Source organism: Hibiscus syriacus, unplaced genomic scaffold (genome assembly GCF_006381635.1).
Source record: "Hibiscus syriacus cultivar Baekdansim isolate YM2019G1 unplaced genomic scaffold, ASM638163v2 tig00111837_pilon, whole genome shotgun sequence".
Taxonomy (NCBI): Eukaryota; Viridiplantae; Streptophyta; class Magnoliopsida; order Malvales; family Malvaceae; genus Hibiscus; species Hibiscus syriacus.
The window spans coordinates 7,939,678-8,011,766 of record NW_024063194.1 but is presented as its reverse complement, the minus strand read 5'-3'; the positions used below and the strand labels follow the sequence as shown (position 1 = coordinate 8,011,766).

Genomic DNA, 72,089 nt, shown 5'->3' with positions numbered 1-72,089 from the left:
ATTGGGTAAAAAGCCTAATTTTTTTGTTAAGATCCTAGAAAGAGGGTTCAAATCCCTTAATTCCTCTAATAAGCTTGAAAACAAAACCCCAAATATTATTTGATAAGTAAATGAATCTTATAAAGGAAATATACATAATACTTAAACCTTTGTTTGATGCTTGGGAACTGACAAGGACACCAGAGTTACTTGAACATATGTTGTTCTTCTAATTTACGTATGAGATATTCGGATATTCTCATATTAATGCTAAACCACTTTAGTATCAATACGAATGCACTTTCGTATAAGTGGTGAGGCACTTTAGTACCATTGCTAAGGCATTTCCTTTATTTGATGGCAAAGCCACAATATGCATATCGTATTATATAGACAATCATATTTGATATTTTGCTTTGTCTCATGCTTGATGCATTTCGTTTCCTCGTGATAATACTTGCTAGCATATATAATTAATAAATGCATGTAGTATAGTGGAGTTATTTGTATGGTACTAAGCTTGTAGCTCAGCGTTCAAAATTTGTTTTCATTTGCAGGTCAATAGGTTCTGGTTGGGGACCTCATCGCTAGATTGTGGATTCTAGATTCCATTGAACTGCAAAGTATATCTCAGTTATTTTTAGAGGGCATACATTTTCATAGACCTTTATGTATAATTGAGTTTTACTTCTTTGTTTAAAACTATAATGTTTATTTTGAATGTTATTGGGAGATCCCCACTTGTAAACCTTAAACATTTATGTTCTAAATTATGGAAGATTTACTGATGTTTTGAAAAATGTTTAAAAAATGGTTAGCCATTGTGGTGGTTCCGAGTAAAATTCAAAATTTTTGAACTTCGGGTCTAATTGGATTTGGGTGTTACAATGTGTGTTTGTGATAGGATCCACTTACACTATATAAAATTCATAAGTTTTACACTAATATATAGCCATTAGATTGAATTTATAGATGACTTAAATTTAAAGAAATTTTTTTATCTCATGGTAAAAAATATATGTAATGCTCCAAATCCCTGGTTAGTAAGGAAGCTTGGTCCAAATTGGAGTTGGATTGGACTTTGTTTGGTCCCAAATTGAGTTAAAATGATATTTTTAATGGAAACCAAACTTAGAGGCATCAAGGAGGTAATTAACCCATTAAATTTTTGAAAGGCTGAATTCTCTTAATGAAAGATGATGTCAATAGGGAAAATCTTCATGTCTCTTTTCCATCATATTTTTCTTCTTCTCCAATTCAAATTTTGTTTTGTTTTTCATTGTATCATAAGAAAAATAGCAACTTTTTGATCTAGCAATCTTTGTCCCAGATTCTAAAGTGAGAAAAGTTTGAGAAAGCTCCAAGAATATGATAAAGGAAAAGCTAGAACTTGATTGAAATTTGAGTGTTTCCACCAGTTTAGGATTCAAGGTAACACATTTCTAACTCAACTATACCACATGTAGATCAATGGACGTGTTTGGTTGGTTTACATGAGTTCATGAACCATATAAGTTTATCAATGGTAGATTTTAGTTTATGATGTCATTCAACATGAAATTAGCTTATAATAACCCCTCTTAGCATACATAAGACTTAAATAACATTGAGAGCCTTAGTAGGGCTTATGGGCAAAGTTGGGTATCTTTTTCATTGCTCAAAATAAACTCTTTCTAGGTTTGGGTATTGATATTGGATAAACAATATTGATGTCGTTCTTTAGATAAATTAAAACATGGGGTGTTAGCTGGCGGTATCGATATTGTTCGTTGAGTATCGATACCTAAGAGTAGGATATCAGTACCAACTTAAATTACATATTCTAGTAACTAGTTTTGGTATCGGTACCCATTGGAGGATCGATAGCATATGAAGTAGGGGTATCGTACACTAAGTAAGAGTATCGATACCAAGTTTAATTTCCTAAAATATTGAACCTAATCTTGGTATCGATACCCTAGTGATAACTCCGTAAAAGGTTGCATTTTTGGACCTTTTCACTTAAGTTATTTAATGTTTAAGAGCTCATTTAGGACCATGTAGATGCATTTAGTTGCATGTGGTAGAATTCAGTTTGCCGCGGTATTTTATTTTTAAAGCGGTGCTGTCTTATGGGAAAGGTGCTTGTCTGATGATGTGCAAGAATTGAAAGCAAGGAAAAGAGGAAAGGAAATGCCGTGACATAAGGAGATTGTTGAGCAGAATGAAAATCCCAAGTTCGACTGGCATTTCAAAAGCGAGCAAAGTACGAGAAGATATTTTTGAGCCAGCTGTATCCTCCTCTCCTAGAGCTCTGCCCGAGAAATCTGCCTCGAAGATCCGCCTGGAGAGATCGGCGCTGCAACCGCCGGTTCTGCTGATGACGCCGCCTGCCCCTGTAGATCTTGTTTGTCCTTGGGCGCCTGCAACGGGATTATGTCGGTCATTCAGCCAGCTACCAAGGTTGTATCATAACCTATTCTGCTTGACTCCCAAACAACTTAACCATGGTTTAAGGGTTTCATATGAAAGTCAACACCAAGTCCTAGGATTAATTTCTCCTTATAAATAGAGGATGAAGCCACATTGAAAAAGACTTTAGTTCTACCTGGATTTGAGCTTAAAAAAGTTAGAGAGAGAAAGTATTACTTTTCTCAATCAATCCTACTTATTGTGGCATTTCTCCTTGACAAGCCTGAGGGAGTGCCGTTCTAAGCATCCGAGAGGAGCTAGATCGTTGGGGGAAGTTCTTGGTGGTCTAGGGAAGCATTTGGCAGTGCACGTTGAAGGCTTTCTCTCCTCCCCTTAGTTCTTTGCTTTCATATTTTGTTATTGGGTTGTAAGGAACGAATGAAACTTGCTTTATGCTTGTTTATTTCGAACCCCACCATGAACTAATAGTATTTGGTGGGAGTTTGCTTGGATGTTTAAGTTTTTATTTCAATGAATGGTTGTTTTTCTATGCTTTAATATGTTTTTTTTAATGAAACTTAATGCCTTAAGGTTGTAGGAGCTACGAGAGTAACCCTTTCTTAGGAGGTTTTTAGGGTTCGAGAGAATACCTTGGCAAAATATCCTTAGTATTTGAGAGAAACTAGGGAGGAACTACATAAACAAGGGGTTCTAGGTAGTAACTAGGCCTAATCCACCTTAGAGATAAGGTTAGGATTTCATTCGACTAAGAGGAGTTATGCAAGAACCATAGGTTAGATGTTAATGCTGCCACAAAAAGGTATTGCCGAGACATATCCTGTTATCTAGACCAATAGGATCACTGCAGGGGTTTATGCCAATCGGTTTTGCCAGGGCATCTTAAATCTATCAAGTCACTTACTAGAGATAGCATAGGGCACCTTAGTAGACTCTATCGGGAAGGATAGGCATAGAATAAATATCATTCGGAGAAATAGACTTAGATTTTCCCAGTGACTCCTATCACTCATTCCCATAGCAGCTTCTCTTGTGAGAAATAGACTCATTTCCAGTTGTTTGCACTCAACACAGTTAAATTTTCCACGACATTCCCATTAAATTTGCCATGATATATCCATTTGCTACCACATTACCATCATTCTATTTCCACATCAGTCATTCTATTTTGCCACAGCATTATCATTTGTATATACCATCACTAAATTTACTTAGGTGACAAAGTAAAGTGCCTTGACAAACTTATTTGATTTCCCCAATTCCCTGTGGAGACGATACTCAACTTCTCACTATATTACTTGTTCGATTGTGTATACTTGCACATATATCCGCACTCATTTATAGTACTCATACTGAGCAGACAAGTTTTTGGCGCCGTTACCGGGGAATTGGCAACTAGAAGTTAAATTGTTTTGTCATAGCATTGCTATTTTACTTGTTTATATTTCTTTTATATTATTTTACCTTTTATTTTTTCTTATTTTTTCCAGTTTTCGGGGTTTATGACTAGAAGTAACCCTGACAAGCCATTAGAACCAGTTGAATCTGATATCGGGAGGCTCTTTAGGAGAAGACAACGTGCTCAACGTGTAAATATGTACCAAAGCATTAGGATGGACGATGGCAGATCTCAAGGGAATAAGTCCAACAATCTGCATGCATAAAATCTTGTTGGAAGAATTCCATGAAAAATACATAGAGCCACAGTGAAGATTGAACCCAAAAATGAAGCAAGTTGTGATGAATGAGATTATCAAATGGCTTGAAGCTGGAGTCATTTACCCCATTTTGGATAGTTTGTGGGTGAGTCCAGTCCAATACGTGCCAAAGAAGGGAGGCACAACCGTGGTAGTGAGTGAAGACAACAAGTTGTTACCTACACGCACAGTCACCGGGTGGCGAATCTACATGGACTACCGCAAGCTTAACAAGGCCACCAAGAGGGATCATTTCCCTTTGCCATTCATCGATCAAATGTTAGATCGACTTGCTGGCAAGGCATTTTATTGTTTCTTAGATGGATACTCGGGGTATAATCAAATTGCCATCGCACCAGAAGACCAAGAGAAGATAACATTCACATGCCCCTATGGCACTTATGCTTTTTGAAGAATGCCTTTTGGACTCTGTAATACCTCGACAACTTTTCAGCGCTGCATACAACCCATATTTTCTGACATGGTTGAGGACTTTCTGAAAATTTTCATGGATGATTTTTCTGTTTCTGGAGATGACTTTCAAAAATGCCTCGGCAATTTGGCAAAGGTACTGAAGCAATGCGAGGAGGCTGATCTCATGCTGAACTGGGAAAATGCCACTTCATGGTGACCGAAGGCATTGTTCTAGGCCATAAACTTTCTACAAAGAGCATTGAGTTAGACAAGGCTAAGATCGAGAAGCGACCCCCATCAAGTTCTATCAAGGGCATTCGAAGTTTCCTTGGCCATGCTGGATTTTATAGACAGTTCATCAAGGACTTCTCCACAATATATAAGCCCTTATGCACCTTGCTGCAACAGAACCAACCATTCGTGTTTGATCAAAAATGCCATGGTGCATTCAAAGTGTTGAAGCAAAGACTTATCTCTGCACCGATCGTGGTTCCCCCAAACTGGATGGCACCATTCGAACTAATGTGTGATGCAAGTTATTTTTTCGTAGGGGTTGTGCTTGGTCAATGTATAGGTAAAATCTTTCATGTTATATATTATGCTAGCTGCACCTTAAATGAGGCACAATTGAATTATACCGCCATTGAGAAAGAATTACTTGATGTGGTATTTGCTTTTGACAAGTTTAGGTCATACTTGATAGGCACCAAAGTCATAGTTCACACCGATCACTCAGCTATAAAATACTTAGAGAACAAGAAAGATGCCAAGCCTAGACTTATTAGGTGGATATTACTACTGTAAGAGTTCGACTTAGAGGTCATTGATAGGAAAGGTATTCAGAACCAAGTTGAAGATCATTTATCTAGGCTAAAAAATATTTCAGAATGCCATGACATTTTTTATATTAAGGAAGAATTTCCTGATGAGAAAATTTTATATGCCACGACAATTCCGTGGTATGCTGACCTTGTTAATTTTCTTGTTAGTGGTGTTTTTCCTTATGAATTGAACAGCCAGGGAAAGAAGAAGTTTCTACATGATTCCAAGTTCTATTTTTGGGACGAGTTGTACTTTTTCAAGTAAAGTGCTGATCAAATGATTCGACGGTGTGTCCCCGAAGAAGAGCAACGTGATATCTTACACCATTGCCACACATCACCCTGTGGAGGGTATTTTGGAGGTGCGAGGACTACTGCAAAGGTCCTCCAATCAGGATTCTATTGGCCATCACTATTTAAGGATGCCCACGAATTTTGCAAAGCGTGCGACAGATGCCAGCGCACTGGAACATTTCCAGATGACATGAAATGCCGCTACAAAATATTTTGGAGATAGAGCTTTTTGATGTTTGGGGCATTGATTTCATGGGACCGTTCCCATCTTCCTTTGGATATTTATACATCTTGCTTGCGGTAGACTATGTATCTAAGTGGGTTGAAGCAATTGCCACACCGAGGAATGACTCAAAGACGGTGCTCAAGTTTCTTCACAAGAACATCTACACCCGAGTTGGAGTACCACGAGCCATTATCAGCGACGAATGTACCCACTTTGATAACAAGCTCATTCCCAAGGCATTACAGAAATACGGAGTGCGACATAAAATTGCCACGGCATATCACCCACAAACTAATGGGCAAGCTGAAGTGCCCAACTGTGAGATCAAGCAAATTTTAGAGAATGTGGTGAACCCTCGAAGAAAAGACTGGTCCCCAAAACTCAATGAAGCACTCTGGGCCTACAGAACGGTATTCAAAACACCTTTGGGAATGTCGCCCTTCAAGATGATATATGAAAAGCCTACCACCTACCCGTTGAGCTAGAACACAAAGCATACTGGGTGATAAAAAAGCTAAACTTCGACGAGAAACTCATTGGGGAGAAACAATTGCTCGATCTGAACGAAATGGAAGAGTTTCAAGCACAAGCATATAAAAATGCCAAGCTCTACAAGGAAAAGGCCAATAAGTGGCACGACAAAATGCGGTTGCCACGGCATTTTCATGTGGGCCAGAAAGTATTGTTGTTTAACTCTAGGCTCAAACTCTTCACGGGCAAACTAAAGTCACGGTGGTTGGGACCATTCGAAGTCCACCATATTTATCCGTACAATGCTATTGATATCAAGAACATTAACGATGGGTCCATCTTTAAAGTCAATGGCCAGCACCTGAAGGCTTACCAGGGAGTCCCACCATTGCGTGACAAGTCGACGCTTCTCTTGCATGACGTCGATATTGGCCCATCATTTTAAGGATGCCGAAACATTTTCAATTTACTCATGTGAATAAATAATTTTTACTTTCCTATTATTTTAGTCTTTCTTCTTTTTAATTAATTGCTTTTATTTTAATTTTTTGCAAGGGATATCCCACGCACAAGGCACGTGAGGCATACGGTGGAAGTTGGGTAAATTTGGACGGCAAATGAAAACAGTAAAGGAGGGGAAAAATTTATCCTTTTTAGTTTTGACTTAAGATTTGATTTTTATTACTCTCTCTTTTTGTTTTCTTCCCACCTATACCCCACCATCTTATTTAATATACCCCTCTAAAATCTTTCTTTTGTTTATTTCTTCCTTTCACTTTCACTTTTCTTAACTTTTTACTTGTTTCATCTTCTTTTCTCTTCCTTTGCACCAACACCTCCATAGTCGACCAAAGCTTTAAGCTTCTTTACTTTTCCATCCTTTTATATTCTTACCATGGTACGATCCCGACCATCTTCTTCTGCACCACCATGTTTTATAGATGATGCCACTCGAGACCGGTTCCAAACCATAAAAAAACGACGGATCTTTTTTAAGTTAAGGTTTGTCTTCTCCGAGGAGGAGGAGGATGCCGTCGGAAGTGAGGTGCTCGATGTAGTCAACAAGCATAAGTGGAAAAAATTTGCCAAGCATCCCGCCAATGTCAACGTATCGATAGTGAAGGAGTTTTACTCAAACATCGCTGAGACAAACCAACATGTCGTCGTAGTTCGCAGTATTGCTATTCAATTTACTCCTACTACTATTAATCGTTACTTTAAATTGTAGGTTCTGGAAGACCGTCATACCACCTTCGCGTAAGACGTAGATAACGAAACATACCAAGGCATTCTGGAAGACCTCTGTCTTCCCGACACCCAATGGAACGGCCAGAATTTGATTCACAAGACTGTGGACCAGGAGAAGCTGCTCCCGCAAGTGAAGTTGTGGAACAATTTTATGAAGCACAAGCTTCTGTCCACTTCCCATAATACCATCGTGTCTTGCCAGCGGATGCTTTTACTGCACTCAATCATATTCAGGCGCCCCATTGATGTAGGGAAAACCATTGTAGAACAAGCCCATTTATGCCTGAAGCGATCTATAAGTGCCATGGTATTTTTGAATCTCATCATTGCCTTATGCCATAAAAAGAAGGTTCCTGAAGAAAAGTTTGATGAGATTTTACCGGGTATTGCTGGAATTACCACGAAAAATCCCTATGTTGTTAGGTCTAAAGGAAGCAAAAGAAAAAAAATGAGGCGACCACATCTCGTGTTTTACCATCTCCACATGCCAGGACAAACTCAGATGCCTTGGAGTAGGCAATCCAGCGTACGCAAGAGCGAGTCGGGCATCTGTCCGACAAACTGCTGACATACTTTTCCTACACTACGTGCCGTGATGAGTTTTTCACCAACGCCTTCTTAGAGTTTCTCCCGCATACGAACTTCACCATCCCAGACTTCCCTCCAACACTAGTACCACCAAATGAGGATATCGAGGCATCTGCAGAAGTTCCTCATCCCGCCGCTACCGACGCTCATCAATCACAAAGTGTAGAAAGTCCCCAGCCCACTGAAGTAGAAAAGCCCGCTGACCCTGATCCCGACCATATTGTGTCGCCCGATGCAGATCAAGAAGCCAACCTCCAACTCGCTCATCGCTCGAAATCCCCACAATTTGTTGAACCTCTGGCGGTAGAACATCATGATATGCCGCAACCTGCCACACCAATAAAAGCAGAGCACCCCGAAGTACCGCAGCCCACCGAGTCAATAGAGGAGTCCCAATCCGAGAGGCCACGACAAGCTCCTTTGCGTAGGAGCCGACGTTGCCTGAAGAAGGCATCTAAGAGCGAGGAGCCCCAGCTCTCAACCATCCCAGAAGGTCCCAGTACTCCTCCGGATGCACCTGCTTCTGACTCCGAACAATCCATCCCCGCCAAACTGAGAAAGTGCCCTCGGCGTGCGACCGCTGCACCACCACCCGCCTAAAGTCAAGGTACCTTGTATTGCATTACATTCATAGCATGTAGTTTCATTTTCCTTAGTCTTAGTAAGCATTGAGGATAATGCTTCTCTTAAGTTTGGGGGAAGTAGGGTTCTCACATCATTGCATGATAGTATTAGTAAAATAAATATGCCATGACATTAGTAAATGTTTGAATAGTTTTCTGGAATAAGTTAAGGATGTCTGATGATGATGAATCTTGATGTCTAGGATAGAAGGTACATGACTGGTTGAGGATGATAAAACCAACTCTAGGACTTGTTTCTTTGAAATCCTTGAATACACTATTATATGTTTTCCATGCTTGAGAAACTTAGAAATTTTTTATAAGAGAATTCTTAAAATGTCATGGCATATAATTTTGAATTATGAAAAACCCACGTTACAAAATAAATGAAAATAAAATGAATGAAGTTATGAATAAATGCCTCGGCATATCTGTAGAGGGACATTCCACTATGCCATGGCATATGAGTGAATAAAAGATGTCACGGGATGACTCTACCTGACTAGCTCGGGGGTGGAAGGTATGCTCCCTTTCACCTAGAGTGTGGGATGGTAGAGTGATGGGTTGACTCCCCTCGTAGCAGAATTAATAAAAGAAAAGAAACCAAGGTGGGAGTGGATTTTGTGAATGGCATGGCAAATTAAGAAAGCTTGCGCAGAAATTTTTTAAGTTTGTTAAGCATGGGTTAGATACAAACATGCACACACCCACATAAAGAATCTTGTTCTAGGGGCAGTACTTGAATCCTCAAACCTAGTCTAGTATGTTGAAGCCATGTGTACTGAGGGCTAAAATTTTATCCCATAAAACTATTCTACTTCTAAACTTGTCATGGTATTTTTGTTTTGCTTATTACTATCCATTGCTTGAGGACAAGTAATAGCTTAAGTTTGGGGGTGTGATAACTCCGTAAAAGGTCGCATTTTGGGACCTTTTCACTTAAGTTATTGAATGTTTAAGAGCTCATTTAGGACCATGTAGATGCATTTAGAAGCATTTAGTTGCATGTGATGGAATTCAGTTTACCGAGGTATTTTATTTTTAAAGCGGTGCTGCCTTATGGGAAAGGTGCTTGTCTGATGATGTGCATGAATTGAAAGCAATGAAAAGAGGAAAGGCAATGTCGTGACATAAGGAGATTGCTTAGTAGAATGAAAAGGCCAAGTTCGACTGGCATTTCGAAAGTTAGTAAAGTGCGAGAATATATTTTCGAGCCAACTGTCTCCTACTCTCCAAGAGCTCTGTCTGATAAATCTGCCTCGAAGATCCGCCTAGAGGGATTGACGCTGCAACCGCTGGTTCTGCTGATGACACCGCCTACCCCTGCAGATCATGTCTATCCTTGGGTGTCTACACGGGATTATGTCGGTCATTCAGCCAGCTACTAAGGCTGTATCATAGCCTGTTCATCCCGACTCCTAAGTAACTTAACTATGGTTTTGGGGTTTCTTAGGAAAGTTAACACCAAGTCCTAGGATTATTTTTTCCCTATAAATAGAGGATGAAGCCACATTGAAGAAGACTTTAGTTCCACCCGGATTTGAGCTTAAAAAGTTAAAGAGAGAAGGTATCACTTTTCTCAGTCAATCCTACTTGCCATGGCATTTCTCCTTCACAAGCCTGAGGGAGTGGCGTTCTAAGCATACGAGAGGAGCTAGATCACTGGGGGTATTTCGTGGTGGTCGAGGGAAGCATTTGGTAGTGTACATTGAAGGGTTTGTCTCCTGCCCTTAGTTCTTTGCTTTCATATTTTGTTATTGGGTTGTAAGGAACGAATGAAACTTGCTTTGTGCTTAATTATTTCGAACCCCACAATGAACTAATCGTATTTGGTGGGAGTTCGCTTGCATGTTTAAGTTTTTATTTCAATGAATGATTGCTTTTTTATGCTTTAATATGTTTTGTTTATGAAACTTAATGCCTTAAGGTTTTAGGAGCTACGAGAGTAGCCTTTCCTTAGGACATTTTTAGGGTTTGAGAGAATACCTTGGCAAAATATCCTTAGTATTTGAGATAAACTAGGGAGGAACTACAGAAACAAGGGGTTATAGGTAGTAACTAGACCTAATCCACCTTAGAGATAAGGTTAAGATTTCATTCGACTAAGAGGAGTTGTGCAAGAACGATAGGTTAGATGTTAATGTTGCCGTAAAAAGGTATTGTTGAGACATATCCTGTTATCTGGACCAATAGGATCACTGTATGGGTTTACGCCAATCGGTTTTGCCAGGGCATCTTTAATATATCGAGTCCCTTACTAGAGATAGCATAGGGAACTTTAGTAGACTCTGTCGGGTTGGATAGGCATAGAAGAAATACCATTCGGAGAAATAGACTTAGATTTTCTCAGTGACTCCCATCACTCATTCCCATAGCATCTTGTCATGTGAGAAAGCTAAAGTCCTACATTTTAAATCCAGTATTCACATTTTATTTTGCCTTGACATTTCCAATTGTTTGCACTCAACACAATTAAATTTGCCACGACATTCCCATCAACTTTGCTACGACATATCTATTTGCTACCACTTTACCATCATTTTATTTCCACATCAGTCATTCTATTTTGCCACAACATTATCATTTGTACATACCATCACTAACTTTACTTAGGTGACAAAGTAAAGTTCCTTGACAAACTTATTTGATTTCCCCAATTCCCTGTGGAAACGATACTCAACTTATCACTGTATTACTTGTTCGATTGTGTATACTTGCACATATATCCGCACTCATTTATAGTACTCATACCGAGTGGACAAGTTTTTGGCGCTGTTGCCGGGGAATTGGCAATTAGAAGTTAAATTGTTTTGTCATAGCATTGTTATTTTACTTGTTTATATTTATTTTATACTATTTTACCTTTTATTTTATTCTTATTTTTTCCATTTTTCATGGTGTATGACCAAAAGTAACCCTGACGAGCCATTAGAACCAATTGAACCTGAGATGGAGAGGCTCTTTAGGAGAAGACGACATGCTCAACGTGTAAATATGTACCAAATCAGAAATCAAGGTAATGGTCATGAGGATGATCAGAATCCGAGGCAAATCCATTTGCTAGGAATGCACCAAGACCTCGTGCCATTCGTGATCACTTAAACCCGATTTTAGACGATTTAAATCCTAGAATTGTAGTACCACAGATTCAGGCAGCCCACTTTGAGCTCAAACCTGTCATGTTCAATATACTGAACTCCATTCGGGGGCATGCCAAATGAAGATGCCAAGCAGCATATTCGTAACTTCTTGGATGTGTGCAATTCCTTTCACCAACAAGGAGTGCACGAAGATGTCCTGAAATTAAAATTATTTCCATATTCTCTGTGTCACTGAGTAAGGGCTTGGTTGAGTGGCATTCCAGTGAGTTCAATGGAGTCGTCGATGGATCTGTGCAAAAAGGTTTTGTTGCGGTATAATCCTCTGAACATGAATACCCAACTGAGGAACGACATTGCTTTCTTTCGTCAAGCTGATGACGAGTCAATGTATGAATGTTGGGATCGATATAAGGGATTGCTTCGCAAGTGCTAAAATCATGGTTTTCAAGATTGGACACATGTGGTGATGTTCTATAATGGAGTTAATGCACCCACGAGGATGATACTAGATGCCTCGGCAAATGAGACGTTACTTGACAAATCACCAGCAGAGGCATTTGACATTCTGGGTAAGATTGCCACCAATGATTATCAGTTTCCATCCATAAGGCTTGGACTTGGGCGAAAATCACATGGAGCTTTCGAGCTAGATTCTAAAGATTCGGTGTCCGCCCAACTTGTTGCTATCACCAATATGTTGAAGAATTTGTAAAGGCCAAGTGAGGTGAGAGAAGTAAAAACAGCCAATTCAGCATGTTTATTATGCCACGACAATCACAATGAGAGTGACTGCTCGACCAATCAAGAATCCATCAACTTTGTAGGCAACTTCAATCGAGGCAACAACAACCCCTATTCCAACACATATAATCTTTAATGGCATCAACATCCAAACTTTTCTTGGGGAAATCAAGGAACCAGCAATGCACACCAACCAACTCGGCAGCAAAATTTTAATGACTCCCAGGGATTTCAATAGAATATGCCATGGCATAATTCTAATAAGGGAAGACCATCTTCTTCAAATACCATTTCTTTGGAGGCCACAATGCAAGAGTTCATAGCAACAACGAAGACAATGCTGCAAGACCATGCGACCTCCATCAAAAATCAAGGGGCCCTGCTTCATAGCCATATTTCATCTTTGAGGGCATTGGAGAGTCAGGTTGGTCAAATTACCGAGGCATTACAAGAACGCAGACCAGGACATTTGCCGAGTGACACTGAAGTCACGAAAACTCATGGCAAACAACAATGCAGTGTGCTAACTCTCCGAAGTGGTACACATATTAATGTTGAAGACAAGTTTAGGGGAAGACCGAAGGATGATTCACCCCCTGAGACCGTACAATTTGAGCAAGAAGTGCATGAAGAAGCACTAGTAAAAGAGGATAAGGATGAGGGTTCATCAAGTAAAGAAACTGAGGGGGCAAACAAAAATGCCAAGGCAACTTCTATTCGGACCTCGTCAGTACAGGAAGCCAGACCCCCCACATTCTTTTCCTCAAAGACTGAAAAAGAATAATGAGGATATTCAATTCAGAAAGTTCGTTGACATTCTGAGTCAACTTCAAATCAATGTTACTTTTCTAGAAGCAATGGAACAAATGTCTATAATGCTAAATTTCTCAAGGAAATTGTTACCAATAAGAGAAAAGTGGAGCAGTACTAGACAATTTCCACGACAAAAGAATTTTGCTCCTCCTTAAGCAAGCTGCCACCGAAGAGACATGATCCGAGCAGTTTTATCATCCCATGTTCGATAGGAGATAATTTTGTTGGGAAGGCACTATGTGACCATGGCTCAAGTGTAAACTTGATGCCTAAGTCAATTTTTGTGAAGCTTGGGATAGGAAATGCGAGACCCAGATCGGTCGTCTTGCAATTAGCCGATCGTTCACATGTGCGTCCTGAAGGGCGAATTGAAGATGTCATCGTGCGGGTTGACAAATTCATTTTTGTTATTGATTTTTTGATTCTAGACTGTGAGGTTGACGCCATAGCACCCATCATCTTGGGTATCTTTTTCATTGCCCAAAATAAAGTCTTTCTAGGTTTGGGTATTAATATTGGATGAATAATATTGATGTCGTTCTTTAGATAAATTAAAACATGAGGTGTTAGCTGGCGATATCGATATTGTTCATTGAGTATTGATACCCAAGATTATGATATCAGTACCAACTTAAATTATAGATTCTAGTAACTAGTTTTGGTATCGGTACCCATGGGAGGATCGATAGCATATGAAGTAGGGGTATCGATACCCTAAGTAAGAGTATTGATACCAAGTTTAATTTACTAAAATATCGAACCTAATCTTGGTATCGATACCCTAGCATAGAATTATCAATACTCCAAATTAGGATATATATACTATTAGACTTTCACAATTCCAATAGCTAGTTTTAGTATTGGTATCAAGGGTTAGGAGTGATATTGAATGGTCAATATTGGTACTAAAAGACTTAGTATCGATATCGTTATCTTGAACTGTGTAATATACACAATTTGATCAAGGGGTTTTGGAAGGGATCTAATAATATCAAAACACTAATAAATAGAACTACAAGTGAGAACAATTAATGAATGCAACTATAAATAGAAATACTATAAATTAAGATTACATAAAACTAGCCACTGTGTAATGCTCGGGAAACATCCAGGACACCCTAGTTACTCTAATAGTATGACGGTCATCTTCAATTATTAGAATAACATGTGAATCTTAACTTGTTCCAAGGCACTTTAGCTCTTGGATAGGCGCAGATGCCCCAAAACTTTAAGGAGTAAGCTGGCTAGGTGTACGTTTTTAATGTAGTTTCGTATCTCACCCCCATATACCCAAGGGTATCATAGGTACATTAGAGGGGTGCACATCCTGAGTTGTTGAACCCACCGACCACACCATGATTCTTACCTTATCTTTCATGTTAATGTTCTTATATGATCATGTCTCTACTTGCTAGCATGCTCATAAAGTGAATGCATGTAGTATAATATAGTTATTAGTGGGGTAGCTTATGAGCTCAGCGTTTAGATTTTGTTTCCATGCATAGGTTCTTAGGAGATCTTCTGAGGAGAATTATCTCCATTAGTGGTTACAAATTTGTAGAGGCACCAAAGTAAATCTTGAGTCTTTGTGGAGGGTATGTATTATTCATAGACTTGCTTGTATTAAGTCGTAATTTTATTTTTGGATTTAAACATTGATATGTTATTTTATGATGTATTTGGGAACTCCTCACTTTTATAGCTTACTATTTAAAATTCTATATGTGAAGTCATATATTTTATTGAAAATAATGTTTCCAATGTTGTTTTTAAAGAAAACATTTTGGGTAAGACACTTCAGGTGTCTAGTATAATGCTTTAATCCTACGATCTTTGGGTTGAATCAAGCTAGGGTGTTACATTTAATGGTATCAGAGTGTCAGATTCAGTCATTCCTAGAACCCACAGGTCAGAGTCATTAAGTGTATATATGTGTACATGTCTCTAGAGTGTCAAGAGTACTTAAATATAAAAAATAACGATAATAACGTATATTTATCTCTTAATTTAAAAAATTCATGGTAAATAACTTAGGTCCTAGTCATAATGGTAAGGATCAGAGTTGTGCCTCCTTAGCAAGTGATATTAGTGACGAGTTTATCCTAGATTCTGAGTAATTTACCAAAGGACATGGGTGTAGATGAGGTACTTTCTTTAGAGACCTAGTTGCATCCTCTAGGTAGATAGTTAAGGCCATCCCTACAGCACCATATGTGCCACCTACCCCACAAGCACCTCCAGTCTAGCCCACATGTATACCCTATGAGTCTTTCATATAAAATTTTCATCGATATAAGACCAACGAATTCTTTGACTAGAGAGAACCTTTGCTTGCTCCGTTAGTTGTATTTTACCCTGGAGGGTAAACTTGAGTGTGGAACTGCCCTACTGAAGGGTGATGTCATAGATTTATGAGAGATAATTGAGTTGGTACTATATAACACCCATCTCCCGTATACCTTTCCATACACGAGATACATATGTCACACCACTTTTAAAACAGTTCCACATTTGTAATCCCATAAAATTTTATTTTTTTTATAAAACATTTTAACTTACTAATAATAAAAATGCATTAAACTTAACTAGATAACAAAAGAGAAATGTTCACACTTCATCATTTTACATCAGGTTAATTAAAAATGCTTTTCAGAGTGTTTTTATCAAATCTAATACATGCCAACTACATACATCAAAAGTAAATATGAATGTCGTATTATTACTGATAAGGCGATACTTGATTGGTGATGTCCGATGATCTCCTTACTTCGATTGTATCAAAACCTACGTGTGAAATCAACACACGTTAAGTAAGTTCTTAGTGAGGTATACTTAACCACAAGTAAACTTATAAACATGAGTATAACATAACAATTCTAATATCGAGTAACTCTTTTTAATTTATTATCAACCTTATAAATTTACACCCTTATTGCTAATAGGGTAATTTACCAACTTTCTATTCATGTTTATTTATTAAGATGCACACGTAGTGTCTATACGGTAGTTCATCAACTCATGATGAATTATATGGGTTGCATACATCCTGCCTGTACAGTTATTCATCAACAAATGATGAATTTCGTTGATTTTCACACATAGTGCTTGTACGGTTATTCATCAACTCATGACAAATTTCGTGGATTTGCACACATAGTGCATGTACGGTTATTCATCAACTCATGACAAATTTCATTGATTTGCACACATAGTGCCTGTACGGTTATTCATAAACTCATGACGAATTTCATGGATTTGCACACATAGTACATATACGGTTATTCATCAACTCATGACGAATTCCGTGGATTTGCACACATAGTTCCTGTACTGTTATTCATCAATTCATGATGAATTTCGTGGATTGCAATTTCATTGATTTGCACACATAGTGCCTGTACGGTTATTCATAAACTCATGACGAATTTCATGGATTTGCACACATAGTACATATACGGTTATTCATCAACTCATGACGAATTCCGTGGATTTGCACACATAGTTCCTGTACTGTTATTCATCAATTCATGATGAATTTCGTGGATTTGCACACATAGTGCCTGTGCAGTTATTCATCAACTCATGATGAATTCTTTGGATTTGCACACATAGTGCCTGTACGATACTTAGTACAGATATACCATTGCAACATATATTTTTAGCAATATCTATATATAACTCTTAATGTACATAATAAATGCACTCACCTAGCTTTCCTCGCTATTGTATCCCAAAACGCAAAGCTGATTACTCAGGTACTTTACCTTTGCCTTTCGTTTTGCTGGACTCGGGAGCTTGATTTCGATCTACTCAAGCATCCATCAAAAATAAGTATAAAGACAAATTGTTAGTAAAATTCCTAAAAATTATAATTAAACAATACTCAAAAGTACATATTATTAAATTTCTATAACAATCTCAGCCTATCTTAACATTTCTGGCTCAATAGTACCATGGTAACGATACTACAATACTATGGTACCATACTCTAATACGGTATCGATACCATTTTTACATTTTGTTAGCAATGGGTATCAATAACTTCCTCACATTATCGATACTCTCCTTTCGGTATCGATATTGCTTGCATCAGTATCGATTCTACTCAGTTGTTTCTTCCCATTTTAAGCCTATAGTATTGGTATTGTTCTATCAATACCTATACCCATACCCAGATTTTCCAGTTTTCAACCAGATTATTACCCAAATTAGATCAAATTTCCTTATGTTTACACCCAACAATACTATTAAACTCTTGTTTACTTATTCATACTGACTTTCCTTCATTTAGCTTCTTAAAACATCTAAAATCTTCTAAGAACATTTAAATCTAAGAATCACACCACTTTTTCTAACATGTTCTTAATTCCATCCAATGCTTCTAATCTCTTATTTATGTTTTTGACAAGTTAAAAATACTAATAAACATAAGTAAAAGCTCATATTCTAACATAACACTCAAATACCCATTTTCTTCAATCTCAAAAATCTTATCCATCTCTTAGCTTTGATCCCATTTAATCATTCCTTAAGCTTCTATCATACTCAATGCTTCAAAAACCAACCAAAACGAAAGAATAAACTAGCCAATTGAAATCTCACCTTTAGTTGTGGAGGAGAGTTATCCACGTGAAAGAAAAAGAAGAAAAGAGATGACTTTAGCTAACTTACCTTTTTCCCCTTATTTCCTTATTTTAATACCATAATGATAATGAATTTTAAATTTACTTTATTCCAAATGACCAAAATGTCCTTATAATTCTCCATTGCTACAATTTAGTCTTAACCACTAATCCAAAAAAATTCTAATCTTTTATCATTTAACCAACTAAATCTACAAACTTTAAATATTTTCAATAAAGTCCCAGTTTCGATATTTTAAGCAATACAATTCTCCCCTTAAGAAAATTTGACCTCGAATTTAAAGAAGTACCTAAAACGAAGAGGTATATAAATTGTTTCCTCATTTCCCCCTCTCTTTCCCAAGTATCTTATTCTACTTTATGATTTTTACAAAGCATTTTAACTAACGGAATCTATTTTTACATAACTCCTTGGTTTCCTTAACCAAGATCCGCACTAGTTCCACCTCATAAGTTAAATCTGGTCAGATTTATATTTTTTCCGGATTGATAACATGGGATGGATCTAATCTGTACCTCCTGAGAATCGATACGTGAAAAAACATTATGCATCTTGTCCATATTCGAAGGAAAAGTTAACTGATAAGCTACTGGTCCGACCCTTTTCAATATCTCATAAGGTCCAATGAATCTTGGACTCATCTTTCCTTTTCGCCCAAAACGTAATACCTTCTTTCAAGGTGATACCTTCCTAAAATTTGATTTCCTTTCTTTTTAAATCAGCATAAGACTTCTAGCAATCGGAGGCTATCTTTAGATTGCTCTGGATAATTTTCACTTTTTCCTCCATTTCTTTCATCAAATCCGGGCCAACTAGGTCTCGATCCTTTAGTTCAAACCAATTTAATGGTGTTCTCCACTTTCTCCTACACAAACCTTCATACGGGGCTATCTTAATAATCAATTGGTAACTATTGTTTATGTAAATTCCGCTAAAGGAAAATACCTTTCCCATGATCCCATAAACTCAATCACACAAGCCCTTAACATATCCTCTAGTAAATGAATATCTCGCTCTGACTGGCCATCTTTCTGCAGATGAAAAGGTGTACTAAAGTTCAATCCAGTACCCAATGCCTCATGTAAAGACTTCCAGAATCTTGAAGTAAACCTTGAGTCTCGATCGGACACTATCGATATCGGCACTCCATGTAGTCTAACGGTCTCTTTTATATACAACTCCGCAAACTTTTCCATCGAGTAATCAACTCGAACTGGAATAAAATGAACAGTCTTAGTTAATATGTCCGCTATTACCCATATCAAGTCCTTTTTACCTGGTGACAAAGGTAGCCTCGAAACAAAATCCATTGTAACTCGCTCCCACTTCCACTCAGGAATGGTTATATGTTGTAACAACCTGGAAGGCACTTGATGTTCAGCTTTCACTTGCTGACATGTTAAACATTTTGCTACAAACTCCGATACAACTCTTTTCATACCAGGCCACTAGTAATAACTCTTCAAGTCCGGATACATCTTATTCCCACCTGGGTGCATCGTCAATGGGCTATAATGTGCCTCGCAAAGAATATATTTCCTCAATTTGTCATTATCAGGAATGCAAAGTCTTCCACGATAATATAGACATCCATCGACCCTCATTTCAAAATCTTTGGCCTCTTTTTTCGACTTGCACCAATCTCATCAAGCATTTCTCATATCTATCTTGAAGCTCTTTTACCCGATCAAAAAATTTACCCTTAAAGCTACAAAAGTCTTTCAACTGAGCGCATTCTCAATTCAGCTCTTTCTAAGTCAACAAGTAATTTAAACTCTTGTGATCCGTGTAAACCTGGCAACGCTCACCGTACAGATAATGGCGCCAATTTTTCAAATTAAACACTACGACTGCCAATTCCAAATCATGTGTTGGGTAATTTCTCTCATGAGTCTTTAGCTGTCTTGAGGCATAAGCCACAACTTTTCCCTCTTGCATTAGCACACATCCCAATCCATTATGGGATGCATTAGTGAAAACGACATAATCCTTACCTGACTCATGTTGTACAAGCACTAGGGCCTCTGTTACTATTCTCTTTAGCAATTCAAACCTTTCTTGGAATTTTTCCCTCCATAAAAAATGAACATCTTTTTGTAACAACTTAGTTAGAGGTAGAGCTAACATTGAGAAGTTCTTCACAAACCGCCTATAATACCCAACAAGCCCCAAGAAACTTCAAACTTCAGAAACATTCTTTGGGGATTCCCAATACACTATGGCTTGAATCTTTTTGGGATCTACTCTTATGCCTTCTGCAGAGACTATATGACCAAGGAAAGCAATCTCAAAAAACCAAAATTTGTATTTGGACAGCTTCGCATACAACTTCTTTTCATGAAGTATCTGAAGAACCACTCGAAGATGAGTATCATGTTCCTCCTTTGACTTGGAATATACCAAAATATCATTTATAAACACTACCATGAATTGATCCAAGTATGGTTGAAATACTCTGTTCATTAAGTCCATAAATGTTGTAGGAGCATTAGTCAATCCAAACGGTTTTACAACAAATTCATATTGTCTGTACCGAGTCCTAAAAGCCATCTTGGAGATATCCTCCTTTTTGATCTTTAACTGATGGTACCCCGACCTCAGATCTATCTTAGAGAACACTATTGCACTTTTCAATTGATCAAACAGGTCATCAATACTCGAAATAGGATACTTGTTCTTTATCTTTACTTTATTTAATTGACGATAGTCAATACATAACCGTATAGACCCATCCTTCTTTTTCACAAATAGCACAAGCTCTCCCCAAGGAGAAACACTGGTCTGATAAATCCTTTATCAAGTAGCTCTTGTAACTATGCTCTTAATTCCCTTAACTCTGTTAGAGCCATTCGATACAAAGCCATAGAAACAGGTTCGGTGCCAAGGTGAATCTCAATCCTGAATTCTACTTCACGATCTGGAGGTAAACTCGGCAACTCTTTCGAAAATACATCTAGAAACCCTTAACTGTGAAAATATCATGCAACCTCACTTTTGACACTCGAGTGTCTAACACATTAGCTAGAAAAGCTATGCATCCTTTTGACATCATTTTCTTTATTGTCATGTCTGATATCACATTGGAGGGTGATTTCGTTTTTTCACCAATCACTACTATTTCAGAGCCCTCTGTATCCTTAAAAAATAATCGCTTCCTGTGACAATCCACCCATCCATGATGTGAAGACAACCAATCCATGCCCAAAATGATTTCAAACTTGTCTAAAGGTAACTTCATCAAGTTGACCGGAAACACAACCCCTTGAATCTTAATCGGACATTTCCTACATACCCGAGTTACCCTTGTATTATAACCCATAGGGTTTATCGCTGCCATTTCACTAAAGATTAGTTCTAAAGGAATTCCTCTAGTTTTAACCAACTTTGTACTAACATAAGAAAGCATAGAACTTAGGTTAACTGGAACAAAAATAGGCTAATCAAAAAGGTAGAATATATATGTTATGATCTCCGGATTATCCCGATCCTTACTGGTCTTTATGTTATAAATTCGGGCCACTCCCCGAGTCTCTCGTCTTTGGCTAGCCTCAGATTGACCGCCTGATCTTCCTCTTCATCGGCTTCTAATAGGGGCTGCTACTGATCTCTCAGTTTGTATTGATCTATCCTAGGACCTCTACGGACAGTTTCGAGCATAGTGACTCGTTTCTCCACAAACAAAACAAGCACCAGAAAGTACTCTACGTGTTCCCCAGTGAAATCTGCCACATGTCTGACATTGATTACTTCTTTCTCCATAAGCTTTACCCGAGCTAACAATAACATATTGGGATTTTTTAGTTTTTTGTGAAGCTGCAGTAGAATCAGCTATGTCTGTATATCGGGAACCTGAGCCCTTGCCTCTCTTAGCATGGTGTGAAGATGAAGACATTCCAATCCTTTTACCTGTCTGCATACTCTGTTCCGCTGCTAGAGTTTCCTCTTGAGCTCTTTCAATAGCCTTAGCTCTGTTAATAACTTCTTGCAGGCTAGGCAAGTTCAAGGCCAACATCATCTTTTTCAACTTATACCTCAGACCCTCAATAAACCAGTCCCATCGAGCTTTATCATTAGGGACTACTTAATAGCATAACGACTGAGCTTATTGTATTCGGCCTCATACTCATGCACCGCTCAATCGCCTTGTTTCAAGTTAAGAAACTTCAATAGCATTGACCTCATAAACGACTCCCCGATATACTTGTTCTTGAACTCATCTTGAAAGAATTACCAGTTCACTTGTTTGGGCGATGCATACATTGTCGTATTTGTCCACCACACTCGAGATGATCCTCGGAGTAACGATACAGCTCCGCCCAATTTTTCATGACCGGAGAACTGTAAACTTTCAAACATCATCATAACATCATTCAACCATAAATTCGCATCCATCGGACCTTCATCTTCTTCTCCCCTAAATTTAAGAGCTCCCAAACTTCTTAACTCCTTAGGGATTAACATTTGTAGTGCTGGAGGAGAAAGGGGAGGCAGATGAGGTTGGTACCTTGTTAAAATAGCATCAAGAACTTGTATAAAAGCTCCATACCCTAGAACAGGCATACCCTGAGGTACCGGTGCGCTGGAGTTCTTAGACGGAATCGGATGTTCACTATTCTCTTTATAACTTTCGCTACCTGATCCATCTCTACTCTCTCATCCAGCCACTAGTCTCGAATTTGTAAAATCTGACATCTAGTATAATACACATAAAGATAGTACTTAAGTTAGTAAGGAGAGACATCTATCATATTCTTTATATATCCTATCAGTAACCTTGACATCTTAGTGGCCTGTAAACCCTTTTTACATTAAAATACAATTGATTTAGGTCGAGAATCGGCTAAACCTGTAGCTCTAATACCAATAAATGTAACACCCATCTCCCGTTTACCTTTCCGTAAACGAGATACAAATGTTACATCACTTTTAAAACAGTTCCTCATTTGTAAACCCGTAAACTTTTGTTTCTTTTTATAAAACATTTTAACTTACTAATAATAAAACATGCATTAAACTTAACTAGATAACAAAAGAGAAATGTTCACACTTCATCATTTTATATCAGGTTAAATAAAAATGCTTTTCAGAGCGTTTTTATCAAATCTAATACATGCCAACTAAATATATCAAAAGTAGACATCAATGTCGTATTGTTACTGACGAGACGACACTTGATTGGTAATGTCCGACAATCTCCTTACTCCGATTGTATCAAAACCTATGTGTAAAATCAACACACGTTAAGTAATTTCTTAGTGAGGCATACTTAACCATAAGCAAACTTATAAACATGATTATAGCATAACAATTCTAATATCGAGTAACTATTTTTAATTTATTATTAACCTTATAAATTTGCACACTTAGTTTTAATAGGGTAATTTACCAACTTTCTATTCATGTTTATTTATTAAGATGCACATGTAGTTCCTATACGGTAGATCATCAACTCATGATAAATTCTGTGGGTTGCCACATCATGCTTGTACGATTATTCATCAACTCGTGATGAATTTCGTGGATTTGCACACATAGTGCATGTACGGTTATTCATCAACTCATGACGAATTTCATGGATTTATACACATAGTGCCTGCACAGTTATTCATCAACTCATGACGAGTTCCGTGGATTTGTACACATAGTGCCTGTACGGTTATTCATCAACTCATGACAAATTTCATGGATTTGCACACATAGTGCCTGTACGGTTATTCATCAACTCATGACAACATGGATTTATACACATAGTGCCTGCACAGTTATTCATCAACTCATGACGAGTTCCGTGGATTTGTACACATAGTGCCTGTACGGTTATTCATCAACTCATGACAAATTTCATGGATTTGCACACATAGTGCCTGTACGGTTATTCATCAACTCATGACAAATTCCATGGATTTTTCTCACATAGTGCATGTACGGTTATTTATTAACTCATGATAAAATCTGTGGATTTGCACACATAGTGCATGTACGGTTATTCATCAACTCATGATAAATTATGTGGATCTTCACACATAGTGCCTGTACGACACTTAGTACTGATATACCATTGCAACATATATTTTTAACAATATCTATATATAACTCTTAATGTACATAATAAATGAACTCGCCTGGCTTTCCTCGCTATTGTATCCCAAAACACAAAGTTGATTACTCAGATACTTTGCCTTTGCCTTTCATTTTGCTGGACTCTGGAGCTTGATTTCGATCTACTCAAGCATCCATCAAAGACGCGTATAATGTCAATTATTACTATATTTCCTAACAATTATACTTAAACAATACTCAAAGTACATATTATAAAATTTCTATAACAATCTCAGGCTATCTAAATATTTCTGGATCAATAGTATCGATACCCTACCATGGTATCGATAATACAATACTATGGTACCAATACTCTAATATGGTATCGATACCATTTTTGCATTCTGTTATTAATGGTATCGATACCTTCCTCACAGTATCGATACTCCACTTTCGATATCGATACTGCTTGCATCAGTATCGATACTACTAGCTGTTTCTTCCCGTTTTAAGCCTATAGTATCAGTGTTGTTCTATCAGTATCAATACTCGTACCCATAATTTCCAGTTTTCAACCCGATTATTACCCAAATTAGGTCAAATTTCCTTATGTTTACACCCAACAATACTATTAAACTCTTCTTTACTTATTCATACTGACTTTCCTTTATTTAGCTTCTTAAAACATCTAAAATCTTCCAAGAAAATTTAAATCTAAGAATCACAGCACTTTTTCTAACATGTTCTTAATCCCATCCAATGCTTCTAATCTTTTGTTTATGTATTTGACAAGTCAAAAATACTAATAAACATTAGTAAAAGCTCATATTCTAACATAACACTCAAATACCCATTTTCTTCAATATCAAAGATCTCATCCATCTCTTAGCTTTGATCACATTTAATCCTTCCTTAAGCTTCTATCATACTCAATGCTTCAAAAAATCATCCAAAATGAAAGAATAAACTAGTCAATTGAAATCTCACCTTTAGCTATGGAGGAGAGTTATCCACGTGAAAGAAGAAGAAGAAAAGAGATAACTTTAGTTGACTTACCTTTTTCCCATATTTCTTTATTTTAATACCATAATGACAATGAATTTTAAATTTATTTTATTCAAAATGACCAAAATGTCCTTATAATCCTCCATTGCTACAATTTAGTCTCAACCATAAATCCAAAATATTTCTCATCTTCTATCATTTACCCAACTAAATCCTCTAATTTTAAATCTTTTCAATAAAGTCTCTGATTCGATATTTGGGGAATTACACACTGGAACCATAAAGGCCTACGTTGGGGTATTTTTGTCTGAGTTTCGTCAGAAGTACATCAGAGAGGCTTAATTGATGATTTGAGTGATAAACTCCTGCATCTAGTTCAGGGTGCCTGGACAGTGTTTGATTACAAGTAAGAATTTTTCATGTAGAGTCGGTATATGCTAGTGTTGGTTTCAATAGAGGACCAACGTTGTCAGAGATTTGGAGAAGGTCTGTACCTCGAAATCTTTTCACATCTAGTCACCGACCATCCTAAGGTCTTTTCCAAGTTGATCCACCAGGTGAAGGTGATTGAGAACGTCCAGAATTTGAGGGCTAGGCTGACAAGTAGTTTAGTAGGGTATACTTGGAAAGCTTATAGCCATCGAGGGCCCCATAGACTCCGACCAAGAAAGCCATAGATTCTCAGGGATATTGAAGGTCATTGTCAAGAAAGACTAGGAGGTCAGTGTAGAGTTTGGGCCGCGAGGGTAGGTTGGAGCCTCGTAGAAGATCCACTACAACAAATGTAATACCCAAAAAATTTAAATAATAACCAAAATGAAAATTTTGAAAGTTTGACGTTCAAAGTAGAAAATTGGGAAAAGTTTAGGGAATTAAGTGATAAATTTCCTTTTAAGGATTATATTCCATAAATACATAGTTTATTATGGAGAGTGGGGTTTTATAGAAATCATATTTTTTGGATTTAGAATTTTAGTAGAGAAAAATTAGAAAGGGTTAAAGCCGATAAGGAATTGGAAATTCAGACCGAATTGGAATTTTACAAAAATTTGAAGGATGCTATAAAATGGTGTGCAATTTTTCAGATTTAATCGAAACAGTGGAATTTAGTGACTAAAATGCAAGTTTTGAAATTTCATGGGGAATTTCAGAAATCAAAGTCAAATTAATTCATATTTGACTTTGAAAGATGATAAGGATGAGTTGTCATGGTTTTATAGTGAATAAGAAGAATCATTAAGGGTGTTTTGGTATTATATCAATTAAATGAATATTATATTTATTATAGTGGAATTTATTTTAAACAAATATGAAATGCACCCAACATTTCATTTCACTTGTTCGTGTTCTTCATCCAAAGCTGCGTAAGCTTTCTCCAAAAGGTGAGAGAAAGCTTCAACTCAATTTTCAAGCAATTTACTTAGGATTTTGAGTATGTTGTAAATAGAAAATTGTTATATGTGAAAAACGCTATCAATTGGTACCAATGTTGCATTATAATCTTGTTGGTGTGCAAAGATCTCAAATTTTATAGCTTGTGTTCATAAAAGGGATCATGAAATTGATGATGGATTTTGATGTATTTGAGGTAGTAGATTCATATTCAAGCATGTATGATGATTAGAACATGTTTAATCTTTCTAGAACTTGTTCTTTAAATTTCAGCTATGGAGTGTTTGAGTGAGAAAAATTATGGAAAAATTATATAAGGGTTGGAAATGATGAAGGAAGTATTTTACAAGCCTTGGAAAATTTGAGGACCATTTTGTAATTTTTGGAAAATTGGGGATCTATTCACAAATTATGGAAAATTGATGGGTTGTTGTGTAAGTGTTCTATAATTGATGTACTATGTGGGAAAATTATTGTTTTGGAATTTAAATGAGTGTTAGATGTGAAATATGACTATTTTGGAAGTTTGAAAAGATTAGTGATTTAAGTACAACATTTGCATAGTTGGGATACTTAAATGAAATTATGCTTTTGTGAAAGTATTTGAATGGGAATATATTTCAATGCTGGAATTATTGGTATTAAGAAGATAAGTGATAAAATGGTGAAAGACCATTTTGTATAAATTGGAAAATTTGGTTCCAGTGTTAAAAGGAAATATTAACAGTTAAGTATTTTGATAGATTTCCATATGGAGCACTGAGTGTGCTAAATGATAAGGAAATCATATTGAAAATAAGGATTTCTAGATAGGGCATTTTATGTGCTAAAATGGTAAGGAAATCATACTGAGTGTATAGATTTCCATATAGAGCACTGAGTGTGCTAAATGATAAGGAAATCATATTGAAAATATGGATTCCCAGATAGGGCATTTTATGTGCTAAAATGGTAAGGGAATCATACTGCTTGTATGGATTTCCAGATAAAGTACTAAGGGTGCTTCAAACATAAGGAAATCATACTAATGGTATGGATTTTCACATAGGGCATTTCAAGTGCTAAAATGGTAACAAAATTATACTAATGGTATGAATTTTTGAATAGAGCACTTCATGTGCTAAAATGAAAGGGGAAGCATACTAAGCGTATGATTTTACAGATAGAGCACTGAGAGTGCTAATATTAAAAGGAAATTACATGAATTGTATGAATTTCCTATGGAATGTATGGATTCCAATAATGATTGATAAATGAGGCTAATGGAATTATATTGGTAAAATAAGCTTATTAGCTTATAGAATAAGTATATTGGTAAAATAAGCTTACGAGCTTATGGAATAATGGTAAGTATATTGGTAAAATAGGCTTACAAGCTTATGGAATAAATGGTAAGTATATTGGTAAAATAAGCTTACGAGCTTATGGAATAAATGGTAAGTATATTGGTAAAATAGGCTTACGAGCTTATGGAATAATGGTAAGTATATTGGTAAAAAAAGGCTTACGAGCTTATGGAATAATGGTAAGTATATTGGTAAAATAGGCTTACGAGCTTATGGAATAAATGGTAAGTATGTTGGTAAAATAGGCTTACGAGCTTATGGAATAATGGTAAGTATGTTGGTAAAATAGGCTTACGAGCTTATGGAATAAATGGTAAGTATGTTGGTAAAATAGGCTTACGAGCTTATGGAATATATGGTAAGTATGTTGGTAAAATAAGCTTACGAGCTTATGGAATAAATGGAAGTATGTTGGTAAAATAAGTTTACGAGCTTATGGGATAAATGGTAAATTTATTGATAAGAATGTTATATTATTTTGATCATGGTAAAATATTGGATATACAAATAACATGATTTTATGTCATTTTGAATTTGACATTGAAATTCATGGATGAATTGTATTGCACTGTTTATTGTTTTAATTGCCTCACTAAGTATATACTTAACGTGTAATGGTTTTCACGCGTAGGTAAAAAGTCAGTAGTAAAGTAAATATTTCAAAACGATATCAAGCATCGAGGAGTATATTTCAATATCATTAAGACATCCTATGATGGAATTTGAATTAGATAATGGCATGTAATTAATAATGTTTATTTTATTTTGTTGAATAAAGTTGGAAACAAAATGGAAATTTTATAGTGATGAGAGGTTAATTTTTATGAGTTTAATATGTATTTTTCGGAATTTACTGTTCATATTACTGTAACAGTGCATCGGTACACTGTTCACTGTTCACGGTATTGTTCATTGTTCATTGTTCACTATTCATAAAAAAATACTTTGGTTTTAAATTTGTTATAATGAAACATAATTCATATGATATGATATTTTTATAATATCATTTATCATTTTAAATGAAATAAATTTTAAATCACTTTTGAAGTGGAAATGGTTTTAGAAATTCGGGTGACATCTATAATCTGTATAGGTATAATTATACGGGTTATGGGTGTTACAAAAAAATTACTTATTTGTGGCATATAAAATATTGTCACTAAAAATTATATTTACAACACTATTTGTATTTTGTTACTATAAGTTGACGTCACGAGGAACATCACCCTAGGTGTCTCACTAAATGTCTAATGTGACGATGTGTGTATTTTCATCATATATTGTTAAACATATAGTGACATTAATGAATAATATCACATTATAATTGGTATTCAATGACAAATAATTATGTTACTAAATAATATAAAACATCATCATTAGTTATTTGCATCGACACTAATTGTATATTAATTTTATAATATAAATGACAGACATAATATCCTCGTAATCTTTTATTAAAACATTTAGGAAATATTTTATTAAAAATTATAAAATTACAAAAATTATAATAAATGTGTAAAGTTTTTTTTATAAATTAGAGTGAAGAAGTAATATCATTTATAAATTACATTAAAGGATAACATTTTCAATAAATTAAAATTAAGGATAACACTTTTTAGAAAATTATAATAAAAGACAAATCTTTTATAAATTATGATACAAACAACTATTTTTATAAATCACACATATGACCAAAAATTTCTCATATATTATAATTACATATACTTTTTAGAAATTATAAAATAACAACTCATACTTATTACAAATTATAAAATAACAACTCATACTTATTAAAAATTATAAAATAACAACTCATACTTATTAGAAATTATAAATTAATAACTCGTACTTATTAGAAATTATAAAATAATAACTCGTACTTTTTACAAATAACAATAAACATCCAAAATTTTACAATCATTATATTTTAATCCTTCTAAAATATCCAAAGTAAGTGTGTCACGGTTTCGTCACTGCCTCTTGGTCACCGTTGTCGATCCTCTCGGTCATCACATCACTGCTACCTACCACCATTCTAAAGTCTTGTAAAAACCAAAAAAAAATTATTATAAAAAAAACATGTAATCCTGCAGACAATGAATCAAAAGCCCCACAACCAGCTCTCTTTCGATTAACGGTGCACCAAGTAAGAACCACGCCCAAGAATCTACGGCAGCAGCATAGAACCCATCAAAAATGATTTAAAATAAAAAAGAGATTAGTTCGGTCTCATCGACGTCGTAGAAATTATCCGTCGTTTGATCCTCGCTTCGCCATTGATGACCTTCAGTTCATGCATTTGCTTTCATCGTTGTTTGGTTGCGAAGAAAATAACAGAACAAAAGGAAGCCCTAAAGATTGTCTTCTCTATTTTGATAAGTGAAATGAAAGAAGTTTCTTTATTTAGTGTCAAATAGAAAAAGTAAGAATCGTAGAAAATGTGAAGAAAATAACAGAAGAAGAGAAAGCAAAATAAGCGGCGCCTCTGTTTTCTTGATGATTCGATTAGGGTTTTTTTTATGTAACAAATAAATAAATAGAATCACATGGGTTGAAGAAATGACGGTAAAGAATAAAGGCAAATAATTACATGGTACTTTGGAGCGACAAAAAAAATCTACGTCCAGTTCAGTTGGTAGAGTACAAGGCTCTTAACCTTGTGGTCATGGAATCGAGTCTCACGGGTATTTCATAATTCGGAGGTCTACACACGGAAGCTGTTCTTATCCTGGCGTTAGGGGCAGTCTACTATCATACATCCCCTTACCCCATTACATATGGAAAAAAAGTGTTAACTAACAAAATTTAGAGCGACAAATGATGAAAAGTTATCACCGGACTAATTGGCTCGATGTTTGTGCGCACCTAAGAAGCTGCAGGACACATGGCCTAGTCTCACTAAATTCAACTTTTATCATTTTATTTTTCAATCACACTCTAATGTTTAAGTCATTAAAACAAATTAGAGCATTTAGATGTCACAACAAAGCCATCGTCTTAATGGCAAAGAACATGGTTTTCAATATTGGATTTGCAGGTTCGAGACTTCAAACTATGATCAGGGAAATTAATTATTTAACCCCTTAACAAACTATGATATGGTAAAATGGCTTCAAACTTTAGAAAAGTTTATCCATATTTTTAAAGTTTTTGTTTTCAATTGAGTCTAAGTTTACTAAATTAAAAAATATTTAAGATCTTTTTTAAAATAATTTTAATATTTAAAGTTTTGGTTTTCTTTCAATTGAGTCTAAAGATTTTATAATTTTCAAATATAATTATGTAATATTTCATAATTACAAAAACAAATCTTTTTTATTATTTTAAAAGTTCTTCTAGTTTTGAATAAATTTTAAAAAATAATTAGTATTTTATATAATTATAAAATATTTTCTAATTTTTTATATTTTTATAACTTTGACATGATTAACTAAAGGTTATTTTTAACGGTAAAAAAGATCATAAATATAAATATCAATATAAATACATGTATAATCCAAAAATATTAAATATATATACATATAAATATATATAACACATATAAGTTAAAAAAATAAAAAAAAATTGAAAATTCATCACTGCTAAGATTTCAAATTAGTGACGATAAAATAATTTCATATTATTTTATTAATTCTTGACACTAACATTAAGTGGTACAATTTCATGATATTTTTTAAAATCGTCATATAAAAGATAAGTGATTGAAAATTATGACTTCTTGTATATATTGTAAAATACGACAAATTTAATTTTCACAGATAAAATTTAGTAGTGACGAATTTGTACTGTCACTAATGTAAAATTAGATCGTCATAATAATAAATCGTCACTAATACTTGTATTTCATTTGTGACAATTTTACAAAGTCGCCATTTTACTTAAACGTCATTGAAAGTTTCCCACCAAATTTTTTTGGAGACAAATTTTGGCGCCAAACATATAGTGACGAAAATCAATGACTATTTTTAAATTTTTCATAAAAGATTTACCACTAATCACTAAAGGTGACGAAAATAAGAAAAATGTCATATTACATTATATTTTGTGACGTTATATGTAGTGTCATACAGAAATTATGTCATAAATTGAAATTTTTGTTGTAGTGGTCCTTGATTTTCGTTTTTGAATCAAGTGTTAGTGGTTCGAGGAGAGTCTTCACTCGCCCAGTATGTGCTTAGTGTTAAAGAAGGAACCTTGGGACGTGTCAGCGTGTGTCAAGGGGTTGCTTCAGTTTTTCTCCTTATACTATTTCTTCAGGGATTTCCTTGGGGCTCAGAGTGTCATTCATGTGTCGACTTAGAGATATGTGTTATCTGTTCAATGAGACCTGGGGGTCATCAAGAGGTGGTGTCACTACATCCGAGTAGCATAGCAAAGGGACAACTACTACATTAATAGATTCGAGTTCCACTCATTCCATATATATATGCTACAAACTAGTTCAAGAGAGTAACATCCTGGTAGAGAACTTAGAAATATGAGTCCGAGTATCCAGTCCCTTAGTGTTAAATGCCTAGTTCACTAAGTTTTTTTGCAATGTCTAGTCACAATCCAAGGTTAAACCTTTTTAGTCGACTTAATGGGGTTTTCATTCTGAGAGTTTGACATAATCTTGGGTATGGATTGGTTGTCCAAACACGACGCAAGTTTGAGATGCAAAGTTAGACAACTCAAACTTAGAAGGGTTAATGAAACCAAGTTAGTAATGACTAGTGAGAAGTCGGTGAGTTCGTTAAAGATTTCTTCGGCTATCTAGGCTCATCGATTGATCGACCAAGGTTACAAAAGCCTTCTTGGCTCACGTGGTCGATACCAAAATTTTAGTCCTAACACTTAGGGATATTCATATCGTACGAGATTTCCCTTATGTGTTTCCAAAAGAGTTGTTAGGGTTACCATCCGACCGGGCATTAGAATTAGACATTGATGTTTTATCGGGCTTAGCTATATGTTCCATTACTCTCTATCGTATAGCAGTGATGGATCTAAAACAGTTAAAGACTTAAATCTAAGAGTTTCTAGAAAAGGGTTTTATCTGACCGACATATCTCTAATGGAAACACCAATCTTATTTATCAACAAGAAGAATGGGTCGATGAGGTTATGCATCGACTATAAACAGCTGAACAAGTTAACCATTAAGAACTGTTATAGTCTCTCTAGAATTAACGATCACTTTGACAAACTTAGGGGAACGTGCGTGTTCTCCAAGATCAACCTAAGATTAGGGTATTAATAGCTAAATGTCAAGGATGTCAATATAGTGAAGACGATTTTCAAGACACAGTATGCTTACTATGATTTCCTCACTCTTTAGACTCACCAATGTCCCAATAACTTTTATAGACTTAATAACTGAGTTTTTCACCCATACATAGACCAGTTCGTAGTAGTCTTCATAGATGATATCCTTGTGTACTCGCGATCAAAAGAAAAGTATGACCAACATCTCTGTATTATTTTACAAATGCTCTAAGAACAGTAGTTGTGTGCCAAGTTTGAGAAATGTGAGTATTTGTTGTCAAAAGTTTCATTTTTGGGTCATGTCGTAGTAATAGATGGCATTAGAGTTGACACTAAGAAGATTCAAGTTATCGTTAAGTAGAAACACCCAAAAATGTGTCAAAGGTATGCAATTTCTTTGGGTCTAGCTGGTACTATCATCGGTTCATTCAAGGTTTCTCAATGAGAGCATCCTCATTAACCAAATTTCTTTATAAGGGTTTCCCCTTCAAGTAAGATGAGAAGTGAGAGAGGTGTTTCGATCAATTGAAGGTTACCTTAACCCAGACCCCTATGTTGACTTAACTAGAGTCATGTAAGGATTTCATGATTTTTATTGTCGTTGAATGGTTTAGGATGCGTTTTAATGTATGAAAAGAGTTTGTGGCTTACACATCCCGTTAGCTCAAGTCACACGAGCATAATTACCCTACCCACGACCTAGAGCTAGTAGCACTAGTCTTTGACCTAAAGATTTTGCGTCCCTACGTCTTTGGGGAGAAGTGTTACATCTTCATAGACCATAAGAGCCTCAAGTATCCACTCACACATGAGTTGAACATAAGATAGTGAAGGTGGGTCATGTTATTAAAGGACTATAATTACATGATAAACTACTATATAGGGAAAGCAAATGTACTTGATGATGTCTTAAGCAGAAAATCAATGTCTGATTTGTGAGAATTATTAGTGCGCTTGAGTTTATCTAGTGACAGGGTTTGTTAGCAGAGCTGCGGATTGAACCGGAGTAAGTAAGCGAGGTCAAGAGGCTATTGTTAGAGTATGCCCAAAGACCAATCATGAGATGGTTGTAATGATATACTTTTTTATTGGTTTTATTAAACAAAGTCATTGCCATTATTATTTTTAGTTACACTTATGTGTCTCAAATAAACTGAAAGATGATAAAGTCCATATAATAATATGATTATTATTAAATATCCTTAGTCGAGTATTATTATGGGTAAGAACAACAATAATATGTTTAAGGCTAACATGAAGTTAATTGATGACAATGAGTTGTCATTGACATAGAGATGTCAAAATTGATACACGAGTATGTTGCTAGAGAATAACATATTTGATTGACCCACTATGAGCATATGTCTTGGATTATTATATGACGATCACAACATTGCTCATTATAATGACTACATGTATGATCTTCATACATGTATGATCTTCATACATGAGATCATTACTATCTCAACATATATAGTTGTATGTTTTGACACAATTAAATATGCTATGTAAGTGGTTGCACTATAAAGATTGATGTTGATCATATCGTAATAGGTGTAGTGAGGTATGAATGATCAAAATAGGATTTGTCCTTTCTACATAATAAGAACTATATCATAGACCACTTGATTGAGTGAGACTAGAAATGCATGACAATGATCAAACAAATTGATATGAGATATCACAATTGTTTGTTTATTATAGTCTACTTTAGATATCAAGAAATATTAGATGGACTAAACAGGTGTGACTATTCCAAGACTTGTGCCTATTCTAGATATAAAGGACAAAAGGATATAATACATAAAGGAGTCGACCACAAAGATTATTAAGTCGAATCATGATTTATTGTAACTTAGATCGCAATGATACATTGCTAGATGTCACTCAATATTTTCTATAAATTACTGCTAACCTTACAGGAACCTACAGGGTCATACCCCAAGGTTGAAATGAGAAAATATTAAACGAGTTATTCTTGTACAATTTTACTGTACATGAATGAAGTATACAATTAAAGTTAATATATATATATATATAATTTTAATTTTATGAAAATATAATAAATAAATATTAAAAGAATATAATTATGATTATAATTATTTTTAATAAATATAAAAATTCAGAATAATAATTAAATATGGAATAAACCCTAAGGATTAGGGTGATTTACCGTATAAAAGGATTATGATGGCCTAGCAACCATTCTAGTCTACTTGACAAAATTTCTCAAAATAATCTTGAGGAAAGAAAAGAAAATTACTCTCAACCGGGTGAATTGAGTAAAGGCCGAGATGATTTTATGGAGCCTTAGGATTCGAACTTATTGTAACTGCACTACCAATTTTTTGTTATTCCATGAAACCAAGGTAAATCATGCATCCCTTCATCATGAATTTTAATTTTCATACATGGATCACTAGTAAGATCATCATATTATTTTTTTCGTTGTGCCATGGGGTGTACCAATGATCCCAATAACTTTAGGGTTTATAGAACCAGTTAAGGACTCTAGTGGAGCAAGTGAACTGAGGCAAAGCGATAGGTTTTGAATTGTGTGATGGAGATGTGCTATTTTAAGGGGTCAATTATGTGTACCCAATGAACAGTTGTGTGGTAAGATCCTACATGAGACACATTGCAGTCTGCCCTCAATTTATCCACGTAGTAATAAGATGTACCAAGAATTCTGACAATTGGTGGTCAGGCATGAAAAGGAAAGTATTTGAGTTTGTCTCTAGAAGCTTAGTATGTCAGCAGGTTAAGGCGAGACATCAATTTCATTTAAGGTTGCTCTAGCCCATTCAAATTCCTCAGTGGAAATGAGATATGTTGATCATGGACTTCGTAATTAGATCATCGATGACTAGATAAAGACACGACGTAGTATGGTTTATAGTAGACCATTTGACCAAGTCATCTTATTTTTTCCTAGTTTAGATGGACTACACCTTAGAGAGATTAGCTTAGTTATACATCCGTGAGATAGTGAGGTTGCATGAGGTACCCACTTTGATTATATCTGATATAAACTCATGTTTCACCTCCCGATTTTAGAAAGCCCTATATGAATCCATAGGCACCAAACTATACTTCAATACCGCTTTCCATCCAAAAAAGACCATTTATAGCGCGTCTTTCAAATCCTAGAGGACATGGTTAGGTGCACTGTTATTCATCGTGAGGGTAGTTGGGAGGATCACCTACCATTATTTGAGTTTGCTTACAAAAAAAATTCAGTCGGGCATTCATATGACTCCATATAAAGCCTTGTATAGACACAAGTGTATAACTCAATGAAGGAAAAAGTGGGTCTTGACCTCATTATAGAAACTGAAGAGAATGTTTGGTTAATTGAGGTAGGTTGAGGAAAGCCTTTGACATACAAGGGTCATATGCAAAATTAAAATGTAAAGATATAAAGTTTATAGTTGGGAACAAGGTGTTCCTCTAGGTGTCTCTATGAAAGAAGGTAATATGGTTTGGACGTAAAGGAAAGTTGACCTTGCATTTCATAGGACCTTATGAGGTACTTTAAAGGGTTGGACTCATAGCCTATAGGTTAGCTTTATTGTCAAAGTTGGAGCGCATCCATAATATATTCTACGTGTCCATGCTTATGATGTACCAATTGGACCCTTTGTATGTATTACCCTTGGAGAAAATTAAGGTGAGTAAAGACATGTAATATGAGGAGGAATTGATAAGGATTAGCAAGAGATGTGAAAGAGCTAAGAAATAAAAGAATTCCTCTCGTGAAGGTTTTTTTAGAGAAATCATGGTGTCAAGGAGGCAACTTGGGAGACCGAAGCAAATCTGCAACTTTAATACCCTCATATGTTCTATCTAGATAATTTTCGAGGATAAAATTTTTAATTAGAAGGGGAGAGTTGTAATGCCTCAAATCTTTGGTTAATAGTTTCAAGCTAACACGAAAAAGGTCTTAGATAAGTCTAATAACCTTGTAGCGAAGCTTGGTCTGAATTGGAGTTGAGTTTGGCATGGTTTGAGCCCTATTATAGTTAAAAAGGTAAATGAGAACCTCACACTTGGTTGAAGTTTGGGTGTTTCCATCAGCTTCGGATTCAAGGTAACACACTTTTAACTCAACTATACCACCTATAGATCACTAGATGTGTTAGGTTGGTTTGCTTTCATTCGTGAAGAATATAAGTGCATCCATGATACATTTTGGTTTATGATGTTAATCAGCATGAAAATTGGCCTATAATGACCCCTCTTAACAAACATAAGACTTAAATAATATTTGAAAGCCATAGTAGGACTTATGGGGAAAGTTGGGTATCATTTTCATGCTCAAAACAAAGCTTTTCTGGTTTTAGATATCGGTACTAGATGAATAGTATTAATATTATTCATCATATAGCCTAAAATATGGGGGTTTTGCTAATGGAATCGATACCCCGTTAATAGGGTATCGATATTGTCATAACCATTTTTTAATAAAATTGATTAATTATTATTTTTTTAAATAATGACTTTAATTTGGAAAATTGATCATTTTGAATTGATTTGGATCAAATGGGATAGATTCGCCATCGACCTTTAGGTTAGGTAGGTCGAATACCTTAAAACGTATTTTAAAAACTATTTTAAGAAAAATCATTTTTAAGACAAAAAGTTTGTATGCGTTTACAAAGATTCGATTAAAACAGGTTCGGGAGTCGGTTACGCGTGGGGAAGGATTAGCACCCCTACAACACCCAAAATTGGTATTGTGTCACTTATACATCATCGTAAATGGTGGAAATGATGAATTGAATATAAAGTTAACCTATGACCCGTTTATTGAGATTTAATTAATTTGCCTCAAATTATTTAATTAGGAAAAATTCTTTAACTTGAAAAGAAACCTTGATATTAGCAATCCTCTATCGATAAAGCTATCTCGTCTATTTCTTATCCGTAAAAATATTCCCTCATCGATAAATATGCAAATCGAATATATATAAAAAATTGATGTTTACATATAATAAAATAAATTGATTAAAAATGAATCGGATATAAAATGAAATGAAATAAATTATTATTTAGAGGCATTCATTGCAATGTTCGACTTAAAATGAAATGAATTAATAATTAGAAAAATACAATTGATTTATTTCAAGTTCGTATTTGGTTCGATTGTTATATTGGATTACATCACTTCGATCAAGTGGTGTTTTCCATGCCCATTCTACAAATATCTTTCTTGAAACTATTCGAATAATATGAATATTTAAGGAAATATAATAGAAACAATACGATGTAAAATAAAATATTTACAACATAAAATAATAACATTTATTTAATGTTATACCTAAAAATATACAACATGTTAAATATATACATTCATAAGGGATTAAAACAAAACAATAAAAAATTTCAAGGACCAAAATAGGATTAACGGAAACTTGAGGACCAAATAAATTAAAAGGGTTAAACATTACAAATAAACTAGAGCTCAAATCGTAAATGTTAAAAATACAAGCACCAAAATGTAAATACATAATATACATGAATAAAATAAAATAAACCAGAAACCTAAAGGATCAAATAGTAATTAAACCAATTACCAAATAGTGACTAAAATAGATTTACAAATATCAAGGCCAAAATTAAATATCAATAAAAAATATACAACACATGAAATTAATGACTAAAATAAACTAATAAAAACATACACAACAAGTATAAATAATATTAAAGTACATTGACCTCGGCATAAATATATACATACACGTGCTTAAATGCCAATAAGAACTAACTTGAAACATTCAGAAAAAAAGTGTTCAAAATAAAGAGAGAGAGAGAGCTCCAAAGAGCTCACAGAAGCCGACGAGCAAACGTCGTATTGGCTGCAACTGACCGACGGTGACTGGCGTCCGCCGGTGCCATATGAGAGGGAAAAACTTCACCTGAAGCGTATCCTTCTCCTCATCATGAATCTGACAGTGGATTTTCTAGATGTGGGCTAGATCGGAGAAGATCTAAAGAAAAAGGTAAACATTTTCTCCCATTCTCCTCTTTTCTTTTCTTTTTCTTTCGGTTATTTCCCCTAAATGATTCTATGTTTTTCTCTATCTGGAAACTCGTTTTTTTTTCTATTTGGTTCGAGTGGTTTACACTTTTTTCTCCATTTTTTCAGTCCTTCACCGAATGCCTATTGGTTTTCCCATTTTTCTTCTTTTATTGATGCGTGTCTCATGGATCCATTGCCGAGGAGATAGGATAATGATATCTTATCTCTGTTGATTGACTACATATGATCTTGTTTGGATTTGCTTTCTAATTGATATCACTGTGGATGGATAACTATCATTGTTCGGTGCAGGTTTGTCGACGGCGGCGAGGAAAAGCTCGGCTTGAGTGGCTCAACGACTAGGAAGTTGAAGATTTGTTAGAGGCGTAGGCGGTTGAGCTGGTGATACCCTAATCTGGATAAATAAGGATCGTTGGATCTCCATAAGATCCAACAGTTGGAAAGGTGGCGACGTCTGGTAGCAACAATGAAACCTTAGTCGGGTCTAAACTCTCAGGTCGGTCTGGGTCTGAAGCCTGGTGGGTTGCTGAACTGGGTTGGTTCGGGTCCAAACTAGGTCGGTCTTGGGTTTGTAATATGTTGGGTCAGGTGTTTATTGGGCCATTGGTTGATTTGGGGTTCAATAGGGCCTGCAAAAATATAATATGTAAATTAATTAATAATAATAAATATAATATTTTTAGACCTGGACAAAAACGGGTGTCTACAGCTGCCCCTTTTAGCACATTCTTGTGTTATCAAAAATAGGGCAAAGTCGAAAATGACAACCAGTTTTTGTCTGGTTCTTTTTTGGTTTTTTGAAATTTGATAGTGTTTGTTGGGGGGACGACACAACTCATACGTAATGAAGAGTTCTTGTCATCTAAGGGTGACACAACTCCTACATAATGAGGAGATCTGGTCGAGGGATGACACTAATCATACGTGATGAAGAGTTATTGGCCATCTTTAGGGAGGGTGACAACACGGTTCCTATGCGATGAGTACGACTGGTTATCTAGGGGTGACACGGCTCTTACGTGATGAGAAGGTCTGGTCGGGGGATGATACAGTTCCTACGTGATGAGGATGGTAGGCCATCTTTAGGGATGATAACATGGTTCCTACGTGATGAGGACAGCTGGTTATCAGGGGTGACATGGCTCTTACGTGATGAGGAGGTATGGTCAAGGGATGACACGATTCTTACATGATGAGGATGATAGGCCATCTTTAAGAAGGGTGATAACACAGTTCCTACATGATGAGGACGACATGTTATCAGGGGTGACACGGCTCCTACGTGATGAGGAGGTCTAGTCGAGGGATGACACGGCTCCTACGTGATGAGGATGGTAGGCCATCTTTAGGGTTAATGGTTTCAAGGGACCGACTTCTTTAAGAAGGGTGATAACACAGTTCCTACATGAATGAGGACGACATGTTATCAGGGGACACGGCTCCTACGTGATGAGGAGGTCTAGTCGAGGGATGACACGGCTCCTACGTGATGAGGATGGTAGGCCATCTTTAGGGTTAATGGTTTCAAGGGACCGACTCAAATATGATATTTAAAGATAAACTGTCTCAAAAGAGACAAAATTCGTTTCAAGGGAAACGATCTCAAATATGGGTTTTGTTTCAAGGGAAACAATCTCAAAGGTGTTAAATTTTTTTTCCAAAGAAACAGACACAAAGATTTTTCTCAAAAGAAACTATCTCAAGAGAGACACAACTTTGTTTCCAGAGAAACAGACTCGAAGAGTTTCTCAAAAGAAACTGTCTCAAAAGAGATAAAAAACTGTTTCAAGAGAAACAACTCAAAGGATACTGATAATATGCTTATTCCTGCTGGTGGAGTAAATGCCTTCAGAAGATCCGATCATTCGCATCAGGATGTTGAATCCAAAAGATACTTCAATATTCGATGTTGAATCTCAAAAGATACCCCAACATTCGACGTTTCTTGCTTCAGCACTGATTCTAAGCATGAGCTTTGTGTCTGAGATCCACATGTCAAATACCAAGATCCACTCCACAGAGATTTTCTTGTTTGAAAAATGTTTTTCTTCTTCTTGTATTTTCAAAAAGTCTGAAAATATCAATTAAAAGAGTTTTGAAAAATGTTTAATCAAATATTTGAAAATATTTTCCCTTTTCTAGGTTTCACAATTGACAAATCATAAATCAAGAGTTCATTAGATATCAAAGAATTAATTACACTGTTAATCATTCAATAAATTATAGTTATTTGACAAGTGTCAAGATCAATGTTATCTTTGATAAATGTTTAAGTAAAGAGAGGATAAAAAAAGTCTCAAGTGGTTATTTTTGATCAAATGTTCGGTATTCTCATTAATTTATTGTTCAACGATCTGATGGAGTAGCTTCTGTACTAATTTATTGGAAGTGTTCTCCGACTCCCAGCTCTCATGTTCTCATTCATGTTGTACGATGCCTTATCAAGAAATTTGTGTGATCACCTCTTATGCAATAGTTGCACAGTCTTCATTTTCCACCAGAGTGTACTCTTACAAACCTCGATCTGAGACAAGTTGTTTCCTTGCCCCATCAAATTTTGTCCCAAAAATTGGCTCCCTTTGCCCTAGCTTTGATCTTGAGCTTCGGAGAGATATTCATTGAATTCCAAGATACTTCCGGAGAACTTATCTTGTTTGAAAATGTTTTTCTTCCTTTGGATTTTCAAAAATTTTGAAAAATATCAAAAGAGTTTTGAAAAAATATTACCTCCTTCTAAGTTTCACAATTGAAACAAATCATAAACAGGAGTTCGTTGGATATCAAAAGAATCAACTGCTCTTTTAATCTTTCATAGCTGCAAACTTTGACAAATATCAAGATCAAAAGGTTGGTTTCGAGGTTAGCTACCTAAACTCTAAGATTTGTTTCATAGATTTGGTTACCTTGAAGATCATGGCATGCCCCTCTTTCTTGGTTTGGCATTTTGATCGGAGGTGAACAAAATGTCACAACTAGCAAAGTCAATTGCTAGACTCTTTAGAACATTTTTGTTTCAGTTCTCTGAAACCTTCCATTTGTTCAAGCTTTGTAGACTCCTCTAGTCAAGGCAGTGCAGAAATATCGGTCTAAAAATGATATTTCTGAGTGCTCGTGTGAAGTTAACTATAATAGGTGTTCCTCGACTCTCATAGTCTACATTCACCGAAATCTTTATTTATTAAATATGATTTAATTTACCAATGTTTGGCTAGTTGAATTCAGTTTTTATTGTACATATATTTTATAATTACCTTTATCATGCTAGTTGAATGATTCATGTCGTCACAAAGTCTTCGACTTGACAACCACAGTAGAGCATACACCGGATTTCCAAGTACCCAATCAATGTCATGGTTTGAATGTAATCTATTCATAAAGCCAGGGCTTTCGAGTTTCCTCTATAAACAATTGTTTTAGCGGAATAGCTCAGCTTTATTGTATACATATATATATTCTAGGTATACGGATTCCATTTCTTAAGCTCGTTGAGGAAAACCTATTATAGCCCAGGTGCTTGTTGAAAGTCAGAAAATCTCATCGTTAAAATTCAATTTCCAAGCAACTGACCTAAACTAGATTTGCCTACTTGACCATTCCATCTGAGAATATTGTGATCATCATTGAACGTCATTAACAGAAATAAGAACTAATTAGTTTTGTAATCTCATGTGCTAATTTCCCTATTTTGTTCGCTCCTAACACATACCTGAATGCCAAGCCTTTGATTAATTGTTCATGTGAGGAGATGGTTAGGTCGGTACCTACAAGAGAAGGGTATATAGTCCGGTGTACACTTAAATTAGGATCAAGGGGTCCTTGTTTGGCTGGGGTTCAATCTTGTCATTTGTCAATGATTTACAACCTCAATTATTAAAAAGTTTTTAATTAAAATGATATACAAAGATTTTCAAGATTGAAATTTTCTTATTGTTTATATCCTAAGAATTAAACATTTTATTGAAAAATGTTCAAAAGTCAAGTAATTTACAAACATTTAAACATATATAGAAAAACAAGTTCTAACAATATGACATGCATGAGAATGCAACAAAGCTCCTGATGGATGCCCCAACCGACTCCTGATCAGAATGCCCTCATCATACATTGAACATCAATGCCCCTGAATCGATCAGATCTTGGACCTTTCACTTCAATGCCCCACAATTCTCAGTGGTGTGCCCTGAGCTCCCAATATGATAGCTACATATGGCGTTAATATCATGGCCTTTAGGATATGGGGCCTCTCTTAGTTTGGATTGAATTGGAGTATTACATTCTTCTCAACTAGCGTTGGGTGCAATTCCTCATATGTCATCAAAATTGGATTGATGCGAGATGCCCCACATTGTTTATTCTGGTAGGGAGGTTCATGTTCAAGTGAACATCTTGTACTCAATGTCTTAGGTTTTTTTGGTAGAAAAATGTTAGTTTTACGTCTAAGAAGATGATGGTGTGACTTTATTGGCTCAATGAAAGGTATGTGTGTGAGTTTTGGGTGTCAAAAAAAGATAAAGGTAATATTTCAAAGTCTCAAAGATGGATAATGTCAAAATTTGGTCTTTGGTAGTACTCATGAATTATTTTGGGTAAAAAATCGAGAGATTTTATTTTGGGTTTTAGACATGATAAAAAAGGTATAATCTTGCCATATGTCAAAAATCAATAATTCTTGAAGGATTAAAGGATATGTAATTCATTTTATATTCGAAGAACTAAAGATTAAAACTCGTTTAATTATTCAACCTTAGAAGGTAGCATCAGTTCAATCGTTAAGATTAAAAATATTTAAGCACATATTAAAGACATAACTTTGGATTTTGCACTTCAGTGCTTTACAGTTTTCAGCAGATTGTCTGGATCTTCCTATTTGGTAGTTGTACACGAGATCAACATCATAAACCTCAGGATATGGAGACTCTTTTCTAATATCGTCCTGGCAGGTTCAGTCCTATAACTAGCTGAACAAGCTCTCACCGTACTAATTTCAGCTTCTTGCTTCTATTATCAATGTGGTTAGGACCACTTCATCGAATCGTCCGAGGATTAATTCCATGTTTTTTATGAATGATGCATGTGATAATGCTTAAAAATGAAATACATATGCAAAATGAAAAGATGAAAATACAGATGCAAAAATATTGATCCCAACGATGAATACCATATAAAATTTCCACCAGAGATAAAAGCCTTCACATTACAAGATAGTCCACTTAAGAGACATGCCTTCGCTTAGATGGTTGAGTCTGAAGTGGATCAATGCTTCATCTTGAATCTTCTTCCTTGAAAATGATTTCCCTCAATTCTCTATAACCTAACTCAGTTGATGCCCTTGCGGTGTTGAAGTCATGTGTCACTCCTTGGTAATTAGAATGAAATGATCGTTGATAAAAATCTACTGTTGGATTACTTCTTGGATCAAAAGATCATTTCTCCAATATCGAATGTTGCACGATCTTCGAGCAAGTCTCATTCTGGTACTCTGAACTTCTTTTAGCCCTTGGCGTATGTCTGTGTACGCGACTGCTTGATTGAAAACTTTTGTCTCTTCTTGTGAAGATTTTCTCTCAAATATTCCCTTGCGGATCAACACTATTGCATTATGTCATGACGATGCAATGCAATGCAATGCAAAGAAAGATGAAAAATGTCATAAACAAATAAGAAAAAATGAGTTAGTAACACAAACAAAAGTGAAAAACGAGTTACTGCAAGTAAGATAATCAATATAGTTAAAAGATACTATCTACATATAAATATAACACCTACCCAATCATGAAATCTACTTGAACATACTTTAGTTAAATAACATTTCTACCCGGACATGCTATATACCCAAAATGATTAATCCTAACCTCATGGTATCTAGTTCGTATGCTTTTATTTGAAAATAATAAATATATTCTACAAACTTAAAGTAAAAGGAAAGGTTCATAAACGCTCATCCTTTATGTACACCTATTTTGGGTACCTATTGACGTACAGAGGTTCGGTATAACTATACCTACGGTGATCGTTCTACAATTCATTATATGCATGGTGTTGGCTCTAACAAGAAAAGGGTACCCGAATTATCCTTGATGTCGGTGCTCATTGGGATGTCAGACCCTCAATCCTCACTCATTACAAGTTTCGAACGGATTGAGTTCAATTCGAGGGGATTCACTACCTTATACCCATACGAGGAATAAATCCCTACGAAGGTATAAGGTATGTATCCCATGGGTTATTTGCTAAAACTCATACGAAGAATAAATTCTTACGAGAGTAAAGCATTCACCCAAACTAATTTGGATTGAAGCTCGTGTTTAGAGCTCATGTTATGCAAACGCACGTGATGTGTGTGATGAGGAACGTACCTACCTTTGACTCAAAAACAGAAAAGAAAAAAACTCGACAAAAAACTTTGACAAAACTGAAAGCAAAAATTCAAATGTTAGTATGATAATTTAAAAATGAAGCAATTAAAACTTCAATAAACAGATCATAAGTTAACTAAAGACACGAACTCATAGTTTCCACCAAACGACAATGTGTAAGCAACCTATAGCCTGATTATTTAAAAAAAGATCCCCAGCAGAGTCGCCAAGCTATCATAACCATTTTTTTTTAATAAAAACAATTAATTATTATTTTTTTTAAAATGATTATGACTTTAATTTGGAAAATTAATCATTTTGAATTGATTTGGATCAAATTGGATAGAGTCTCCATCGACCTTTGGGTTAGGTAGGTCAAATACCTAAAAATGTCTTTTAAAAACAATTTTAAGAAAAAACCATTTTTAAGACAAAAAGTTGGTCTACGTTTACAAAGATTCAATTAAAATGGGTTCATGAGTCGATTACGCGTGGGGAATGATTAGCACTCCCACAACACCCAAAATTGGTATTGTGTCGCTTACACGTCGTCGTAAATGGTGGAAATGATAAATCGAATATAAAGTTAACCTATGACCCGCTTTTTGAGATTTAATTAATTTACCTCGAATTATTTAATTAGGAAAAATTCTTTAACTTGAAAAGAAACCTCGAGATTAGGAATCTTCCATCAGGAAAGTTATCTCGTCTATTTCTTATCCGTAAAAAATATTCCCTCATCGATAAATATGTGAATCAAATATATATAAAAAAAATTGATGTTTACATATAACAAAATAAATTGATTAAAAAATTAATCGAATATAAAATGAAATGAAATAAATTATTATTTAGAGGCATTCATTGCAATGTTCGACTTAAAATGAAATGAATTAATAATTAGCAAAATACAATTGACTTATTTCAAGTTCGTATTTGGTTCGAATGTCATATTGGATTACATCACTTCGATCAAGTGGTACTTTCCATGCCCATTCTACAAATATCGTTCTCGAAACTATTCGAATAATATTAATATTTAAGGAAATATAATAGAAACAAATACGATGTAAAATAAAATATTTACAACAAAAATAATGACATTTATTTAATGTTATACCTAAAAATATACAACATGTTAAATATATACATTCATAAGGGATTAAAACAAAACAATAAAAATTTTAAAGGACCAAAATAAGATTAACATAAACTTTAGGACCAAAATAGTAAAAACCAAAACTCAAAGGACTAAAATGGTAAAAATAGAAACTTAAGGGGAAAATAGAAAATATAGACATTTAAAGGACTAAAATAACAAAAACAAACATTTAAAGAACTAAAATAGTAAAAACATAAAATTAAGGGTAAAAGATGTTATTAACAGAAACTAAAAGAGCTAAACATTAATTACAAAATAAACCAGATCTCAAATGGAAAATGTTAAATAATACAAGAACCAAAAATGTAAATAACCCATAAATAATATACAGGAATAAAATAAAATAAACCAGAAACCTAAAAGATGAAACAGTAATTAAACCAACTACCAAATAGTGACTAAAATACAAGATTTACAAATATCAGGGCTAAAATCAAATATCAATAAAAATATACAACACATGAAATTAGTGACTAAAATATACTAATAAAAACATACACAACTTAAGTATGAATAACATTAAAGTACAATGACCTCAGCATAAATATATACACACTCGTGCTTAAAGGCCAATAAGGACTAACTTGTAACATTCAAAAAACAATTGTTCAAAATAAAAGAAAATAAAATGTTCATTAATGACCAGAATGAAAATGTTACAAAATCATATGGACCAGATTTAATATTACCCCTTTGAGCGAAATTACAAAACCCGTCCCCCTTAAAACGACGTCGTTTGGTGTTGAATATAAAAGCATAACTTTATGCCCAAAATATCCCCTTAAAAACGACGTCGTTTGGTGTTGAATATAAAAGCATAACTTTATGCCCAAAATATCATCAGCCTTCATTTTCCATCCCCATCGCCCGAATAAGAGAGAGAGTGGGGGAGAAAGAGCTCCAGAGAGCTCTCAGAAGTCGGCAAGCAAATTTCGTATCGACTGCCACTAACCAACGGTGATCGTCGTCCGCCGATGCCGGAGGAGAGGGAAAAAGACATCACCTGAAGCGTCTCCTTCTCCTCATCACGAATCTGAGGGCGTATTTTCGAGATGGGGGCTAGATCAGAACAAATCTAAAGAAAAAGGTAAGTTTTTCTCATCTTTTCCTCCTTTCTTTTCTTTTTCTTTCGGTTATTTCCCCCCAAATGATTCTTTGTTTTTCTCTCTCTCTGGAAACTCATTTTTTTCTGTTTGGTTCGAATGGTTTACACTTTTTTCTCCTTTTTTTCCTGTCGTTCACCGAATGCCTATCGATTTTCCCCCTCTTTCTTCTTTTATTGATGCATGTCTCATGGATCCATAGCCGAGGATATAGGATAATGATATCCTATCTTTGTTGATTGACTAGATAGGATCTTGTTTGGATTTGCTTTCTGATTGCTTTCACTATGGATGGATAATTGTCACTATTCGATGCAGGTTTATCAATGGCGACGAGGAAAGACTCGACTTGAATGGCTCAGCGACTGGGAAGTTGAAGATTTGTTGGAGGTGGCAGTGGTTGAGCTGGTGATTAGGGTCAAACCCTAATCTGGATAAATGAGAATCATTGGATCTCTATAAGATCCAACGGCTGGAAAGGTGGCGGCGCCAGACAGCAACAATGAAACCCTAGACGGGTCTGAACTCTTGGGTCGGGCCAGGTCTGAAGCCTGGTGGGTTGCTGAATCAGGTCAGTTCGGGTCCAAACTGGGCGGGTCTTGGGTTTGTATCTGCTGGACCAGGTGTTTGTTGGGCCATTGGTTGATTTGGGCTTCAACAGGGCCTGCTAAAATGTAATATGTAAATTAATTAATAATAATAATAAATAAATATAATATTTTTTTAGACCCGGACAAAAACGGGTGTCTACAGATATTATTCGTTGATTATCGAGACACAAGAGTAAGATATCAATACCATCTTAGATTATAGATTCCAGTAACAAATTTCGATATCGGTACCCATAGGAGTATCGATACCATACAAAGCAGTGGTCTCGATACCCTGAGTATCAATATCGAGTTTAATTTACCAAAACATCAAACCTAATATTGGTATCAATACCCTAGCACAAAAGTATGGATACTCCAAATAAGGTATCAATACTGGCAAGCTTTCTCATATTACAGTAGCTAGTTTTGATATCGGACCAAGTTTTAGTACCGATACTGAATGGTCAGTATCTCAATTGAAAGGCTTAGAATCGGTACCATCGTCTTGAATTGGATAAGAAATCCAATTTGATCAAGGCTTGAGAAGGGGTTTAATAGCATCATAAACTCCACAAATAAAACTTCAAGTGAGAAAGGTTCATGAATGTAGCTACAACTAGAAACGATATGAATTAAGATGACATAAAACTAGTAACCATACGTATTTGGTATGGAAAATTCACCAAGCAAAATTGATTGGATAATGGATAGAGCTAATATTGCATAAAGGTTTAATGTACATTGAACTCGCATTGTTGTATAAATTTGGTAAAATTTGCAAGTACCCTTAATGTATGATTTCACAACATATTCTCAGAATGAGTAATGAGTAACCATAAACAAGGATTAAATAAGAAGACATAAATTTTTGTATGTGCAGTTACAGAGACTGTCAAATTCGCAAATGTGAACTAAAATTAAAATGTAATCCTATCAACTTCAAAAAGGAAGCGGCACAGGTGTGTGTGTATATATATATATATATAAAAGAAAAATGAATTATCACAGCTTTTTTATTAACACTGTCACCAATTTTGATGATCAGACTTCTACTCAACTTTCCAGTTGATCCCCTGCACCATTTTCTTCAATCATTCTCGATATATATGTATATATATAATTCTCAATGAATAGTATCACAGTTCAAATTCATCTTCACACAGTTCAAATTCATCTTCACACAGTTCAAATTCATCTTCAAGCTTCAACTGCTCTGCAGCAGCCTCTTCTTCCTCATCATCAATCACAAAATATGGGTTATGTGGCTCTGGTTTGAACTTATACCCAGTAAACACATAAAACACAAGCGTAGCCAATTCTCCGGCCACCACACTAGTCCACAGATACTAATACGAAGTAATGGTCACCAATGCATAAACCACAACTCTAGTAAAGTAAATATAACAGATAACAACAATGTAATATTGCCTGAACAGAGTGAGCTTCATCAAATTCACCGCAGCTTTCCCATTGGTCTTAGCTGCCTCTCGCAAGTTCTTAATCGACCAAACAATGGGGAACAATACCGAGCAACAAAAAACGACATCGACGAGCAAAAACACCTGTTTCCACACCATCCAATCGTGGCCAAATGGTCCAGTTTCATCGATGACAATCTGGGCAACATTAGCAACAACTTGAAGTGGAATTACGATCATCAAGACCTTCTTTTCCTTGTCCTGCAAGCAAGGTTTCAAAAACGACCACCCTGTACCGATCAAAACGATCAATGTGAAAGGCATCACCCCTTTCAAGAAACTGAATATTTAAAACAAAACATCCCAACCATGAGCGCTACCTGTTCGTTTAATGTAAGACTTATCCTCAGCTTCACATAACAAATTGACTGCTTTTAAATAACCACAGCCAGCATGAAAAAATGGATCCTGAAAACGGTGAGTCATTTTTTGTAAAGCACGTAACCCCCAATCCCCGCCAGAATGAAATAAACGAGGGCGAAGAGGAAGTAAACCCTAGGGAAAATCGTTTTTCCGGCGGAGAGATAATCGCGCTGGTTATCCTTACCGTCAAGATTGTACATCTCCGATCGGACGTTCATCGAAACTTTTACGTGATTAAGGCAGTTTGCGAACACGAGCGTGTATTGATCGGCGTTGTTCTCTTGGTAAACTGTGTTGAAACTGGAATTGCCTTTGAAGGACTTGAATTCGAAGACGAGTTTAACGAAATCGGAATCGAGGGCGCAATTGATGTACCCGTCTTCCAGCTGTAAAAGCACTTGCATCAAGGCGTCGCGGGTGCAGAGTAAGAACCCGACTTTGGTCATATCGAGATCCGGGTTCGGGTTTGAGAGCTGGATGTCGGTGACGTTGTGTTCGAGGTGGCCGGTGTGGGTGAACCCGAACTCGTCGAACGGGATTATGGGACGTTCATCTTGTTGGATCTCCGTTAATCGAATCTCGGCACGAACAAAACGAACGAAAAGGGAGACGAAAAGGAGAGGTACACAACATCGATGGATCGCCATGGGAGAAAATGGAAGACGATTATGCCGTTAATCTGATACAAATATCGATCTACAGTTTGGTATGTGATCCTCCAGAATTTTATGCTTTAGACAATTACAAAATTAGAAGCTGTTTTGATTTGACTGCCAAAACCAACCGATTTGAAGTCAGTGTTTTCCCGTACATGGTAAGGGTACTATCATAATTTCTTATAGAGGAAAATCCGTTTAAACACGTGTTTAATAAATTCTTTATGTGATTATCCCGTTAAAACAAGTGTTAACTACATTAGAATCCCCCAGACTCTGACTTATTTTTTACATTAGTTCATAAATTTAAAACAATTCTAATTAAATCCTTAAATCATCAATATTATTTCAATCATATTTTAATCAATCTATGGTCAGTATAGATCTAGCGTACTAAACAATAGACCATGCCATTAAAATATAAGAAAACTAGTATTTTAGCACATCACGTCCAGACTAAATACTTTCTTTTAGAGGCGGTTCATCCATGCATGCAAATTCTATAGCTTGAATCTTCAAACGCGGGTTAGAGATAATCATATCAGGAAGGACTTTAGGAGCAAGTTAAGAGATGATGATGTCTAGTTCATTTTTACGGGTATATTTCGATTGGTTATTATTCGATAGAAGATATTTAATGTTTATCATACTATTTGTTAATGAGATCAAATGAATTTTAGTAGTTATTGACAATTCACCCCCTTCTAATTTGACTATGAATTATAACTTGTTGAAAATTGATCATTAACCAATGTCGAAGTATTTTGTCTCTATAAGGAGGTAGAACATAAAATACAAGTGATCTACAACAAATTTGTCAATTTATGACAAAAATTCTATATGACGTTATGTATATCGTCACAAAACATATTATAATGTGATTTTTTTTATTTTCGTCATATTTATTGATTAATGGTATATCTTTGTTTGACGTCAAAATCTTCCTACCAAAAATTTTGGTGACAAACCTTTTAATGACATTTAGATAAAATAATTACGTTGTAAAGTCGTCTCCAATGAAAAACAGGTATCAGTGACGATTTATTATATAACGATTCAATTTAAATTAGTGACGTTACACATTCGTTATTAATAAATTTTATTCATGACAATTTAATTTATTATATTTTATAAGACACCTTAAACAATGTTTTAACGGCTTTTAAGTTTAAAAAGGCCGCAAATTTTAAAAAATTTATTTCCCTCCTACTTCAGCCCTATCTGACTTTTTTAAATCAATCGCCGCAAGTCTTTTGGACCCCCTAGACTAAATTAGGATCTTTCAACTTTGCCTCTTTTCTTTTATGGTTTTTCTCGACAAAGCTACGAACGTCAATGGGGCTCTCCATCAACATTATTCTAACTCCTTTTTTGTCTTCTATCAATCCTGATTCTTTCTCAGGCCATGTATAGTTGAAATTTTTATTTTTTTTATTTCCATAATCATGTTCGATTTATTGTGGATAAAGCTAGGTCACCCCTAGTCTTAGTTTTGACGTTCGCGAACAGTAATGGGGGATCTCCTTCAACGTTCTTCGAGCTCATTTTTTTCTTCTCTCAACTCTAATTCTTTCTCAGGCCAGGTATTGTAGAAATTTTTACTTTTTTATTTCCATAATCATGTTCAATTTATTGTGGGTAAAGCTAGGTCACTCCCTTTTTTTGCCTTTAAGTTGAACATTCCTTCGTGTGTTTGTTAGAGGCTGTCATGTGTTTGTTGAAATGTCCAAATATGATATTCTTGTGGTGCTCCACTGTTGTTTCATTTTTTTTTCGGTTTTGTAACCTGCCTTTGTCTAGGCAGATTTTTTTTTGGTTGCAACAGCCTCCATAGATTGAATTGGTTAATATTTACCTTCAATAATTGAAGCTAAATCACATGTAAAAGGATAGTAGTGGCAGTCAACCTTTTTAGAGAAAAAAATGAATGTCGTTTTGTGAGTATTGAGTCTGCTTGCTAGACTTTAGTGAAAGCAATGTGAAACATTTAACAAAAGAGTTAATGCAATACTTGCTGACGAGTGAAAGCAATGTGAAGCCTTTAACAAAAGAGTTAATTGAATATTCGGAAGCAAGAGATCAAGAATTTAAGGGAGTTCTTACTGCCAAGATTTGCTCCCTTGTTGAAAAGTAGGTTCCGTTATTTGTTAGTCTTTGTATGCTATAATATTTGTAATCTTCTTATATATTATTTATGTTCTTGGCTCTGTATTTTCAGGTATCTTTTTTGTTGGTGGAGGGATGCTGAAATATTTATTCGAAATTACTTTGGATTATTGCCCAGTTGATTAACAATCATTTTTATTGCCTCTGGTTTTCCCCAAAGAGAATTTGGTACATTGATCAGATGCTCAAGGTTCTTTCTGAGGTATGCTTTTTCCTCATTGCATTGTTTTATAATTGCACCTATTGCTGTCTTTGTTCATAGTTGGTGTTTCCAGCTTAATTGTTTAATCCTTCATGGGTTGCATTTTATACGTGGAATTTGTTTTCGTAAATGTTTATATGCTAACAGTTATTGGATTTTGACTTGAAGTTGTGTTTAGCTGGGTTGATTCTGTTTCTATGTATTCATAATCAGTGATTTTCTCTCTTTTTTCTATGCTTATTAAAATTGAAGACAATATAGTTTCCACGACTTATGCTAAAAGTTTCCAAATAATTTTACTATCATTCATCTCTATGGTGTAATCACGAGATAAGGCAAGTCTCACAAACCGGGATATCAGCATCATCGTTATCTCATTCATTGAAATGGTTTTGTATGAGTTGAATTACTAGGCTGCTTTACTTATTCCTGAAAAAAAACATTTAATTTGCAGTCTTACAAACCGGGATATATTGTGCCACCTCCTCCTCCTCCTCAGCCAGAGGTTACTACAATTGATATCAGGCAAGTCTCACAACCATGCACTTACCAATTGACCATTGTAGATATGATAAGATTAGTGTCTCTCAGACTTTGTTAGCCTTTTTTTTTCCTTTTTTTATCAATGTGGGTGTTGTAACTGTAATTGAAACTTTGATATTTTCTTGGACCCTTTCTTGTTTGTGAGGATCTGTGTCCGATCCTTTTTGGTGATCTGAAGGATGGCTCAGTATGGTATGCTAATCACCTTGGATCCCTTAGTTTCCTGTGTTTTCTATTGATACAGTGAGTGGACAGTATCTGGTGCTTCGTTGGGTTACCAGGCCTATTTTTGGGCAATGCTATGATGAATATTCGGATAACAATTCTAGTGGAGTTGAATTTTTCCGCTCCGCTTCCCTTACTGTAAGCTTTAGTTTCCTCTATAAAATTACAAAAATTTATCAATCCTATTTTGCTCTGACTCTTCATTTTGTTTGAATTATCCTAATCCAACACTTGTGTCCAACACGTAATTGGATATGATATTCCAAGAACCATCCAAACAGTTCAGAAACTTGGAAACTAATTGATGCTTAAACACAAGTCCCAAGTAACAGAGTCCCTTATTGGCTTATTTTAATTAAAATATTGGCGGTTGTATACTTTTATTTTCTTCACCATTTTTCTGCAAGCAATAGATCAAATATCAATGTTCGAGCCATCTTGAGTGTTATGTAATGCATTATTCTATTGTACAGTTTGCCTCAAATTTTTTTCGCACTGGCAGTGTACTAGTCACGAACGTTATTTCCACTCGTAATTAAGGTTATCGAATATCAAGTTGAGCCCTATATCCTGAATTACTGTTTTTGCTTAGATGGAAAACATACATAATTTTGGGTTTCACTTCTATGAAACATTTATTGGGTCCAGGAATCACTGCTGATATCCTTGTTCTTATTCTGTGTAGATCTTATTTTATCCGTTTATTTGCAGAGACTTGCTCTTCTATTCTTGAGGCATGTTTTGTACCTAGCCAGTGGAGACACAAACGATGAATTATCTCGATATATCACTGTATGCATGGCTCGAATTTGCATTGATCTTTCTGTAATTCACAACTTTTAATTGTTCGATTCTAACTTATCTTTCTTCTTTATTTTTTTCCTTCTAGATTTCCCTCCTTCGTGCTACTGGCCTTCTTCTCCCCTGTTACATTGTGTCCTGGACTATCAGCATATTGCAGCACCGTAGGGAACAACAGGTAACAACTTTGACTTTCTTGAAAAATGACATCACTTAGTTGTGTCATGTTGATCTAGATCACAGGAGAATACTAAGAACGTAGATTCGTATTCGTTTTTCATGATATGTACTATGCATAATTGGTAAGGTTCGAGTCTTGTTAAGAATGTGTGTCTGGTACTAATCTATATTTTTCTAATTTTTAATAACTATGTTTAGATATAGTGGAGGTAATTTTTCAACTTCCCTCCAAATAAAATTTACCTTCCCTCTAATAATTGATGATTTTGGTTGTGATTTAATGCATCTTTGCAGTTCCCTCTAATATATAAGAGAAATCGATTGCAAAAGCTGGTGAAAGTATTTATAATAGTTTTTTATATGTTTTAGGATGACACCAGGTAAAGTATCTCGTAAAAGGATTCGAACACAAGAAAATGAAACTCAAAAAAGTCTCCAGTAAACTAAATCGAACCCAAGAATTTGAACTTCAACAAGCTATTGATGCCACGAACTCATCAACAACAGAATCACAACCGACTCAAGGTTTGGATTGAGATTGCTACAACGAAATATTCCACAAGTCATATTATTTTTATTTTTTGTAAACATTTAAACATTTTTATATTTATAAAAATGAAATTATTATGTATTTAGTGAAATATTTGTTTAAATCTTATTATTTTTGAATAAGTGAACTATTTTTTTTATTTAGATTTGTATAAATAAATTTATTTTAATATATATTGTCATTAAAAATGTCATAGAATATAAATTATTTGTGTTTTGCTACAATATCTCTTTCGTCACATATAAGTTGATTTTAATGCATTCTTTGTGACAATATAAATTATCAATAATGAAATCTTATTTAATTTAGTGATGTAACAAACTGTCATAGAATATAAATTATAAAGTGATGTTACGCATAAACGTCATTCATAATATTATTAGGTAACATTTATATTATGTCACTAAAAATGTGAAAATATCTCTTTCTGTCACATATAGGTTGATTTTAATGTATTATCCGTGATGATATAAATCATCAATAACGAAATTTTACATAATTTAGTGACATAATTAGTTGTCATTGAATATTAATTATATAGTGACGTTATATATAAATGTCATCTATGCTACTATTAGGTGACGATATATTACGTTACTAACAATGTGAAAATTTTCTTTTCGTCAAATATACAATGAAATTATTGTGTGTTATTGGTGACACTATGATTTATTAATGACGAAAATGTACATCATTTAGTGATAAAAGTAATTGTCACTGAATGCAAATTAAACTGTGACGTTATCCTTTAGCGACAATATATATTTAATAATACATGACGATAACACATACATCGTCACTTTTGACATTTAGTGACACACCTAGGGTGACGATCGTCGTGACATTGACTTTTACGTCACAAAATATATTTAGTAACATAAATTGAAGTTTTAGTGACAACAACCTAGATGTCACTAATAAGAAAATTTGTTGTAGAGATGATTTTGTAGAGGTCTCATCTCATCTCTTGATCATGCTCAAGAAATACTATAGTCGGTGTTTAGTGCGTGTTAGTTGTAATATTATAATGACTATTTTGTATAATAACAACCAAAGTGGATCAATCATGATAATGATGTATTTGATTACAATAGGTTATATAGGTTTTTCATAGGTCATATCAAATAGTCGAGGCTTCCTGAGATTTAAATCTTTGAGATTCTTTATGTTTTTCTTATATCTTTTGAACTTCATTGATGTCGGAACGTTAGGTAAATTTCAAAGTCGTCCAGCGATTGTAAGACACAAAAATAATGTATTCAGAGGACTTTTTGCCAACAGAGATAAGATAAGTTTAAATTAAAATCACAATTATATATTATTATGTTAAATAAGAGTTTGTGTATTAAATTACATATTTTAATTAAACTATATTAATTTTAAAATTTATGCAAAATTTTGGAGACCTGTTATCATGGATTAACGACCTATAAAACCAGGGCCGGGCGAGTTTCCCGAAGAGCATGTAATTCCATGCTTGTTTACTTCATTCAAGGATGTAATTCCATGCTTGTTTACTTCATTCAAGGCACATTCACGTACGATATGTATTTCTGCAAGATTAAGACATCTTTAAGTAATGATTTTTTCCTTGTATTCCAATAAAGTGGAAACCGTAGTTTGAAAATCTGTAACTAATAAAAATAAATCACAGCATGAATATGAAAAATGGAAGCGTTTCTTTCACTACATTATATATTCTCTTCTTTCTCATATTCATTGTTTTAGTTTGCATTCCCTATCCCCGCGAAGAATGCAAGAGCACCAACGAATGGTGCATTAATATAAGTGGCTGGTTCAGATTGCTTATACTTGTTCCGGTCATCCACGAAGTTGTCTCGACCATCAGGTCCGCCTATGACGGCTCCAACAAGGACATTCGGATTTGGTGAGCTAGCATAGAGGTATTGGAACCCATTGTCGCAGGTTATGCGACCAGGGTGCGCCTGAACGGATGGAACCGATGAACCCCTATGGTGCACATGCTTTGGATATCTGTCTCCAAACCCAACCATGTATGACATTTTGGCTGGATTATCACCTAAAATGTATTACACTTGCTTCTTCGCTTGTGCTACGAGGCTCGCCGCTGTTACAGTCGATGCCCCGCATGTGACAACTCGACCATTTGTGTTAAGATATTCGGCGTATGTCAGTAGTAGGAAAGATGTGGTTGTCACGTATTGCAGGTTGCTTTCACTAGCTTTGTAAAGAAGTCCCCCTGGTGTATATTGTGCCTGGAAGCCAGATGTTCCTGGGATTAATGAGCATATATAGTTGTCCGAATGTGATTTGTATAATTCAAACTCCGACGCGCTTTTCTCCAAAAAAGTCCTGTTGAAAAAAAATCGAAATCAATTTCGGCTCGATGTGGATTCGGGATGGGGAGATTGCAGGAGACATATACCTTGGAAAGAAGGACCTTTGTTCCAGCTCTCTTATCATCCCAACTGAAGGAGAAATCATCATTATCTGATCCCATGGTGTGGCCATTGGATTGGATGTATGATAAGTAGGAGTTATCCTGCGTAGCTCGATGCATCCATGATGCTCTCCAGAGAAGCTCATCCTATATGTCCATACCATTTTGATTAATAATCATGGTTAACCTCCAATGGAACAAGAAGCAAAGGGTAAGTCTACCTGGTATCCAGAGTAAGAGCAGTAAAATTGGCAGACCACTGAGTTTAGAGAGTCGCTGTAAGACCCTCGGTACCTGTCCGCGAAATCGAAGATCTGCATAAACAAGTAGAGATTGAAAACATCATAAAGATGCAAAGAAAGAGATTTGCTAGTACTTTATGTGGATATTAATTCATTACATTCTTGGCTGTTTGAAGAAGCCTGGCAGAGTAGGAAGGATCGGAGTCCTTGAACACTATCGAAGCAGCAGCTAATGCAGCGACTGTCTCAGCCGCTACATCGGATCCCGGATTTTGAGCAGACACCTTGTATACATTCCGTGGGGTATCCATATCCTCTGGTCTCTCCCAACACTTGTGATCCATGTTTGGATCTCCCACCTGCATCATCATAATAACAATAATGTAATGATATGTATTCAAGTGCAAACAAAGATTATCATGTAATGCTCACTTGAACGAATAAAATGCCAGGGGTAGCAGTAGCTGCTTTTAAAAGATAATCGGTGCCCAACGGATGGCGGTCTTTGCATCTCCGATCTGACTCTGCATTGAGCTGCCGAATTCAATGACACTCCATGACAACATTGTTATAGTGAAGGCCATTGGGAGGCCAAACTTGACATTATCTCCAGCATCATAATAGCCGCCCACCAGGTCCACCTGAGTTCTAAAACAAACCAAAATCGCCACTTTGTCCATTTTAATGATTACCCCAAAAAAGTTAGTAGGCGTACACATACGTGATAGGATGCACCATCGGACAAACCGGAGTTGCCCCTTCATTTGAGGCGCTGATTAGACGGTAATCGACCCGACCGTTGCCCCTTGAAGAAGAGAATAGACTTTTCAAGAGCATCGGAGTAATCTCGAGAAGTGAATGCAGTAGATAGTAAGGTAAGGGAAAAGAGAGTTACACAAAGAACCTGCGTTATTGTTATGGCAGCAGCCATTTTTGCTGGTTTAATCCTTTGGGAATATTGGGGAAGGTACGGGGAATGTGTAATAGCAATGGATTTTATTTATAGGGAAAGTTGTGAGTTCGTTAAACATTCATGCAGGCCACGGGATCAACTGCGTAAATTTGGACGACATCGAAAACTTTATCCGAACAAAGATACGAGGAACATGGAAGCTTTGAACCAGGCACAAAGCATACCTTTGGGAGCCGTAATTATTGCCGTGTAACACCCCGACCAATACGGGTGACTCGATCTGATCTGAGGTGTCACATTAGGACTACTAGAGCGACCCATAATAAAATAACATAAAAGTTTAAATTTTTTAATAAATCATATAAAATCGTAAAACTTTATAAATAAAAATACAAGTGCAGAAATCATTCAAATCGTAAAATAGAATTCGTTCATACCTCTCATCATAAAAGTTTCATATTTAATATAAAAATAAATACGACATACATGCTCCCTAATTAGACAGGTACCGTACTCCCAAGCAACACCGGAGGAACTCCATTACTGATGTCAATAATTGAGCAAGACTGATTCTTTTTAACCTGAAATGATAAGTAACATAATAAGCTTTGGAAAGCTCAGTAATACAAAATTACCAGATAAATGCTGAAGGACATGCAGATTTACGACAAAGCTGACAATGTTCTTATTGATTTAGGCATCTACATGATTTCGTGATAAGATGAGGTTCAACTGATATTTCTTCAGTTAATAGATAGGAAGCTTACAATTCAGAGGACCAGGTTCAGTAGATCGGAATATGATGTCTAGTGTGTGTGTTCCCACGAAATCAGAATAAATAAAATCATAAATTAAAACAATACAAGAGTAATTTATTTTAATAAAACAGTTTTTAAAATCTCTGTAGTACCCATCAACTGAACACTCCACATGCAGTTCTCTAGAACTGTATCCATAAGGACTTACCCTAGGTTCATTGGGCGTAGGAGCTAACCTAAGGGAACACTTTGGGTCCATAAGCACTTATCCTAGCCAAAGCGTAGGAGCCACCTGAGGGGAGTGGCCCCAGGTCAATAAGGATTTACCCTAAGCACAAAGCAAATGAGCCACCCTATGGGAGTGCCATAGGGTCCATAAGGTCTTACCACTAGTCCCATTGAACCTAAGAGCCCACCCAAGGGTCGCCTTAGGTCTATAAGGATTTACCAACCTGATTGGGGTTGAACCTTTAGAACTCCATATCACATCCCATAAGTACCCCAATATAAAACAGGGAAACCAGTAAACAGAAATATTAGAATCAGGAGCCGGATGTATCCAATATCAAAAACTAGATATCATATAACATAGATAAGAAACCATGTTTTTACATCAAATAAGAAATTCAAACTTTTTGTAAATCAGGGAAAATATCTTTGTGCATAGGGCACACACTAGAGAGGATTCATATATTTTTTCGGAGGCACTACGTATTATCAAGAAGGAAATGCGAACTTTTGCAAGTTGTTCGAGCTTTAGAGATGAGATCCCCACATAAGGGGTTTCGGTTATCTTTAGAATTAGCTAAATGACATTAGGATTCTAATATTCCATGATGGTATTCAAGATCTTTTATATCATAATTTACTAAGGTTCGAATATAACCAGAGTGATTCCATTCTTTTAGGCCATTAGAGACATTTTAGTCATTTAGCTGCTTAGGAAATTCTTAACAAAATTAACCCAATAAGGGTAAAATAGAAATTCCTAGTATCTTAAATTCTCCTGATTTCGAGTCATATCGAGCTGAACAGACCTCAACATTTCGATACTTGCCAATCGTTTAGACTAATATATTTTCAAGAATATTCACTCTTTTAATACTAATCATACTAGTTGGACTGATCACATTAAAATATATATTGAAAAGATCCCAAAGAGACGAACATATATATTCTGATAATATTATTTATTTTTGTAATGCAAGCATATCAAGAATGACTGACGTGCTTGGTTATTGCTTTTCATATAGTTCAGAACTAGAGGTTTGTTTTTTTCATATAGTTCATATACTTGCAGTACTTCCAATAAATTGGTTTTCAAATAAATCTTCTGAAATCATAATATCCTAGTAAGTTGCAATCTCAAAGGCTAGGAATAGATTACCCAAATTTTCCAATCAGATCATTAATTTAACTGATGTTTTTGTAGTTTTATCCAGCCAAGAATGAATTCTGAGGTCATTTCCAATGTCAAGGGAGATTCAGTTCTCTTTTTCATACCAAGGATATTTTAGTCATTGTATCTAATTTTTGTCATATGCATTACTTCTAGTAATTATCTGAATGTTTCTAAATCAAACAAGCACTTAATAGGTGAATTCAGTGGTTTAATCGGGTCAAGTATAGCTTTCCAAGGTTACTTTCCACTTTTGGGCACAATTCTCATCTTTTTACATCATAAGGGTATTTTACCTAGAAGGAGTGTTTCCATAATTTCTTTTCCAAGTATTTTTTATATTTAACCTTTTTACAAAAGTAATCAAAATTTACGGATTCTTAGGTTACTTGAATTACCAATTAACCACTAAAATTGAATTTATTTCTAATTAATCTTCTAGTTCCTTACACGAGACAATCGAGTCTAATTCAATTTACCGCTTTTATATTCTATTCAGAATTGCTTTCAGAAATCCTCAATAAGCACAATACCGATCATTTTGATTCATAGAATTATCAACGAGTACGATAAAGCATTCAAAAGGTAGTAAAATATTACCTCGATTTTCATGCCAATATGATCAACCATTTAAAGTCCATTCGACCGCCCTAAAACTTAAATTCAATGTCTCATAATATCTCGAATACATGACAAATCAATTTATGTCAGAGAAACAAAACTTAATCGAGAAAACTATTCGAATCAAAAGATAAAATGCTAAAAAACTTCTTATCGATTTTGAATTTGGTGAAACGGACTTCGGATTGACGTCGAAAAGCATAAAATATGACTTTTCGAAATTTTTAACTTTTTGGTCAAAGTCAACGAGTATGTTCAACAGTTCAGTCAATGGTCAAGGGTTATATTCTAGGGGCATGTACTGGCCATACATCATTAATAGTCGACCGGTCGGTCTACCCAGAAGGACTCGACTCAACCTAAGCTTTGGCACCACTAATTATAACACTCTCATACCAATACGGATGACCCGATCTGATCCAATGTGTCCTATTATGGCTACTAGAGAGACCCATGATAAAATAACAGAAAATTTAAAATTTTTACTAAATCATATAAAATCGTACAACTTTATAAATAAAAATACATGCAGAAATGATTCAAAACGTAAAATAGAATTCATTCATACTTCCCATCATAAAAGTTTCATACTCAATATAAAAATGAATACGATATACATGCCCCATAATTACACAGGTACCATACTCCCAAGCAACACCGGAGGAATTCTATTACTGATATTGATAACTAAGCAGGACTGATTCTTTTTAACCTGAAATGGTAAGTAACAGAGTGACCTTTACAAAGCTTAGTAATACAAATCTACCAGACGAATATTGAATGACATGCAGATTAATGGCAAAGCAAAATATTTTCTTATTGATTTAGGCATCTACATGATTTTGTGATGAGATGAGGTTCTATTGGTATTTCTTCAGCTAATAGATAAGAAGCTTACAGTTCAGAGGACCAACTTCAAGAGATTGAAATAGGATGTCTAATGTGTTCCCACGACACCATAATAAATAAAATCATAAGTTAAAAAAATACAATAGTAATTTATTTCAATAAAAGAATTTTTAAAATCACTGTAATACCATCAACCGAACATTCCACATGCAGTTCCCCAGAACTGCATCCATAAGGACTTACCTTAGGCCCATTGGGAGTATGAGCACCTTGGGTCCATAAGCACTTACCCTAGCCGAAGCGTAGGAGCCACTTGATGGGAGTGGCACCAGGTCCATAAGGACTTACCTTAAGCATAAAGCAAATGAGCCTCCCTATGGGAGTCCCAAAAGGTCCATAAGGTCTTACCACTAGGCCCATTGAGCCTAAAAGCCCACCCAAGGGTCACCTTAGGTCTGTAAGGATTTACCAGCCTGATCGGGGTTGAACCTGAAGAACTCCATATCACATCCAGAAGTCCCCCATTATAAAACAGGTAAATCAGTAAACATAAATATTAGAATAAGAAGTCGGATATATCCAATATCAGAAACCAGATATCATATAACAGAGATCATAAACCATGTTTTACATCAAATAACAAAGTCAGACTTTTTTTAAATCAGAGAAAACATCTTTGTGCATAGGGAATAGACTAGACGATTCAGATATTTTTCAGAGGCATTAGGTATTATCAAGAAGGGAAATACAAACTTTTTCAAGTTGTTTGGACTTCAGAGATGAGATACTTACCAATTATTATTAGAGACCTCAATATTTTTGTTATTAGAGATAGCTAATGAGGAAATTATTAATAAAATTAACCCAATAAGGGCAAAATAAAAATTCCTAGTATCTCAAATTCTCTTGATTTTGAGTCAAATCGAGCTGAACAAACCTCAATATTTCGATACTTACCAATTGTTCTGACCAATATATTTACAAAAATATTCACTCTATAGTATTGATCGTACTAGTTGGACGGATCACCACTAAAATCTCCATTGAAAATATCCTGAAGAAACAAACATATATTCCGATAATATTATTTATTTTTGTAATGCAGGCATATCCAGAATGACTGACGTGCTTAGTTCTTGCTTCATAACCTTTAGGGTGGTACTTCACTTTGGCTTATCAGGGTTTCATAGTTTATCCAGTGACATTTACTTGTTACTCTTCTATAAGGGTGTGTAGGTCATTTCAGTTATCGAGGTTATTTTATTCATTTAGGGCCTCAAGGGTATTTTGGATAATGCGAGGTCCAAAGGCATATTGGTCTTTTCAGAACTAGAGCTTTGTTTTTTAAAATAGTTCATATACATATAGTACTTCCAATAAATTGGTTTTCAGTTAAATCTTCTGAAATCAAATTATCTCAGTAAGTTGCAATCTCGAAGGTTAGGAATCAATTACTCGAATTTCCAATTGGATCATGAATTTAACTAACGTTTTCGTAGTTCTGTCCAGCCAATAATGAATTTTGAGGTCATTTTCAATGTCATGGGAGATTCGATTCTCTTTTTCATACCAAGGGTATTTTAGTCATTCCCTTTAATTTTTGTCATATGCATTACTTCTAGTAAATTTGTCTTTCTGCGTTTACTCAAGATTCAAGATTCTACGCCTTTTTCCATCTTGGGATTCATAATCAATTATATGAATGTTTCTAAATCAAACAAACACTTAATAGGTGAATTCAGTGGTTTAATCGGGTCAAGTATAGCTTTCCAGGGTTATTTTCCACTTTCAGGCACAATTCTCGTCTCTTTTTACATCATAAGGATATTTTACCTTGTATAAGTATTTTCATAATTTATTTTCCAAGTATTTCCGAAATTTAACCTTTTTACAGAAGTAATCAGAATTTACGGATTCTTAGGTTACTTGAATTACCAATTAACAACTGAACTTGAAATTATTTCTCTTTAATCTTCTAGTTCCTTACACGAGTCAATCGAGTCTTATTCAATTTAACGCCTTTATATTATATTTAGTATTACTTTCAAAGATCCTCATAAGCAGGAGACCGATCATTTTCATTCATGGAATTATCAACGAGTACGATAAAGCATTCAAAAGGTAGTAAAGTGTTAGCTCAATTTTCGTGACACAACGAACAACCATTTAAACTCCATTCGATCGACCTTGAACTTATATTCAATGTCCCATAATATCTCAGATACATGGAAAAACAATTTATGTCAGAAACAAAACTATCAGGAAAACTATTCGAATCGAAAGATAAAATGCTGAAAATAGCTTATCGAGTTTGAATTTGGTGAAACGGACTTCAGATTTGGACTCAGGATATCAAAAAGCATAATAATGACTTTTCACATTTTTTGACTTTTTGGTCAAAGTTAACGGTCAACCTTGGTCGAAGCCAAAGTTAACGGGTCTGATCAACGGTCAACAGTTTGGTCAATGGTCCAGGTCAATGGATTGACTCAGCTCGATCTGAGTTGACTCGATCTGAGTTGACTCAGTCAACTTGGTCCAAGTTAACTCAGTTTCTAGAAAAGTCGATGAAAATGAGGACTACACACGACAGTGGCGCGTGGCGGCGCGTGTGGCAGGCGAAGGGGACGGTGACGACGACCGAACACTCCAAATGCAACCAAACACCAACATAAGTCCATAACTAGTTAGTATTAGGCCAAAAGTCGACGGAAATAAACCAAGAAAGAATAAACTCTTACCCTCAATGGCAGACGACGAAGGATACGAGGGGAGAGGATGATACCAGTTGGGTTATAGTCAGAACAGAGCGGGGAACTAAATAATGGTGGCAGTGAGGGCAACCGATGACGGGATCGGTATAAAATCAATGAAAATCATTACGGGGCTCGAGATCTCCGACGAAGCTTTATCGGTTGATTCGCGACGAACGACGACAAATCACTAGAAGAGAACTACTGGGTTTTGCTCGACGTGGGACGATGAGTCGATTGGTTGCGGTGACGTCGCCTACGGACGAGTATGGGAATTGTTATCAGAGAAGAGATAGAATGATAGGTTTAGGTTTTCGATGAGACTTCAAAGGGCCATCCTCGACACTGACGGTGGTCTTCGAGAATTACCAGAGGGGCTCTGATCGGGGCATGGTGGGGAGCGTCGTGGTGGTGACGGTGCATGCCACTGCTGGTCGGAGATAGGGTGTACGGCGGCGAGGCTATGTATTTGATTTTGTGAAATACTTGTTTTTCTCACAGGAAGCTGGTTTTGTTTTCACCATTTTGGGATTTGGTTCCCAATTGGGGAGTTAAAATCCCAACCACACAAATCCATTTTTTTTAGATTTTAAAGGAAAAAGTGTAAATTAAGAATCAAGTCACTGAGCAAAAATGAAGTTCAAAACGGATCTTAAATTTTAAAATCTCTCAAACTGGTCATTCGAATAAAATTAAAGTTTGAAAATTTTTCGAGTGTGACATGGCATGTGAGTGTGACATGCTGTGTGAGTTTTTTTTTTTGAATTTCTTTTTGGTCTTTTGTGGAGAATGTAATTGTTCCTATCGATAAAGTCACGGATGCGTGTAAGCTGAGTCACATGATCCTACGCCCTCAAATGCTATTTAGTTTAACAGGTTTTTTTACCGAAAAATCATCGGTGACTGATATATTTACCGATCTAACACCGGTCAGATTATATTTCCTGATCTAACACCCGTAGCAGTAAAGCGCGCTTCCTGCCCCGCGCTATATGCTGATTTGGAGCCACGTAGGGTATAACGCACCCCCTGTACCGCACTATACGCTGACATGGCTTACACGTGGGTATAGCGCACCCCCCTGTTCCGCGCTATAGTTGTTTATCTCACACGTGGGGTATAGCGCGGTACAGGGGGCGCGCTATACCTTTAATTACCCCCAACCTTGCCTATAAATACCCCTCATCCATTACTTTCATCATACAATATTCTCTCAAATTCTCTCAAATACTATCTCTGTTTAAGGTATATTTTATAATATTTTTAATATTATGTATTTAACTTATTTAAGCATTTTACTTTATTTATTATTTTACTAATATAATTTTTTTGCAGATATATAATGGAAGGCGGTCTACTTCGCTTGGATGGAAATCATATATCTCGACACTTTGCTGATACGGTAACATTTTAACGTTTTAATTTCATTTAAATTACTTGTAATTATTTGTTGATTTATTTAATGCATGATTATTAGATTAAGAATTAATTTGTGTAATTATTATTTTTTAGGAGAAGGACCGTGTATTAGATCCTTTTATTAGGAATCTTAAGTTAGTGATACCTAGCCGTGTCTTGCCGTTTTTAGTAGAGGCTGGATTTGGTTACATAGGTAGATATCAGGGTCACTGTAAGATAGAACCAGACCTTATTTTTGCCTTAGTAGAGCGGTGGATGCCGGAGACCCACACATTCCATCTTCCGTGCGGAGAGTGCACGATTACACTTGAGGATGTTGCTATACACCTAGGGCTTTCGGTGGATGGAGATGTGATATCAGGGATCTCGCAGGGTTCCTAGACTACTTTGTGCCGGGATAATCTAGGACGTGTCCCGAAAAGTTTTATCGGAGGTAGGATACCGTTAAATTGGTTAGAAGCCAATTTTCGGGAGTTGAGCACAGACGCCTCTGAGGATGAAGTTAAGATGTATGCACGGCATGCATATTGCAGTTGATAGAAGGGTTGTTGATGCCAGACAAATCGCGCAACCTAGTTCACTGCATGTGGTTGCGATATCTTAGCGACTTTCATCTGGCCGGATCATTTAGTTGGGGCTCGACAGTTTTGGCTTTGCTGTACAGGGAGATGTGTGGAGCCACTGACTACAGGCGTAATACTATCGGTAGATTTCTCCTGCTGCTGCAGTCTTGGGCATGGTATCGATTGCCCTTTTTATGTCCCGTTGTGAAGAGCCCATTCGTATTTCCACTACTTCTAAGGTAATTATAAAACTGATTTTGTATATTAATAATTTTATACAGCGTATAATAATTTTTTTCCTTGAATAGGTGGTCTACTGATAGGAAAAATCATCAGGAGCTACCTAATGATTTAGAAAAAATTAGGGTGCTCATCGATCAGCAGGCTGGCACACAGGTATGAATTTTAATGTTTAAAAATCAATTTTAGATTATAGTTATATAATTAGATTATTATTTTGATAAAAATTATATACGGCGCCTTCCCCGTAGAGAGCCCACTTTACTTGACCTCTTGAGTGTTTGTTGAAGGTTATTATGAGTGGTTCAACAATAACGGGAAACCGTTTCTGCTTCCTGAGGATGCATGAGGGCAGACCTTTCCGCGACATCGACAGAGACGTTCACTGACACAACACCATTGTCCCCTGACTCGTGGAAAAAGAACAGGTGCTTCCGGTTCATCCTCAGCTGCACCAGCAGGACCTTCACAACAACCACCGTAGCCATTTATGATGCCGCAACCATATATGATGCCGCAGCCTTTCCATTACCAGATGTCACCGCCACCGCCTTCACCTGGTTTTATGACCCCGTCGCCGCCACCATCACAGATGACCCCTCCTGGAGGCTATTATGGGTCTATGTTTGTAGATCTGACTTAGGGTTTATATGCTAAATATCTGGCAGGTTCAGCCTCATCACCCATGGCCGCAGCACAGACGCCTCCTATACATTTTTCACACTCAGTGATGTCTGGGTTTTATGAGTTTTCCCAATTTTCGCAGACCGGTGGGATAATCAGTCATACACCTCCAGGGTCCTTATTCTATGGAGGTTCTTCATCGTCATTAGCTCCTCATCAACCTAATGTACCTGCTTAGGATGACGACGACGACGATGATGACCATGACGACGATAATGACGATGATGATGACAACGAGTCAAAACCAGTGATACGAAGAAATCCTCCTCGAGACCGACAGCCACCGCCCTGCGGAACACATTCGTGACGCAGACATTGATAGATTTTTTTTATTATATTTGTATTTACTTTATTTTGTTAAATTGTAATTTTTTATTATTTCTCATTTAATACTTACTTTATTTTGTTAAATTTGTTGGATTTTTTTAATGTATTTCAGTTAATTTTGTTTATTACCATTTAATATCAGTTATTGTAATTTGGTTATCATTTACCATTTAATTCTTGTTGTAAGTTTGTTGTATTTAAATACCAAATTGTTATTAGTTTGATAAAATTTAATGATTGTGTTCGTTTTTTTTAATCTTCATCAGCGATTATCGAATGGCATTAACATGAAGTAAATGCAAATTAAAGTATAAGAATTATTATTTGATAAACAAATACATCATTTCCTCATCAATTGTTACTTGATGACAACAGAAGTGGACATGTTTTTCTAGTGTGTCATGGGTTTCTATAATGACCACATCTTCTGTCTTGTCTAGATCTTTCTCGAATATCCATATCGCATGCTCCCTCAATAAACTCGGATTTCGTACAATCGGAAGCTAATCTTGAACCTTATCAGGGTCTTTGTCATTACCTATGGGGGAAACTCAAATTCGTATACCTTAAAAACTTCAAATAGTAGGTATACGGGATCCACAAAATGGTTATAGTCTTGACGTGTATGCGAGCAAGCTGTTATCACATGAGATCATGGATACTTCAGAGCTTGAAAAAACCCGCAGTTGGACGTTCTGTCCCTTAGATTTACTCTTAATGACAAAACTTCAATCCCTTGAAGAGGTCGCGGTAACTCTGTGACACGAAACATTTCATGCCTTCTAGAGAAGCTTGTTACAGACATTCCATTTGATGCAGTAATTTTTTTCTCTAGATCTGCAACTAATCTAGGGTGATAGACATGACCGCCTTGTATCCAAGTTTGAGCTTGTCCCCTGAGCTTCGCAAAAAACACCCCCAAACGAAAATATGTAGTTTTTACCAAAGCCGCTACAGGTAAGTGACGTGCACCCTTTAAGGTTGAATTGATTGTCTCAGCCAAGTTGGTCGTCATGTGTCCATATCGATATCCACCATCATATGCGTTCTCCACATTTCTTTATCAATGAGGCTGATGTAATCGTATCCTTCCTCGTTCTTTGCCCGTAAATCTTGAAGCATTGATTCAAACATTCGAGGAAGTAGTTCGTAACCTGATAAAAAAATGTATTACTAACTTGCTTTCTTTGCAAAATTAAAACGATTGAAAGAAAACAAACTACATCAGTTTCACTTACCCATGCGCACAATTAATTGACGCTCATCATTCTTCTTGTACCTTCCATGATAGTTCATAGCAATGTGTTGGAGACAATACCTATGTTGGACAAAGGGTGGTTGACACATTGGACCCAAAGACTCCATTGCTGCTTTGATCCCAGCTCCGCGATTTGAAATGACACAGATGTTTTCCCTCGTGATAACATGTGCACGTAAATTTTGGAGGAAAAAAGCCCAAGAATCTGTATCTTCTCCTTCGACAAGAGCAAAAGCAACTGGAAGAATGTTGCGATTGCCATCTTGGACAACTGCCAATAATAAAACTTTCTTTTATTTTCCATACAAGAAAGTCCCGTCAATCTGGACCACAGGCTTGCAGTATTTGGCAACATTAACGCATTGTGGGTAACTACAAAAAACCCGATAGAATTGGCTTCGATCGCGAAGAACTCAATCATTATGGTATGCATAGGAGCTTTCGAAGTCCACAATTGTCCCAGGATTCAACGTCCGCACCAGTCTAAACTAACCTAGAAGTTCGTTGTAAGATGCATCCCATTCACCATGAAGTTTGACAATGGCATTTTGTTTTGCCAACCAAGCTTTTTTATAGGAGACAGTGTACCCATGCTGCGATTGTATAGCTGAAATCAACATAGCAACATCTATATGAGAGCTTGCTTTTACCATGGGCATGATGGCTTGGCATATCATTTTAGAGTCCAAGTTGGGATGATCTTGGTTGTCCCCTCTAGCACAACATGTGTGAGGACCGTTGTATACTTTTAGTTCCCATATGTTGTTTTTCCTCTTCATTTTTGATACGCGAACCATCCAATTGCATCCGTTTTCACGTCAGGTACAATAACATACATATTTTTCGGTTGTCGATCGATTGACTCTGGACTGAACAGAATTATGGATATTGTAATTTTTTATAGTCATCACCACTTCTTCTTTGCTTGAAAACTCCATGCCTAAATATAACTCACCATTATTTATTGATGAGTAATATCCATAGTCACCGAGATGAGGCATATCCGCAAATTCTGGCCCGTACATTGCACCATAATCAGCTTCATACATGTGAGCAGGAGGGTCAGTTTGTGCCACATTTCCTGGGACTTCATCATCATCGGAGTTGAATTGTGGTGATTCTGGGTGAATGAATAGTCCAGTCTCAGCACCATCCGCACCATGCTCACGAAGCGGTTATTCTGATGGAGATTATGGTTCCTTCATGCTCTCCACATTTAGGTCGAAGAACCTACTACTTGCACGCCTTCCCCTTGAACTGGAAGGCATATCGACATTGACGTCGAAAAAGTTCGCAGTCGAATGCCTCCCCCCGGAGCTTGAAGTCATCGTGTCAAATGGAAACTACACAGATGGTTGTGTCGATGACATCTCCATATGGTCAAAGAAATTTGCAGATGAATGCCTTCCCCTTGAACTGGACGTGGTGTTGCCATACGGATTGTTCGTGGACCCACCTCGGTACATATCGTAAGGAGTTGCGGATGAATGTCTCCCCATTATGGCATTAAAATCATTACACATTACTGTAGTCGGGCTGTTAACTTGATCAACTTGTTCAGCCATCCCATAATGGGAGCTTAATGATTGACCCCGAACAACACGCACTTGAACAAAATGTGCATACATCTCAATAGTGGCGTCTGAATAATTACTTTGAGCTTCAACCATCATTTGAACATCATCATTGTTCAAAAGTTCGAACGCTGTATAAGTTAATGACAACAATGATGTTGGAAATCTGTACTGCAACGACGACATTCTTCTACTACTTCCAACATGAATCTTCCTCGAAATCTTCGTTATCAGCTCCTCAAGAGTTATGTTTCTCTTGAATGATATTTTAACACGCTCATTTGATACGAAAATAACGCCGGTTTCATCTTCTCAAATTTCACCATCATAATAAACAATAGCTGAAAGTCGCGCCATTCTTTGAGTTTAAAAGTGCGGCAATATTATATCTGCAAAAAAATAACTGAAATAAACCTGATTAAATAAATTATATATGAACGAAAAATATAACACAATAAATTTTTTACACATCAACGTAAATAATTTAAATAATATAATTTTATATTATTACCTGCACTGTAAAACTATTTTTTAGTATGCTCATGCTTTTC

At 35.7% G+C, this 72,089-nt stretch overlaps 2 pseudogenes; both read right to left on the bottom strand.

The window, feature by feature from the left end:
• Positions 1 to 49,466: 49,466 nt before the first annotated feature.
• Positions 49,467 to 50,867, bottom strand: LOC120171795 (annotated as a pseudogene).
• Positions 50,868 to 57,222: 6,355 nt separating this feature from the next.
• On the bottom strand, positions 57,223 to 59,117 carry LOC120171775 (annotated as a pseudogene).
• Between the last annotated feature and the right edge of the window lie 12,972 nt (positions 59,118 to 72,089).